This window comes from Acomys minous (assembly GCF_964271855.1).
Source record: "Acomys minous genome assembly, chromosome: 14".
Taxonomy (NCBI): domain Eukaryota; kingdom Metazoa; phylum Chordata; class Mammalia; order Rodentia; family Muridae; genus Acomys; species Acomys minous.
This window is the reverse complement of record NC_140496.1, coordinates 61,925,530-61,976,193: the sequence shown is the minus strand read 5'-3', so window position 1 is coordinate 61,976,193 and position 50,664 is coordinate 61,925,530. Positions and strand designations below refer to the sequence as shown.

The 50,664-nt window shown below is 48.4% G+C and overlaps 1 long non-coding RNA gene across 2 annotated transcripts; it reads right to left on the bottom strand.

Annotated features, from left to right (window-relative positions):
* Positions 1–19,421: 19,421 nt before the first annotated feature.
* Positions 19,422–35,822, bottom strand: LOC311582360. Of its 2 annotated transcripts, none has more exons than XR_014774102.1 (3): positions 35,519–35,822; positions 33,901–34,014; positions 19,422–19,434 (listed from the first exon to the last, which is right to left on the bottom strand). It is a non-coding gene; the product is annotated as an uncharacterized lncRNA (long non-coding RNA). The 2 variants fall into 2 exon arrangements; XR_014774103.1 differs by lacking the exon at positions 19,422–19,434 and adding an exon at positions 31,355–31,366.
* Positions 35,823–50,664: the final 14,842 nt, after the last annotated feature.

Here is a 50,664-nt window from a genome sequence, read left to right as displayed (position 1 = left end):
GTGCTGCTTACTTGCTTTGTCTGGCTTGCTCATCCTGCTTTCTTTTCTTTTCTTTTTTTAAGATTTATTTATTTATTCAGTGTACACTGTTTTGCCTGCATGTGCGCCAGCACTCCAGAACAGGGCACCATATCTCAGTATAGATGGATGGTTGTGAGCCACCATGTGGTTGCTGGGAATTGAACTCGGGACCTTTCGAAGAACCGGCAGTGTTCTTAGCCTCTGAGCCATCTCTCCAGCCCTCAGCCCGCTTTCTTATAGAACCCAGAACTACCAGCCTAGCCATGGCCCCACCCACAGTGGGCTGGGACCTCCCCCATCAATCACCAAGTGAAGAAAATGCCTGCAGCCATATCTTATGGAGACATTTTCTTTCCTTTTCTCTATTATTTACTTAATCACGTTACAGCCTGACCCCAGCCTCCTCCCTATTCCTCCCAGTCCCACACTAAAGCCCCCTTCCCCCCTTCCCCCTCTCCTTCTCAGAGAAGGGAAGGCCCCCAAGGGCTACCAACCCAACCTCACCCTGGCACCTCAAGTCGCAGCAGGACTAAGCGCATCCTCTCCCACTGAGGCCTGACAAGGCAGCCCAGCTAGGGGAAAGAGACTCATCTTTTGATATATTCAATTTCTTTTTTTTTTTTTCCTTTTCTTTTTTATTCCCCACCCCACCCCACCCCCCCCACCCCCCGAGACAGGGTTTCTCTGTGTAACAGCTCTGGCTGTCCTGGACTCACTTTGTAGACCAGGCTGGCCTTAAACTCACAGTGATCCACCTGCCTCTATCTCCCAAGTGCTGGGATTAAAGGTATGCGCCACCACTGCCTGGCAATTTCTTTCTTTCTTTTTTTTTTTAAATTTATTTATTTATTATGTATACAGTGTGATCATGCATGTACACCAGCAGGCCAGAAGAGGGCACCAGATCTCATTATAGATGATTGTGAGCCACCATGTGGTTGCTGGGAATTGAACTCAGGACCTCTGAGCCATCTTTCCAGCCTTCAATTTCTTTCTTCAGAGACTTGAAGTTCTTGTCATACAAGTCTTTCATTTGCTTGGTTAGAGTTACACCAAGATGTTTTATATTATTTGTGGCTATTGTGAAGGGTGTTGTTTCCCTAATTTCTTTCTCAGCCTGTTTATCATTTGTATAAATGAGGGCTACTGATTTTTTTTTTAAGTTAATTTTGTTTTTAGCCACTTTGCTGAAGGTGTTTATCAGTTGTAGGAGTTCTCTGGTAGAATTTGGGGGGTCACTTCTGTATAATATCATATATCATCTGTGAATAGCAATACTTTTTTCCTTTTCAATTTGTATCCGTTTGATCTCTTTTAGTTGTCTTATTGCTCTAACTAGAACTTCAAGTACTATATTGAATAGACACTGAGAGTGGGCAGCCTTGTCTCGTCTCTGATTTTAGTGGAATTGCTTTAAATTTCTCTCCATTTAGTTTTATGTTGGCTATTGGCTTGCTGTATATTGCCTTTATTGTGTTTAAGTATGTGCCTTGTATCCCTGATCACTCCAAGACTTTTGACCTGAAGGGGTGTTGGATTTTGTCAAACGCTTTTCAGTATCTCATGAGATGATTACGTGGGTTTTTTTTTTCCCTTTCAGTTTGTTTAGATGGGGGAATTACATTGATGGATTTTCATATGTTGAATCATTACTGCATCCCTGGGATGAAGCCTGCTTGATCTTGGTGAATGATGTTTTTGATGTGTTCTTGGATTCTGTTTGCTGGATGAAGCCTCTCAGAAGATAGTTATGCTCGGCTTTTGTCCGCAGTCATAGCCAAATATCATTAATAGTGACAGGGGTTGGCTCTCTGCTATGGGGTCGGTCTCCAGTTGGGACAGTCATTGATTGGCCATTCCCTCAATATGTCCCATCTTAAGTCCTACACTTCTTGTAGGCAAGACAAAGTTTGGGTTGAATGTTTTTATGGGTGTGTTGGTGTTCCCCTCGCTCCACTGGAAGTCCCACCCAGGCTCCTTGACACCCTGCTGCTGGGAGTCTCAGCTAGGGTCACCCCAATAGACTCTTGGGAGCCTCCCCTGCCCCCCACTGATTTCCGTTCTCTCTCCTGGTACTCCCCCAACCCCGCTCACCCCACACCTGACCCGCACCCCCACCCTGTTACCCTCCTCACCTCCCTCCTACTCAGCTTCCTCCCTCCATCTACTTCAAATGTTTATTTTATTTCCTCTTTAGAGTGAGAGTCACTCTCCTGGATCTTCCTTTGCTTCTTCGGGTCTGTGGATTGTTACCCATAGATACAGAGAGAGTGGGCAGCCTTGGCTTATCCCTGGTCTTAGTGGATACATGGTTGTCCTGTACTTTGTGGCTAATAGCCACTTATAAGTGAATACATGCCGTGTGCATCTTTCGGGATCTGGGTTACCTCATCAGGACGATCGGTTCTAATTCCATCCATTTGCCTGCAAATGGCATGGTATCTTTTTTTGGGGGGGGGGGGTTTCAAGACAGGGTTTCTCTGTGTAGCCTTGGCTATCCTGGACTCACTTCGTAGACCAGGCCTTGAACTCACAGTGATCTGCCTGCCTCTGCCTCCCGAGTGCTGGGACTAAAGGCGTGCGCCACCACGCCCGGCTGTATCTTTATTTTTAATAGCTGAGTAGTATTCCATTGTGTAGATGTACCACACTTTATCCATTCTTCAGCTGAGGGACATCTTGGCTGTTTCCAGATTCTGGCTATTACAAATAAAGCTGCTATGAACATAGTTGAGCAAGTGTCTTTGTGGTATGGTGGAGCATCTTTTGAGTACATGCCCAGGAGTGGTATCACTGGGTCCTGAGGTAGAACTATTGCCATTTTTTTTTCCTGACATACTGCCAGATTGATTTCCAAAGTTGTACAAGTTTGCACTCCCACCAGCAATGGAAGAGTGCTCTTAATTAAGGATCCCTTCTCTGGAATGGCTTTAACCTATGTCAAGTTGACATAAAACTATCCAGCACAGGGCCGGAGAGATTACTCAGCCATTGAAACATCTTGTTCTTACAAAGGACCAGCCTTCTCATCCTAGCAGCCATGTTGGGCAACTCACACTCACCTGTTTGTTACGCCAACTCTAGGAAATCCAAAACCCTCTTCTGGCCTGAAGCAGAGAACTCCATTATATTTCCTCTGATCTCCACATACATGCATACACACACAGACAGACAGGCAGGCAGGTGAACAGACAGACAGACAAAGACAGAGAGACACAGAAACATAGACACACTGAATTAAAAAAAAAAAAAAAGACTAGAGAGGTGGTGGGGGATGGAGGAAGGGAGGGAGGGAGTTTTTATAGAGAGGTCCTATGAGGCCAAACAAAAGGCTGGGCCTTAATACATACTCTGGGATATGCACCAAATGTTTAATTTTAAAACATTGGTGAGATGATGCTTCAAAGCAGGAGGAGGAAGGGAGTCAGAAAGGAACTGAGGTTCTGGTAGCAGGGCTGCAGGGTGGATCTGGCCCACTCTGCCACATCCGGGCTGATGGCCGACTGGGTTAAAGCTAAAAGACTGGGGACAACCTCTCTCCCGGCTTCTTTTCTTTTGACATGGGGGTCACTACGTAGCTCTGACTGGCCTGGAACTCACTATGTAGACCAAGCTGGTCTCAAACAAAGATCTGCCTACCTCAGCCTCCCAGGGGCTGCGATCCAGGGCATCAGCCAGGTGCATCCAGAACTCCAGGTGTCTTGAAGAGAAGTTGCTGTGGGGCCTGCTGGCCACTGGAAACCCCTGACTTCCAGGCCTGAGGAAATTTATGGAGCTGTAAGGTCAGGGCTTTGTGCCCTGCGGTAGTTGACATCAGGTGGGTTTGTTATGGGATTTGCACTGAAGGCAGAAAAAGTGACCTGGGGAGCTAGATACCTTAGGCATCTACACACACACACACACACACACACACACACACACACACACACACACACACACTTTAATCCAAGCCCTTGGGAGGCAGAGGCAGGCAGATCGCTATGAGTTCTAGGCCAGCCTGGTTTACAAAGTGAGTCCAGGACAGCCAGGGCTACACAGAGAAACCCTGTCTTGAAAAAACAAAAACCAAAACAACAACAACAAACCAAGAATGTTATGTATCCCTGGCTGGCCTTGAACTCCCTACGCAGCTGAAGGTGACCTTGGGGACTCCTGATCCTCCTGCCTCCACCTTCTGGATGCTGGGGTTATGGGTATGTGTGTCACTCACTATGCATGGTTTAAATGGTGCTAGGGACCGAACCCAGGGCTTTGTGAATGCTACGCAAGCACCCTACTGAGCCCCAGCCATAGATCATAGCTTTCTGCCCAGCATAGTCCTCCTCGAACCTAAGCATTGAGAACAGGTTTCCCTGCATCTTTGGGTCTTTTCTGAAGGCTCCCAGGGTTACATACGAATCTGACTATATAAACTTGCTAGGCTGCCCTTGTTAACCTGTTTCATTACAGGGGTGTCAGTTGGGACCTTTAGGTTCCCCATCTTCCTGCCCTGACAGAAGCAGGACTTTTGATGAACTCTGTGGGAGGTGGATCTGTCATGTTTACCTTTGAACCCTGCCCTGGGCTCAGCACAGCACTTGCACACAGCAGGCATGGAGCAGCAACAGCAGGAATATGGACAGGAGCCCATATTTACTCAGCTCTTGGGGTTGAGTGTCAGGAACTGTTCAGGGTGCCCTCCAGGCATTACACTGTCCACACCAGGCTGAGGAGCAGCCCCAGCCCACCCCCACCTGTCTCCTGCCTCTCCCTGGCAGAAGGCTGTTCAAAAGTGGCCCTTCCCAGGCCTTGCCTCATGAAGGCCCCTGCAGAGAGGATCAACACGGAGACCTTCCCCTGGGATCTGGAACAGGGCCTGCTACTGTGGCTGGCTCCCCTGGCAAGCACGCCCATGAAGATGTGAGTCCTCTGTTGAAGTAGGGTCTGGTACCCAGCCACCATCCCTGGGCGCCAGAGGACACTTGGCAGCTGCTATGAAGTGCCACTGTCTTCTGGAGCACAGCCAGATGGGTGGAGCCTGGACGTCAGCAGGGCTCCTGGTAGCTTTGGGCACCCATCAGCCTCCCTTCCCTGGTCAGACAGAGCAGCGGACCCGCTGGGGCTCAGCCAGCCTCTGTCTCCAGCCCCATCCTCACCTCAAATCACTTTCAGTTCAAAACCCCTCCAGTGGCTGCGGTGTACTGAGCCCTGATAACTCAGTCAGTTACTTTTACCCTCATTTTACAGGCCGGTGAGGCCAGTGAGTGAAAAAAACCAAGCTTAACTCCGGAGTTTTCCTGACCTCAGTGCTCACTCCCTCCTCACAAGGGACACTGATGTTGGGTACCAGATGAGGGAGGCAGACAACAGGGCTCCTGGGCAGAAGCCAGCAGGTCCTGCCAAGGTGCTTGGCCCTTCCACCTGAGCACTACCACAGCGCAGACACATCCTGGGGACGGTCCTAGGCTGGCCTGATTCCTATGGAATTGAGTTGGGTATGCCGGCTACCCAGAGGAGCCAGGCTGACTGAAAACCAGCATGCTAGAACTAGGGTTTGCCAACCCACATTGGTGGTGCTTGTAGAATCACTTCCGAGGTCATTTCAAAATGTAAAGAAGTCAAGGCTCAGGAGTGTCACCAGGCTCATGGCTTAGGAGGTCAGCTTAGGTGACACCACCTTGGTTCCCTCAGTGTCTCAGGGTGTGATAACACCCAGGACCCCCAACAGGCACATGTCATCCCCACCTAAGGATGTGTACCAGCGCACCAGGTGGAGACCAAGCCCATCATCTGGCCGGGACTAGGACGTTCCTTCCTGTTGATGGAGCAGACAAGGCCTGTCGTGCTGTCAGGGCAGTGTATCAAAGCTGCTGGTTGATGCTTGGGTTGTTAATGGCAGCAGCCTGGGCCTGAGCACACCAAAGGTGCTGGGACCATGCTGCCAGGCGGGTCAGTCTGCTCCTGCCTGGCCCAGCTCCATCTCTGGCATCCCCAGTTATTCATCCATAGTCTGTACACACTCAACAAATACGTGAGCGCTCCCACACACCTCCCCGCTCTTGGCTGCTGGACAGAAACGGAAATATTCAGCCGGTCCAAGCCCACACCTGAGGCGACTACATTCCCAGGTGGAAAGCATTTTCCTGCTTCCTTGTTGAGCGCTTTTCCTTTCACCAATGATCACAGACAGGTAGCTTCCATTGCTTTCTTTCTTGCCACTATCTCTTAAGATGTGTCCCCAGGACCACCTATTTAGTTATTAGGGCAGGTAAAAGAGCACCTACCAGGATAATTCCTGGCACAAAGGAAGAAAGGAAGAAAGAAAGAAAGAAAGAAAGAAAGAAAGAAAGAAAGAAAGAGAGAGTAAAGGAAGGAAGAAAAAAAAATGCACCATTGAAATAAACAACCAGGGAATTAATCCTTTGTACAAACAAACAAAAGCCACTAAGAATAACTGGGGCAGGGCAGAGAGACGCCCAGTCACCCAGCCGTTAGGGCAGGCACTGCTCTTGCAGAAGACCCACATTTGGCTCCCAGCACCCACACCAGGAGCATCGTGTAACTCAGCTCCAGGAGGTCCCAGCCCTTCCTCTGGACTCTGAGAGCATTTGCACTCATGCGTGTACATTCCCACACACAAGCACACCCACAAAGATAATAAGTCTTTTTAAAAAGAACATGAGCCAGGCAGGCATGGTGGTGCATGCTTGTAATTACATCACTCCAAGAGACAGAGCCAGGAAGATTACTATGAGTTCAAGGACAGCCAAGGCTACACAGAGAGACTCTGTCTCAAAAAAGAACAAAAAACAAAACAAAACAAAAAAAAAAAACTTAAGGCCGGGCATGGTGGCGCACGCCTTTAATCCCAGCACTCAGGGAGGCAGAAGCAGGCAGATCTTTGTGAGTCCAAGGCCAGCCTGGTCTACAAAGTGAGTCCACGACAGCCAAGGCTACACAGAGAGACCCTGTCTCGGAAACAAACAAACAAACAAATAAATAAATAAAAATAAAAAAGAACTTGGAATAAAGGGATTGGTTATAAAAATTAGATCCTACTGGGCGTGGTGGCGCACACCTTTAATCCCAGCACTTGGGAGGCAGAGGCAGGCAGATTGCTGTGAGTTCGAGGCCAGCCTGGTTCACAAAGTGAGTCCAGGATAGCCAAGGCTACACAGAGAAACCCTGTCTCGAAAAACCAAAATAAAAATAAATTTAAAAAAATAGATCCTAAACAGATGGATCCAGAGGGTCCTAGAAACCTACAAGAACAACACTATGATGGGCAGACCTGGGCCCCGGGGTTCTGTCGATCTATGGCACCAACCAAGGACAATATGTGCAGTCATCATCAAACCCCTGCCCAAACCTAGCCAAGGGACAGGACATTCTCCACAGTTAAGTGGAGACTGGGGACTGATTTTCACACAAACTCTGGTGCCCCATATTTGGCCATGTCCCCTTGATGGGGCGGCCTGATGGCACTCGGAAGAAGGATAGCAGACTACCAAAAAGAAACTTGATGCCTTAGCATCATATTCAAGGGGAGGAGGTCCCCATCAGTCACAGTCATAGGGAAGGGGGATGGGGTGAAAGCGGGAGGGAGGGAGGAATGGGAGGATGCATGGGATGGGATAGCAATTGAGATGAAATATGAATGATTTTCTTTTTCTTTTTTATTTATTTTTTTAAATTTTTTATTAATTTATTCTTGTTACATCTCAATGGTTATCCCATCCCTTGTATCCTCCCATTCTCCCCTCCCCTATGACAGTTCCTGAGGGGGATTTCCTCCCCCTGTATATGCTCATAGGGTATCAAGTCTCTTCTTGGTAACCTGCTGTCCTTCCTCTGAGTGCCACCAGGTTTCCCCCTCCAGGGGAATTTTATTTTTCAATTAAAAAAAAATGTTTTTTAAATTAGATCCTGTATGATGAATAGAATCACCAAGAGTGGAGGCAGCAAGAAGGTAAGGGAGAAACAGACCAAAAGACATCCTAAATATGTATAACACTTTTATTTTATTATTTGGTTTTTTGAGACAGGGTTTCTCTGTGTAGCCCTGGCTGTCCTGGACTCACTTTGTAGACCAGGCTGGCCTCGAACTCACAGAGATCCACCTGCCTGTGCCTCCCAGATAGCTGGGATTACAGGCGTGTGCCACCACACCCCGCTCGCTCCATCACAATATTTTTAGTTAAAAAGAGGAAGGGCCAGCAAGATGGCTCAGTGGTAAAGGCGCCTGCCACCAAACAGTTCCCAGGCCCCATCTTATGAAAGGAGGCAACAAACTTCCCCTCAAGTTGTCCTTTGACCTCCACGCATGCACCCTGGCATGCGCATGCGCACGCGCACAAATGTACGCCAAAAAACCCAAAACAAAACAAAAAAAACACGTTGATTTTAAAAGTTTAGCTTTGTGTATATGTTTTGCCTGCGTGTGTGTCCGTGTACCATGTACATGCCTGGTGTCTTTGGAGGTTAGAAGATGACATCAGTCCCTCCAGGGTCCTCTGTGAACAAGGAACCTCAATTGAGAAAATACCTCTACCAGGTTAGTCTGCAGGCAGGCCTGGGAGGGCAGTCTGTTTTCATGATTAATGATTGACGTGGGAAGGCCCAGTGCCCTGTGGCAGTGAGGCCCCTGGCAGGTGCCCTTGGGTTGCATAAGAAAGCCGACTGAGCAAGCCATCCTGTGAGCTGCCGCCTCCATAGTTGCCAGCAGCAGGTCCGGCTACCACGTCCCCGCCCAGAACTCACCAAGTGAACTTAGCTGACAGCTTGTCAGCAAGTTGCACAGAGGGAGGGGCATCCGTGTATTTAAGAATAAAACTCAGGTTCTTTTGTTTTTGTTTCTGTTTTTCAGAAAAACAAGAAGTTGGTTATCTCTTTTCACCATGAGGGCCTGGGGAACTGAGCTCAGGTTGTCCTGTTTGGTGGCAGGTTCCTTGACCTGCTGAGCCATCTGCTGGTCCTTGTTCTTTTTTTAATTAAAAATGCTGTGACCATTTTATACATTGAACCAGTGGGCAGAAGGCTCAGGGGCTAAGAACCAGAGGACCTGGTTCCCACGACCAGGTTCTGGCAGGTTATAACTGCCTGTAATTCCATCTCCAGGGCATCTGACTACCACAGGCACCTACTGACACATGACATATAATCCCAAATACATTCGCACACACAAACATATCAACAAAAATAAAGTTTTTGTAATTTTTTTTTTAAATTTTATTTTGGCTTTTTGACAGTGTCTTTCTCTATATCCCTGGCTGTCCTGGAACTCACTATGTAGACTAGACTGGCCTTGAACTCACAGGCCCACCCACCTCTGGCTCCCCAGTACAGAATTTAAAGTATGTTCCATCATGCCCGGCTAAATCTTTTGTTGTTGTTGTTGTTGTTTGAGACAGGGTCTCTCTGTGTAGCCATGGCTGTCCTGGACTTGCTTTGTAGACCAGGCTGGACTCGAACTCATAGCGATCCGCCTGTCTCTGCCTTCCGAGTGCTGGGATTAAAGGTGTGCACCACCATGCCCAGTCCCCCCCCTCCACTTTTTTTTTTTTTTTAAAGAATATGTCTTTCAGGCTGGAGAGATGGCTCAGCTGTTAAGAGCACTGACTGCTTTTCCAGAGGTCCTGAGTTCAATTCCCAGCAACCACATGGTGTCTCACAACCATCTATACTGAGATCTGATGCATACTGTATACATAATAAACAAATCTTTTATTTTTTAAGAAAAATATATGTTTCTTCTGGTGGTGCATGCCTTTAATCCCTATGTGAGTTCGAGGCCATACTGTTAGGTCCAAAACACTAACTACTGACCCAACCGCTGTGAAAGACGCCGTCTGTCTCAGAGGAAGCTGATAGTGCTGCCTTGCTATTTATGTCTCAGACAGTGCCTGGAACAAGCCAACTGCCCAAGGCTCTTTCACTTCCTTTGTTCCTGCCTCACAAGCCCTGGTAGAAGTAGGATAAAATGGCATCAGAAATAGTTTTATCTGAGTGTGGTCAAGCACGTCTTTAATCCCAGCACTCGGGAGGCAGCAGCAGGTGAATCGCCGTGAGTTCTCAAGGCCAGCCTGGTCTACACAGTGAATGCCAGGAGAGTCAGGGCTCTGTCGAGAGACCCTGTCTCAAAAAAGAAAGAGGGGGAGGGAAAGAGAGGGAGGGAGGGAGAGAGAGAGAGAGAGAGGCCTTGAAAACACAGCCATGGATTCCATAGTTCATTTTTACAACTATAGTATGCTTATTTCATCAACGCCAATTAATCAACCTGTTACAGAATGTTCTTCAGGCCTTTCTTCACCCTCCACAGACTGGTTTGAGACCCTGTTATGCCTGGCCAGTCTGATCTCAGCTCTGACCTGCAGTCCAGCCTGAGAGACCAGACCCCACAAGTGCTCAGACTTTTGCTTACTGCTAGGTCCTCCCTACCTGGCAGCACAGAAAACACAAGTCTCCTGAAATGCCATGTGGATGGAAGAATGAATAACCATATCTAATGCTGAATATGATGATTATTATTATGTTTGTTCGTTTGTTTGCTTGTTTGTTGTTTGATTGGGTTTTTTGAGACAGGGTTTCTCTGTATAGTCTTGGCTGTCCTGGAACTCTCTCTGTAAATCAGGCTGGTCTTAGAGTCACGGACATCTGCCCGCCTCTGCCTCCCAGGTGCTGGGGTTAAAGGTGTGAGCCACCCACCCACCTCCATCCCCCACCCTCAGCTTGGTGGGGTTTTTTTGTTTGTTTTGTTTTTTGAGACACTCCATAGGCCACACTGGCCTTGAACTCTCTGTGGTCTTCTTTCCTTTTTCTGGAGTGTTTTGTGTTTCCTTGTTGTTTGTTTGAGCCAGGGTGTCTCTATGTAGCCCTGGCTCTCCAGGAACTACTCAGTGTGTCTATCAGGCTGGCCTCCGACTCAGAAAGGTCCTCTGCCTCTGCTAATACTAAAGGGACGAGCCCCCACACCAGATCTCTGTAGTCTTCTTGCCTCAGCCTTTCAGGTGCTGGCTAAGAAGCAGGCTGTGAGGCATCACACTTTACTGTGTTCCTAAGACTGCTGCTCCTTCCACATCTGGCCCTAGCCAGGATTACTATGGCTGCGATGAAACACCAGGACCAAAAGCAAGCTGCGGAAAGGGTTTTTAGTTGGCTTCCACTTCCACCTCATAATCCATCACTGAGGAAAGTCAGGACAGGAATGCAAACAGGGCAGGAGCCTGGAGGCAGGAACTAATACAAAAGCCACGAAGGGATGCTGCTTCCTGGCTTGCTCCCCACAGCTTTCTCAGCCTGCTTTCTTACAGAACCCACAGAACCCATGCTCACCATCCCAAAGGGTGGCCTCACTCACAGTAGGCTGGGCCCTCACCCAACAATCACTAATTAAGAAAATACCCTACAGCTAGATTTTTTTCCCCCCGAGACAGGGTTTCTCTGTGTAGTCTTGGCTGTCCTGGACTCTTTTTCTAGATGAGGCTGGCGTCAAACTCACACGATATGCCTGTCTCTGCCTCCCAAGTGCCAGGATTAAAGGCGTGTGCCACCACCACCTGGCTACAGCCGGATCTTATTGAGACATTTTTCTCAACTGAGGCTCCCTCCTGTTCAGGGACTCGAGCTTGTGTGGAGCTGACACAAAGCCAGCCAGCCAAGGGTTCGTGATCTGTCTTCCCCTAACGTTTGTAGTGGGCTGACAATTGTGTTCTGATCCTGTGAAAGAAATCTCAGCGCCTAGGAAGGTGCTTGGAACCGCACAGTGTCAGTGATATTTATAACAAATGTTAGAAAGTTTGGTCCCTCTGCCTGGCTAAATTATTACCCTGTTTGTTACACCTATATTCCGGTTTTCTGTGCTGATCTCAAGGAAACACTCCACATGAGCCACCGGAACAACTGAGGTCAGTGAGTGCTTTGCCATGGGCTCCAGAGTTAAACACTCATCTGTCGGCCGATGCTCAGAGGAGAACCACAGCAAGGCTGGCTCCAAGACACCCGCTATTTGTGTCTCAGAGAAGTGCCTGGAAAGCAGCTGGTTGCCCATGGAAGGCGGCCTGGGACTAGAGTCCACCACCTTTCCAGTCCCAGGTCACTTCACTCAAGTGCAATTCTTAGAAAACACAGGAAACAGTGACCTGCCTGAGAGAGAAACCAGGAGCATCACAACCGTCACTTCCATCTCACAGCAGCCCTTGCAGTTCCTGTCAGTCACAGTGACTCACCTGCCTCCGCGTCTGGGACGCTGGGACTAAAGGTGTGAACCACCACTCTCAGCTATTAATGAAACAATTTTTTAATCTAATTCTTATTTTATGCACGTGCCTGTCTTGTCCGTGTGTATGTCTGGGCTCTCATGCATGCCCGGTACCCAAGGCAGCCAGAAAAGGTGAGGATCCCCTACAACTGGGGTTACGATCAGTTGTGAGCCATCATAAGGGTGCTGGGAACTAAATTTGAGTCTTCTGTATGTCTTTTTTATTTTTCTGTCCTGGAACTTGCTATGTAGACCAGGCTGGCCTCGAACTCACAGAGATCACCTGCCTCTGCCTTCCGAGTGCTGGGATTAAAGGCGTGCGCCACCACTTCTGCTTAGAAGATGGCTTTACCACTGAGACAACTCTCCAGCCCCGGCTCACTGCTCCCACCACTTTTTATTTGTCTGTTTGTTTGTCTGAGACAGGATCTCCCTGTGTAGTTCTGAGTGGCCTAGAACTTGCTGTAATAGTGAAATCCTAGAAGCCTCGAACCCACGGAGATTGCTTGCCTCTGCTTCCCCAGTGATGGTGTTAAAGGCATGAACTACCATGACGTTGTTGATTTAGAGACTGAGCTGTTAATGTATACATGCCAATGAGCATCCTGTGTGGGTGCTAGGAACAGAACTCCAGTCAACACAAAGGCAGCAGTGATCCAAACGACGAAGCCACCACCCCTCCGGCCCTGGAATTTTAAATTTTATTCAAATCCAATTTATCTAAATTAGTATAATTGATTAGTACTTTTTTGTGTCCTACAAGATTTATTCCAAGGCGGGAGGTGGTGGAATACCCCTTTGATCCAATTGGGAGGCAGAGAGAGGCAGATCTCCGTGTTTGAAGCCAAGTTTCAGGACAGCCAGGACCACACAGAGCAACCCTATCTCAAGGGGGGAAAAGATTTATTCAAACCCTTACCTCTACATATCTCAGCTAAGTTAAATACTGGTGCAGTAATATGAGAGTGTTCTCGGGTGTGGTCACACACTTGTCTTTAATCCCAGAAAAGGGGGATCTTTGTGAGTTCCAGGCTAGTCTGATCTATATATAATTCCAGGACAGAAAGGGCTACATAGAGAGATCCTGCCTTGAAATTAACTAATAAATAAATAATAATAAATATGGAAGTATACAGTACAAAGATATTTGCTCATTCTAAAGATTTAGACTTACAGCTTTTGTGTTGACAACATATCACAAATTAATCTTTGCACAATATGCAGACTGAAACTAGGCTGGGGAGTTTGTATTCATTTATTTTTTTTTATTTCATCTACAGACACATAATAGTCTCAACATTGTTTATTGGCACCCTCACCCCTTAATTCTGCATCAGGGATACCTAAGTCATCCTCTGATTGCCTGAAGAAAGATAGTTCTTACCTTGCTCTTACCCCAGGCACCACAAACCAGCCCAGGACAAATCCGGTGTTAAGACAAGCACCGCCTTCCTGGGGGCTTCGGATCCAACTACATAGGCGCTACACGTGCACCTAGGACCCCAAGGAGTCCTGCCCTAGCGCGGTCCCTGGCATAGAGCACCATCAAGGGACCCTAAGCATCGAGGTGCAGCAGTGCCCGCAGGGGTTAGGATCGCCACAGCACCTGGTCGCTTCTGCCGCGAGGTGGCGCTACAAGTCCAGGCACCAAGGTCGGAAGCATCGCACTGGCCGCCGTGAGCAGCGCCTGCTGCGTAAGCCGGGGAGCATGTGTGTTAGCCAGGACCCTCTCTCCTCGCTTCCCTTCTCCTCGACCTGGCCCGAATAAGATCACCCCTCCTGCCGGGATAAGAACAGAAGGAAGGAATCTTTGGGAGCGAATGCCCAAACCCACAGGCTGGAGATAAGAAGGGAAGACACTGCAGAACGTGTCCTAGGACTAGTGTCCTCTGGTCGGCGATCCGGGGATCCTCTGTCTTCTGAGTGCAAAAGCGCCCCTGTCCCCACTCCCTAGACCTCAATCTGAGTCCTTGCACATCTGCATAAACTAAACATCCCATTCTCCCAATTCCACAACCTCCTCCCCTCCGTTATTCCTTCCCATCTTCTAAAACAACTTAATATTTACAATTATGAGCTTGTTTGTTTGTTTGATTGTTGAGACAGGGTTTCTCTGTGTAGCCTTGGCTGTCCTGGACTCCCTTTGTAGACCAAGCTGGCCTCGAACTCACACCGATCCGCCTGCCTCTACCTCCCCGAGTGCTGGGATTAAAGGTGTATGCCACCACCACCCAGCTTACATTTTTTTTCTTAAAGTGTATTTGACTGGGCTAATTATTAAAGGATCTTTCTGGAAAGATCATTAGCATGCATTTATTAGCAACTCAGTCTTTTCAACACCAACAATTAAAACGCAGCCTTTCATTGTCACACAGAGAGATAGAAACTGCAGTAAATATTTTGTCAATTTTTTTACAAATATAAAACTGTCCCCAAGCAGACATGGTGGTAGGCAAGAAGGCCCGGTAGAGTTTCTAGAACTCTCCGAAAAAGTTTAGAATCTCCTGTTTTGAAAAATGTCTGCAAAGCAAATAGCTCTAGTCTTAAAAAATAGCAACGGAAAGATGTTTCTTTCTCTGGAAAAGACTTTTTCCCTCTTTGAGGCAGGATTCACTGTGTAACCCAGGTTGTATCACAGGGGTGCATCACCACACCCGGCGGAAGAACAGTTTTCATGTCGTACAGAGAATGAAACAGCTACTAGTGAAGAAGATGTGTTTAAAATCAGTTTCTACTTAAAATAAAAACAGAGGACTGAACTGCATAGACAGGTGTTTTCAAGTCCTTGTACATCACAAAACCACTTTCAGTTGTCGGTATGGCCTCAGGTTACACTATGTTTGAGGGTCCACTGACTTAGGTCTCTCTTTTTATTTTATTTTATTTATTTATTTACTATAGAAGGCTTCATGAATTTGCACATCATCCTTTCAGGGGCCATGCCCATCTGCTCTGTATCGTTCTTATTTTGGTATCTGTGCTGTACAGAAAGGACCTCTAGATAAGTTTAGATTTAAGTTCGGTGTAGGTATTTCTCCAAAGAAGATACACTGGGTCAGGGCGCACGTGGAACGCTGCTCCTATCGCCACTCAAGAAGCAAATGCAAATGGAAATCGGCTCACGCCCACTAGACTGGCTGTCAGTCGGCGGGAGGTGGGCTCGGCAATGATGGAGAGCTCCAGGCTCATGGCTCTGGGTCTGAAAACAACAAAAACAACAAAAAACAAAACAAAACAAAAAACAGAAAACGCCGGGAAATAACAGTGCTGAGCTAGAGAAATTAGAATTCTTGAATATTGCTGGTGGAAAGTAAAATGTCACAACCGTTATGCAAAATTACACAACGATTCTGGGGGTTGGGGAGAATTACCACGTGATCCAGCAGTTCCACTTCTGGGTACAAATGCAAAAGAAGTGAAAGCCAGACTAAGAGAAAAAACCAGCCAAGGACAATACAGGCTGTAAACTTCAAACCCCTACCCAGATCTACCCAATGGACAGGACATTCTCCACAGTTGAGTGGAGAGTGGGGTCTGACTCTCACACATACTCTGGTGCCTCACCTTTGACCACGTCCCCTGGAGGGGGAGACCTGGTGGCACTCAGAGGAAGGATAGCAGGCTACCAAGAAGAGACTTGATACCCTATGAGCATATACAGGGGGAGCAGGTCCCCCTCAGGCACAGTCATAGGGGAGGGGAGTAAGGGGAAAATGGGAGGGAGGGAGGAATGGGAGGATACAAGGGATGGGATAACCATTGAGATGTAACAAGAATAAATTAATAAAAAAAAAAAAAGGAAAAAAACCCACAGATGTCATGAGATTAAAACAGGGATCCCATGCCTGCCCCACTATGAAAGGTAGTTTAGAAGATTAATGTCTGCCCTGCCCCAGGTTAACTAAAGCTATTTTAAAATATAGCAAGTGTTTGTGTCTTAATGGATACTAGCTGGACCTACTGATAATACTGATAATATATGTATTATAAAAACAATAGGTTCTTATGAGAAAATAATTTTTAAAATATATAACTACTTTGAATGAGAGATACAGACTTATAAATATCAATAAAATGGCATCTCACTGACCAGAGAAGGAGAATTTAAACCCATGTTAGGAATACCATTTATTAATCTTGTTCATCATCTTCCTTCTTCCAGGTAAAAGCCTGTGATGGTTAAGACATAAAGTAATTGGACATCTCTGTATGCACCACACAAAACCAAAGGAGCCAAACCAACTCAAGGAGAGGGGTAAGAAAGGGCACAGAGGCTAGTGAACCCCAGCTGAGGCCAGTGCATCCAGTCTCACTAAGATTGCTCTGTCCTTGTCTCCGGAGTGAAATTCCTCGTGCAAAAATGTGACACTATCTACTTGTATATTACCTTTTTTATGTCCTTAACAAAAATGTCTAGAGTAAAGAACTTTACAGATAAAAAAAGAAAAGACTAAGAGAGAAAAAAAAAAAAAACTCTGGCTGGGCCTGGTATCGCAGGCCTTTAACTCAGGAGGCAGAAGCAGGTGAATCTCTGTGAGTTCGAGAACAGCCTGGTCTACAAAGCAAGACAGCCAGGGCTCTATTACACAGAGAAACCCTGTCTTGAAACAACAACAACAACAAAATTCTGGTTTCTTAAGACAGTTCTTTTCTGTGTAGCCCTGGCTATCCTTTTTGGTTTTTTTGTTTTTGTTTTTGTTTTTGTTTTTCTTTTGTTTTGTTTTTGTTTTTGGTTTTTTTTGAGACAGAGTTTCTCTGTAGCCTTGGTTAGTCTGGATGCTCTTTGTAGACCAGGCTGGCCTTGAACTCACAGAGATCCCTATACTTCTGCTTCCTGAGTGCTGGGATTAAAAGCGTGTGCCACTACACTGGTAGCCTTGGCTATCCTATAGGCCAGGCTGGCCTCGAACTCACAGAGATCCACCTGCCTCTGTCTCCCAAATGCTGGGATTAAAGGTGTGCACTACCACAACCCAGTTAAAAAACATGTTTAAAGATTTGTTTTTATTCTACGAGGAACAAGCCAGTAAGCAGCATCCCCTCCATGGCCTCTGCATCAGCTCCTGCCTCTAGGTTCCTGCCCTGCTTGGGTTCCTGTCCTGCCTTCCTTCAGAGATGGACCATAAAGTGGAACAATAAGCCAAAGAAAGCTTTCCTTGTCTGCTTGCTTTTGGTCATGGTGTCTCATTGAAGCGACAGGAACCCTAACTCAGATACCATCTGTTGCTGGATAAACAATAAACAAAATGTGCCATATCCAACACAGCAGAATATTAATCAGTCATTTAAAAAATAAGTATTGATACATGCTGTATCTACTACATTGTGGGAGAGCAAACATTCATATAACCTGGTCAGATAATCTCCTTTTTGTAGTGACAGTTACTTGAGAGCCTCATCATCACAGGCCGAGGTGCTGAGAATCCATGGCTACTTTGTGTTCAGTGCTAAGAGAGTGCTTTGTGTTATCCCCTCTGAGGAGCAGAGGGAGGAGGAGAGCTCTACAAAGTGAGTTCCAGGACAGCCAAGGTTACACAGAGAAACCCTGTCTCAAAAAACAAGCAAAGGTGCATAATGGGGGAGGGTAGGCATGATCAGAATGCATTACATGCATGTGTGAAGAGCTCTAACGAAACACGTCATTGTATGCAGTTATATGCATGGATAAAAACATTAGTTCTTTTGCTTATTGCATGGTTCCATTTACATGAGCAGTAAGTAAATCCATACATAGCAAAACCCAGCAAGCGGTTGTCAAGGCCTGAGTGGGACAGAGGAACTGGGAAACTTCCTGGAAGGTGTGAGGTTTCTTCTTAGGATGCAGAAGAATTGTCTTGAAAATAAGTAGAGCTAATGGTTGGATGCTGTGGGTGTGCTAAGCACCAGTGAATGCATATTTCAAATGACTAATGCTTTGTCTTATATTAAAAGACTTTTATCTCAATTAAAAAACAAAAACAAAAAAACGAGCCAGCTGGGCATGGTAGCACTCCAGAGGGAGAAGCAGGAGAATCCGGCGTTCAAAAACACTCTGAGTGGACGTGTCCTAAGACATGCCTTTGATCCCAGCACTTGGGAAGTAGAGGCCAGTGGCTCCCAACCATCTATAATGGGATTTGATGCCCTCCTCTGGTGTGCAAACCAGCGTGCAGACAGAGGGCTCATAAACATAAAATGCATAAATAAATAAATGTTTATTTTTTTTAAAAAAAGAGGGTCTGGAAAGATGACCCATGGTTGGGAGCACAGGTTACCTTTCCAGGGGAGCTGGGTTCAACTCCCAGCACCCACATGGTAACTCACAACTGTCTGCAACTCCACTTCCAGGGGATCCAACATCCTTACACAGATAAACATGCAAGCAAAACACCAATGCACTTTTTTATTTTTATTTTATTATTATTATTATTTTTTTTTTTTTTTTTTTTTTTTTTTTTGGTTTTTCGAGACAGGGTTTCTCTGTGTAGCCTTGGCTGTCCTGGACTCACTTGGTAGACCAGGCTGGCCTCGAACTCACGGCGATCCACCAGCCTCTGCCTCCCAAGTGCTAGGATTAAAGGCATGTGCCACCACGCTCAGCTTATATTTTTTAAATTAATAGCAGTTGGGTTTTTTAAAAAGAGTATTCTGGGCTATATAAAGAGTTCGAGACCTATTTGAAAATGAGGGCCTGTTTTTGTTTTTGTTTTTAAATCAACTCCACTAAAGATTTAGCAACCCTAACCCTTGTTTCTAACTACACCCATCAACTCTTTATCGGCTCTAGGCATTACACACAAGAGGACCCTGAGGGGTGGGGAGCGGAGGCTCAGCGGCCTGTGGCCCCAGACCTGAGCGGTGACCTGAGAAAGCGGCCCTGCTTTGTTTCATTGCACACTATTCACTCTGTGTGGGGTGTGTCTGTGGGTGGGTGTACACGTGCCAGGATGAGTGCAGGAAACAGAGAACAGCTTGCAGGAGTCACGTGTCTCTTCTTCCATCACGCACATCCCAGGGATAGAACCCAGGTCACCAGGCTGGGGGGGCGGGGCGGCGGGTAAGCATTTTTATGCACTGAGCCATCCTACCGAACAGCTTCATCCACTTTTGCTACCAAAGGCAGACAGCCTGGACCTCCACATCTGCTCGGATAGGAGCCGACGACGGCCCAACCTTCCTTCGAGGGCGTTTTCCGAGAACTGCCAAATGGACGGACAAGACTCACCCTCCGTGGACAGTGCTGACCTCACTGCCACGCTGCACGGATTCCCGCCTCGGCAAGTTGGACTGCCACTGCCCTACCAGGAGAGAAGGAAGTGCCCCACCCCTACACCCCCTCCCCCGCCCCTGTCTTACTAATGGTAGAGGCTGTGGACTCTGAGTATTGGAACTTCTCCATGGTGGCATGGCCGTACGGGGAGCACGTGATAAATAAAAGCCGGCAGGTGCCTAGGAAGGAGCCTTTCTTCCCAGCTGTGAGTGTCGGCAGAGACTGGCCAAGACTTGTCAGCAGAGACTTTCCCCGCCACGACAGTGTCACAGGAGGCTGCTTACTGCAACAGGAGCATTCAAGAATGTTGCACACAAACGTTCATGTGTCCATCAAAACCCACAACTTGAGTTTATAAACCTGCCTCCGTTTCCTCGTGTGCCAAAGAAATTAGGAGACAGAAATTGGTAAAGGAAGATGAACTTCTTCCCATCTGTACTTAAACAAAATAAGAAGCAGAGGCCAAGAAATCACACGTGTTGATTAACTACGCTCCAAGTATCAGAACTAGAAAGCTTCTTCCAGGACAGAAAGCTCTGTTTTCTGGGTCTGGGCTCGGGAGCATGTGCCTTTCTGCTCAGGATTGCTGGGGAAATTTGTTGTTGTTGTTTGCTGTTTTGCTTTCGAGACAGCATGTTTCTGTGTAGCTGTGTCTGTCCTGGATCTCTCATTGTAGACCAGGCTGGCCTTGAACTCACAACGATCCTTCTGCCTCTGCCTCATCGATGAAACAAAAGTGCCTAGAATGGGAAAGAGAAGCCGGGAAGCTCGGCCCTGTAGGGACATCGCAACTGGGACCCCAGCAGGTTCCTGCGGTGTGTTGTCAGCACCGGTGCTGCTCTGGCTTTGTCTGTCACCTATCACTTCACTACTATTTCTCTTACTGTGGCTGGCTGTATACTTAATAAACTTAACCGTTCAAAAGCAAAAATATAAATAGTTCACATCATACTCTGGACTGTCTAGAGCAGTCACATTGAACAAAGCCTCGCTAGGCCGCTTTGCTGGTGGTAATGAAGCGGTGGCCCTAGAACGGAGCAGTGGACCCTAAGGGATGCAAACGTCCCCAGGAAGCCGGGGCACGGTGGCGCACGCTTGTAATCCCAGCACTCAGGAGGCAGAGGCCAGTGGATCTCTGTGAGTTCGAGGCCAGCCTAGTCTACAAAGTGAGTCTCAAAAAACAAAACAAAACAAAACAAAAAAAGAAAGAAAGAAAGAAAAGAAAAAAAAGAACAGTGACCTCTGTTGGCCCTCGTTTGCCTCCTGGTTTTAAGGATGTGACACCTTTGCGCTTGCGCTTGGGTTGCTTTCTGCTCTCTCCCTGTCACAGACATGGAAGACATTTTGAGACAAACATATTTGAGTCTGAAATGGGGAGTAAGACAACCCCAATTTCCAGAGCCTGCTTCTCAGTGAGCTCAAATAACATAAGCAACTTATCAGTTTATGGTACATTGCTATGACCTCCCGGGGCCCAGGGTTTAAACTCAAAGCATCCCAGTGTGAGCACTAAACACATGTTCAACCTTTCATAAGTAAACTTTAAATGGTCCACCATGGGCAGACTTTATAATAATAAACAAACAAACAAACAAAACCACCCCAAGACCTGGGAAAAGCTCAAAGTGATTGAGACAAGCTAGGAAAGGAGGGGAGGATTTGGGACAGGAAAGAGGCCCCTTCCCCTGGGATCTGGTTTCCTCTCGTCTTGCGAGTTGAAACCTTCAATACAGCTGATAAAAATCTAAATTGGCTCCAGAGATAATGCGCCCTAAAGTCCTTATAAACAAAGATGCTAAAGACCAACAATCTAAGCTCACTTGGCCACAATGTTTACAGCTGTGACTTGAGTGGAGTTTGCACCCTCTTTCATCCCTAAAACCTAAACAATGGCCTCAGAAAACCACCTTTGCCTCATTTGCTGAAGGAACTTCCTTAGAGATAAGTCAGCCGCCAGGCTTGTGTGTTTTACTTTGAAACGCTACTTCAAACTTAAGCTTTGTTTCATCTTTAAATCTTGTCATAAATTACATCCCTTGAACAATGTGACTTAGAAAGCCATGGGATGGACGGTACCAGAGTTTCTGGGGTAGCAGCCTACAACAGCTGCAACAAGCTAAGCTTGGTCCAGTTAAAAGAGAAGCAGAGAGGAGGCCGTAGCCAATGGGGATCCGGGAACCCCAAAGTCCACCCGCAGGGTGCTGGCATGAGGCTTAGTTTTAACTGGGAACAAGAGCTGTGCATGAGTAACCAAGCAGCCCTGGACCACAGGTGCTCCTGCAGCCCTGGACCACAGATGCTCCTGCAGCCCTGGACCACAGGTGCTCCTGCAGCCCTGGACCACAGATGCTCCTGCAGCCCTGGACCACAGGTGCTCCTGCAGCCCTGGACCACAGGTGCTCCTGCAGCCCTGGACCACAGGTGCGCCTGCAGCCCTGGACCACAGGTGCTCCTGCAGCCCTGGACCACAGATGCTCCTGCAGCCCTGGACCATAGATGCTCCTGCAGCCCTGGACCACAGGTGCTCCTTCCTCTTCATCGACGACCCATCCTCCTCTCTGCTCCAGCTTCTCCTGCAAGGTGGTCATGAGCTGTCAGAACTGTGTGGAAGTGGCTCCCTGGGTGGCAAGCTCCTCCTGTAACTGGCGCCAGGCCCTCAGTCTTTTCCTTCTCCCAGCGTGTGAAGACTCCTGGGCAATTTTGTAACTCTTTGCGGTGGCCTTTACTGGTGGCGGTCCCTAAGGTGTATGGGTTGGTGGCAGCCATGCTGGGTTGGTATCTTTTTGCTGCCACTGACAGGATAATTGCCAACACTTAACTGTAGATGACACAGATGCTAAAACTATTGGACAAAAGTTTTGGCTTCTATTTTGAGTTTTGCACTGATGGGAATCGAACAAGATGCATGCTAAACAACGCATTCATTTGTCCCAACACACGGTGGTACTGCCAGCCCCACAGCCATCATAGTAGGGTTTTAGTGAGCAACATGAGCAGAGTTAAAACAATGAAGAGCCAGATGGAGATTTGTTTTATAACATAAACATCCAAACCCACACCCACACACACATGCACACATGCATTCACTCACACTCACACACACATACACACACATATGCACACAAGCACACTCACACACACATACACACACACACATACACACACATATGCACACAAGCACACACACTCTCTCTCTCTCTCACACACACACACACACACACACACACACACACTCTTCTGTGGACGGACTTGACAGCTTGACTGAGGGACCAACAGAAACAGACTTCTGGATGGGTCAGGAAAAAAAGCACAATTGGAAAAGGACCTAAAGAAACAGTGGCCAATATTTTTATAAAAGAGCCAACAGACATAGACCTATAGCTTTAAGAAACCACGTAATCCCCAAACGTGACAACCCAAAATAATTTATACCAAGACACATCATAGCTAAACTTCTGACGATTTAACACAAAAGGGTAAAGTCTTAACAGCAGCAGGAGAGAAACAGCAGAACCTACCAGAGAAAAACTACATGAGTGACAGTAGCACTCACCAAAAACTATTTCAGGTGCTGAAAGGAAAGAACTGCCCCATGCCCCACACACCCCCATCCCCCCCACTCCAGGCCTATTTAAATTCAACAAAACTATCTTTAGCAGCGAAGAGGAGCGGGGCATGGTGATGCACACATTCAATCCCAGCACCAGGAGACTGAGGCAGGAGGATGGTAGGCTGGGGGCCAACCTGGGCTACAAAGCAAGACCCTGTTTCAAAATTCCACATAATGCAGCTAGCACACACAGTACAGCTAGTATAATCTCAGCACTCAGGAGCCCAGGGCAGTATGATCAGGAACTCAGGGTCAGGCTGAGCTCCATGAGAGCTGATGCCAAGTAAATCCAAACTACAGCAACAACAATGTCTCAATTTTTTTTTAAAGTGCTTAATGAGAGTGTCCAATCTGATGGAGGCATGGGAGAATGGTCATGTTTACGTACGCTGCAAAAGCTCAAATATTACCACATAGGACTGAAAATGAGTTTCACCAAGAACTGGTACAAAAATAAACAGGTTTGGGGCTGGAGAGACGGCTCAGTGGTTAAGAGCACTGACTGCTCTTCCAGAGGTCATGAGTTCAATTCCCAGCAACTGCTCATAACCATCTTTAATGTGATCTGATTCCCTCCTCTGGCCTGCAGATGTACATGTAGGCAGAACACTGTATATATAATAATAAATAAATATTTTTTTTAAAAACAGGTTTTGCATTATGTTATTCCCTAAAGTTGTTTTGTTGTTGTTGTTGTTTGTTTGTTTGTTTTTAAGAAGGATGGGTGTTACAATGGTCTCAGCTAGCCACACTGGCCTTGGCTCCAGATGCCCCTGTCAGCTGCCCTACTGTTGGTAAATCACTATTCCCAGCTCCTGGGAATAGATTGGTTGTCCTGGACTTGCTTTGTAAACCAGGCTGGCTTCGAACTCACAGAGATCCACCTGCCTCTGCCACCACACCCGGCCGGCCTGGAATAGATTTTTTTAGCAGTTTCCTAAACCATTAACACAACAACCAACTACACAAAGATCAAGTTTGGGCCGATAATTGTACTGCTAGCCTCACAGGCAGGTCAGGTGAGTGGAGCCTGGGGAGTTAGCGCAGTCCTTGGGTCCCACCTGTGGTTCTCCATTTTGTCTACAGAATCCTTTCTGCTCAGAATACCCAGAATCCCTCAGGTGGTTTGGGCTCCTGTACCGAGCCCTGCTTGCTGAACGGTCTGAGAAAGGTAAGAGACTCCACAGGATGAAAATTGCATTCCAGTATAACCTGGGAGAGCTGCTTAAGCCAGCGAGTTTTTCTCAGGTCACAGTAAATCCTCTAATACAACTAAGCCTATTTTCTTCTTTTCCACCCACTGTTGAAGCATTTCACGCTGGCTTCCAAGCCAAACATAAGCAGTGCTGTGTCTCTCTTGCCTGCAGGGCATGTAGTCCAAGATTCCCAACAGCAACCTCACACTGCCAACCTGTGTAGACTGTGTTCCCCCCCCCTATATCTATATAATTTAATTTATAATTGAGTCTCAATTAAGGGATCAACAGTGACTAATAACGAAACGGAACAATGTGACAGTGAGATGGCTCAACAGGTAAAGATGTTTGTCACCAAGACTGAAGATGTGAGTTTGATTCCCCACGCCCTACATGGTTAAAAGAAAGAGAGAACCTGTTTCCACAAGTTGTCCTCTGACCTCTACAAGAGTGCCATAGTGCACTTGCCCACCCATGCACATACACAATAAGGAAATAAATGTAATAAAAGATAAAATAGAACCAGTATAGCAATATACCACAATAAAGATTAGGCGGAGTCTCTCTCCATATCTTTAAAAACATTCTGAGGGCTGGAGAGATGGCTCAAAGGTTAAGAGGCTGTTCTTCCAAAGGTCCCGAGTTCAATTCCCAGCAACCACGTAGTGGCTCACAACCACCTATGATGAGATCTGGTGCCCTCTTCTGGCGTGCAGGTGTACATGCAGGCAAAACACTACATAATAAGTAAATAAACAAATACACGCTTTTTAAATTTTTTGAAATTTATTTTTATTTCTCTGTGTGTGTACAATTGCTTGTTTGTATGTACACCACATGCATGCAGGTGCCTGAGCAGGCTAGAAGAAGGCATCAGATCCCCTGGAGCTAGAGTCACAAGCAGTTGTAAGCCATCCAGCATGGGTGCCAGAAACCAACCCCCAGGTCCTCTGCAAAAACAGCCAAGTGCTTTAAACTACCGAGGCATCTCTCTAGGCCTTTTCTATATCATATTGTACACTACCCTTCTTATACAACGATGCAGCTCACAGTGAAGACTGGCCATACATAGGTGAAAATGCAGACGGGCATGGATAAGGCCGGTGCTAATGTCTTGAGTGTCTTGAGAAGCTTCACGGGTTCAAATCCTGGTCTTGAGGGTAGCGATACTGAGCACTGAGTGGTGCTTGGGCCTGGTAGGAGGCCTGGGTCTTGGGGGGGGGGGCATGCCCTTAAAGGGATCCTTTCTCTCTCCCTGCTTCCTGGCTTTGTGATGTGACTGGCTTTGCACCCACCTCTACCAGACCCTGCTGTGTCATCACAGGCCCAGCAAGTGGTGCCAACTGATTGTGAACTGAAATCGTTAAAAACAGGAGCCAAAACAAACAAAAGGACAACAAGCCCTCTTCTCCCTTGGGGGGGGTCATGGCATTAGCATGTCAGAATGCTGACCTGAGAGGGCTACTGTACTGTTTCTGCCAGGGATGCTGCCCTTTAGCCCAGCTGTATTAGACCTGGATCATGGCAATGCTTTCCCTCCCTGACCTAACAGTAAGCAGAAAGCTCACAGAAGCTTTGTCGAAAGCCTGAGTGAGTGACATCACCACATTGTGCCACATTAGACTTGACCCTTGAAGCTAACATGCCCTGGCTGACAACTCTGCAGCAAAACATATTAATACCTGTGATGGGTGACCGACCAGCCATTAATAAGTAATGCTGGTTATTCTACCCCAAACTCAACTCTCATGAAATATTCAGAGCTATAAGGCGTTTCAGTCTAAATCGCCGCCAGGGCTTTAGTCCAGTTTAGCGGTGAGCTCAGATTTCATTCTATTTTTACACAGGTCAGATGTACGGAACAAAATAATTGTTCCAGGAAGTGCCAAAAGATGCTCTCCTCACAGCAGTAAGAGCTATGCCATACAGGAGCATGAGATGAGGGCAGCCAGAGGCCTCTCTCAGGGTCTTACAGTCCTCAGTCTCCACTCAGCGCTGGTGCTGGACTTGCAGGGTGCCTGAGGTCATGGAGCTGACGGGGTGGTACCACAGACTTATTCCCTAGTTCTTGTGACATTAAAGATGTTCCCAACCTTCCAAGACTGAATAAGGAGATTTGGGCCGAACAGAATTATGAAGAAAGAGGACCACCACGGCAAACAGCGGACGGCTGAAGGGTTGGGAGGCTGACCGCAGCCTGTGCGTAGAGAGGTGATTGGCAGGACTACGGATCATGTCTGAGGATCTGTGATGCTGATGGATAGGCAGTGAATGCGGGAAGTATCTGAGGGATTAGTTCTGCGCAAGGAGGGAAAATAGTTTTTCCCTACCCAGCTGAGGCTCACAGCGGAGGCTCTGTAGGCAAAGGAAAACTTGCAAATGTATTTAATGTAAGTTGTGCGTGACGCAAGAGGCTCTGTGTTGTACATAGAGAAAGAGCCCTCCCAAATGGGAAGCCTGGGTGTTGTAATGGGAAGGTTGTAGTCGGCCAGTAGGAAGTAAGCAAGAACAAAGGTCATCTGACCTAACGGTAACAACCTGGAAACTTGTCTGTATCCCCATCGTCTTCAGGGCACCCCTTTCTTCCTACCTGAGGTTCTGATGGTGGCTTCAGGGAATGTCAGAAAGTCCTGCCTAGAGCGGGTGGTGGTGGCACAGGTCTTTAATCCCAGCTCTCAGGAGGAAGAGGGAGTTCCAGGACAGCTGAGACTACACAGAGAAACCCTGTCCCAGAAAGAAAGAAAGAAAGAAAGAAAGAAAGAAAGAAAGAAAGAAAGAAAGAAAGAAAGAGGGAGGGAAGAGAGGAGAGGGGAGGGGAGGGGAGGGGGGGAGGGGAGGGGAGGGGGGGAGGGGAGGGGAGGGGGGGAGGGGAGGGGAGGCAGGAAAGGAGGGAGGTCGGGAAGGGAGGTCAGGGAGGGAGGGAGGGAAAGAGAGGGAGTCCTGCCTAGGTTTTATGACCTGCTGCCGGGGAGAAGGGCAGAGGAAGAGTCTAGTAACCTGAGCATGCCGTTACTTGTTCTGAAGGCTTAGAACAGTAAGAGAAGATGTCCTGGCCTGGGGTGGTGTGTGTCCCCAAGCCCCATCAGCACCTGGGAGTCACTTCAGACCCATCCCTACGGCTACATCTAAGAAGTCCCAGGAGCCAGTTTGACGGGCAGGTTGAGTGAGGAAAGAGCCCTTACCTCTAAGGGGAAGCCCAGGAGGCCCTTTGTGTTTAACTCACCGCTAGAGCCACAAGAGCCGGGGGTGGGGGGTGGGGAGGGGGGGGTACAGAGGTGGCTATGTGGCTGGACTGGAGTCCCGACTGAGCCTCTCACCTCTTACCGATGACACAGGTTCTAAGAGTTTAGGAATATGCAGAGAGCTGCAAAAGCCTCCACGCACCCCCCACCTGCCAGTCTCCGAAATGCCTGGAGACCAGCAGCAGCAGCCAGGCTCTAGGACCTGGCCGGGTGGCGTGTGTCCTCCTCATCCCACTGTATCTGCCTCCTCAAGCCCCCCAGGCTCTCCCCCGTGTGAAAAGGCGACTTCCAGTCAGGTGGAGTTTCCCAACAACTGAAGGAAACTTGGGGAACCTGAACCCTGGAAATGTGAGTAGGGGGCAGTCAGAGGGAGCCAAGCCAAAAGCGAAGGGATTGAAGTGGTAAGCCGCCCTTAATTTCCTGGGTAGGGACGGGGCACGTGGGGAGCTGCACTCCTCTTTAGGCTGCTAGTGGTTGGTTATACAGCTAGGTGCGAACGTTTAATAGCACATCATTACCCATAATGACTTCCCAGGGCTCGCCCAGGTAGGAGCCCAGGCACTTCAAGATAATGGCTTTTCCGCTGCTTTTTTTTTTTTTTTTTTAAATTCTGAGTGTGTTCTTGACTGAAAGGCCTTATTAACAGGAGGGAAGTGGTGATTAGGTTGGGTCTCAGCCATTAACCCCTTCAGTTCCTGCAGCCAAGGGTTCTTCTGGCCGCAGGCAAAGGAGACCTTAGATGGCCTTTTATTTGACGTGTATGCTTGTTGGGCCTGCGTGTACGTACGTGCATCACATGTGTGCCTGGCGCCCACAGAGGCCGGAAGAGGGAGTCTGATCCCCTGGAGCTGGAGCTGCAGTTGTTGTGCAATGCCACATGGGTGCTGGGAAGTGCTCCACAGGGAAGCTGGGAAGTGCTCCACAGGGATGCTGGGAAGTGCTCCACAGGGATGCTGGGAAGTGCTCCTATCTGCCCTCTCATTCTTTAGTCGGAGGTTGAGCTGAAGGAAGGGAAGAGGCAGGGGTCCCCTACAAAAGCTCAAGGAAGGACAGGACTCCAATTTGTCACCACCATAAGCTGCCGAGCCTCAGTTTTCTTCTCAGTTCTGGAGTTACAGTGGGTCAGAGGTCAATGACCATACTTTAAAAACATGTTTAGATGATTTTGCCTCATGTATGTATGTGCATGTTTGCATGTACGTCTGCGCACTACATGTATGCAGTGCTCTCTGGAGGCAGAAGAGGGTGTCAGGTGCCCTGGGACTGGAGTTACAGTCAGTTATGAAACAGTCATGTGGGTGCTGGGAACCGAACCTGGTCCTCTGGAAGAGCAGCTCATGCTCTTAACCACTGAGCCATCTCTCCAGTTTCCTCCCCTCTCCTACAACACATGTGCATGCACAGAAACATTTTATCCTAGAAAGGTAAGGAAATCTGTAGGACTATGAAATTCAGTGGGATTCCCAGGCAGCTCATCCATCCATCCATCCATCCAGATTGCCTCTGCCTGTGTCACCACAATGTGACGGTGAGGTTATGGTGGGGGAGGAGAAGGAGATGCTCTAAGAGAGACATTGGAGCCTCTCTCATTGACTGACAGAACATCTTTTTTTTTTTTTTGCTTACTTCAAAAAGTAGTGTGTAAAAAAAAAAGTAGTGTGTGACTGTGATTTTCTTTTTTAAAATATTTACTTATTATTATGTATACAGTGCTGAAAAGGGCATTAGATCACATTACAGATGATTGTGAGCTACCATGTGGTTGCTGGGAATTGAACTCATGACCTCTGGAAGAGCAATCAGTGCTCTTAACCGCTGAGCCATCTCTCCAGCCGGACTGTGACTTTCTAAAGCACTGTGCAAGAGCAGTCAAGAATGGCAGGCTCACACCTGTGGTCTCAGCACTTGGGAGGTAGAAACAGGAGGACCGAGAGTTCAAGGCCAGCCCCTGATGCTTTGTGAGTTTGAGGCCAACCTGACCTATATGAGAACTTGCCTCAAGAAAAACGGGGCTGAGGCCGAGAGATGTCTCATCAATTAAAATAAAAATACTTACTGCTCTTCCAAAGGACCCAAGTTCAGTTCCTAGCACCCACACTGAACAACTCACAACCATCTGGACCCTCTTGGGTACCCCACACCCACACTCACACCCACACACATATATAAAAACAAACCTTTTTTTTTTTTCTTTTTGAGACAGGGTTTCTCTGTATAACTGCCCTGGCCATCCTGTAACTCATTCTGTAAACCACACTGGCCTCATATGCAGAGATCTGCCTGCCTCTGCCTCCTGAGTGCTAGGATTAAAAGTGTGTGCCACTACCACCACCTGACACAAATTTTTAAAAGCTATACTTTTAAAATATTGAGCGTGAGCTGGGCACAGTGGCGCACAACTGTAATCCCAGCACTTGGAGAGGCAGAGGCGGGTGGATCACTGTGAGTTCAAGGCAAGTCTGGTCTACAAAGCAAGTCCAGGACAGCCAAGGCTGCACAAAGAAACCTAGTCACCAAAAACAACAACAAAAAGTTGGGCATGTGGTGTGCACCTTTAAACCCAGCATTTGGGAGGCAGGGGTGAGCAGGTCACTGAGTTCAAGTTCAGACATGATTATTAACTCTTTAGCATTCTATAGAATAAGGAGGTGTGAGGATGTGCTGACACTCTCCCGCCATCACCTGCCTCTAAGGAGCAGAGCTCCCTTGTCAGCTTAATGTATAAAAAGAGTCTCTGGGGCTGGAGAGATGGCTCAGAGGTTAAGAGCACTGTTGGCTCTGTTTATTAACAATTAAACTTTATTATACAACCCAACTAGCATACACAAGAAGGAAAAAAAGGTTAAAGGGACAGAAGAGTGAACCTTCCAGTATCCGTTCCACAGGACGGGTCTTTAGGTGTCTCTGTCCCGAGAGCTGGTCCGGTCCAGTCCTCTCTCCACGCGCTCTCCTCGCCTCTGCCTGTAGTTTTGTCTTTCCCCCACCTCCCAGTTACATGCAAAGGGCGGTCTCCTTCTCCCTTCGAGGGTCAATTAGGAAAACAATAGCAACGGTGGGGTTCCCAGGTAGGCTTCCTGAATTCCAAGCTCAGGAAGGCTCTAAACAGTCTGTCACAAGGTATTCGTGGTGTGCCCCAAGGGTAAAGCTCGCCAAGATTGCTTCTACCTGTGACAAAGCTTAATCTTTCCCACAGAGCACTACCTGCTCTTCCAAAGGACCTGGGTTCAATTCCCATAGTCCACACGGCAGCTCACTGTCTGTAACTCCAAGACCTGACACCCTCACACCAATATGCATAAATTAAAGTTAAATATTTTTTTTCCCCGAGACAGGGTTTCTCTGTGTAGCCTTGGCTGTCTTGGACTCGCTTTGTAGATCAGGCTGGCCTCGAACTCAAAGCGATCCACCTGCCTCTCCCTCCCAAGTAAATAAATTTTAGAAAGAAGAGGAGTCTCTGATGGGGGCTGGAGAGGTGGCTCAGCACTACCTGCTCCTCTAGAGGACCAGGGTTCAATTCCAAGCATGCACATGGCAGCTCACAACCATCTGTAACTACAATCCCAGGGGACCTGACACCGCACCCAGATATATATATACACAGGCAAAACACCAATGCACATAAAATAAATAAATAAATCTTACCAAAAAAAAAGTCTCTGACGTACCTACAGTGGTGGAAGACAGAAGACAGGCCCACAGTGCTGGCTTCCCTTCAGAGCTGTGGAGGTCAAGAGGTCTCATTTTCAGGCCTCATGCTCCAGGCAGGTGAGCATGGCTGAGTCTCCTCAACTGTGAGGAGAGGTCTGTAGAGGTCTTGCAGTAATTTGAGGAAAATGTGTTGGGCAATGGTGAGATGGCTGCTGCCAAACCTGACTACCACCTAAGTACAGTTCCTGTGATCTCCCTGATCTCTGAGTGGAAGGATTGAGCAGGCACCCAGAACTTGCTCTCTGACTCCCACATGTGAACCCATATGAAATAAATAAATTCACTGAGGGAGGCAGAGGCAGGTGGAGCGCTGTGAGTTCGAGGCCAGCCTGATCTACAAAGTAAGTCCAGGGCAGCCAAGGCTACACAGAGAAACCCTGTCTCACGGAAGGAAAAAAAAAAAAAGCACTGGTTGCACTCACACAAGCTCACAACTGTCTATAACTCCAGTTTCAGGGGCTCTGACACTGTCATACACACGTACAAGCAGGCACAACACCAATGTATATAAAATAAAAATTAAAAAAAAAAAAGAAACCAAATAATAAGAAAATTGAAAGATGCTGGGGTAGAGGTGGCGCTCAGAGCAGTGAGTGCACTTAGCCCATGCAAGGCCTTGGGCTCAGTCTCTGGTAAGCACACATCAAAAAATCATTTGCTAGTCCTCCTTGAAGCTATACAACGTACATCACCTCCTTGAGTCCGGGTAGAACCTGGAAGTGGTGTTGTGTGTGCCTAGAGTATAAGGCATCCCCTGTCTTGGCCACACTCTTGGATGTAGCACTCTGAGGAAGGCAGCTGCCATTTCTGGAAGAAATGGCAACTCTGTGAGGTAAATTCAGAACATGGCCAGGAGGTGGCAGTAGCACACAGTGGATGCTAAACAGACGCGCTTCTTCAAGGACTACGTAAGCCCTGGGGAAGACTGGCACAGAGACCCTGTTCAGAGGTTCCTGGGGGACGGGGGTCTTCAGATGGTTAGGCAATGCTCCTCACCAGCACAAGATGGTATCTTGGGGTCAGGGGAAAGGGCAGCGATGGCTGGGGACCTACTGGAGCACTGAGGTCCACTGTATCTGTGACTTGAGGACGCACAATGCAAGTAAATGAAATGGGATACCTAATCTTCTCTGTCCACTTGGCTGGATGTAGAATCATCATGAGAAATACATGTCATTTCCAGGTAGGGCTAAAAAAGCAGGGAAGACCCAGCCTGAATGTGCTGGGGGTGAGAGGGGGGTTAGGGGATGAGGGGATGGGAGTTGAGGGGCAGGGGTGGGGGTGGGGTGGGGTGCTTGGGCTGAATAAAAGGGAGGAAGCCAGCCGAGCAGCAGCAGCACTCATGGCTCTACCTGCGGACCACGCGAAGTGACCAGCTGTCCCAAGCTCCAGATCTACACTGTCCCCACCAGGATGGATGATGCACCCTCAAACTGTGAGCCAGAGCAAAGCAAACCTCTCCTTCTTTAGCTTGCTTTTGTCAGGTACTGATGTGCGGAATACGCAGAGCAAGAAGTCTCTAAATGACTAGCCATTGATTTATCTGGACTCTGGACTCTAAAGCAACTGAGGATAAAAATATATTTGCGTTTCAGCCAGGTGTGATGCTACACACCTATAACCCCAGCACTCAAGAGACGGAGGTACTCTGATCTCTGTGAGTTTAGGACCATCCAGCTCCACATAGTGAGTTCCAGAAAAGATATGGCTACATAGAGAGACCTTGTCTCAAAACAATCAAACTAAATTTAAAAAGTTTTGAGTTTGGTCCAGCCAGTGGTGGCCCAGGCCTTTAATTCCAGCACTCGGAAGGCCGAGGCAAGATAGATCTCTGAGTCAGAGGCCAGCCTGGTCTACAGAGTCAGTTCTAAGACAGTCAGGGCCGTGTGTGTGTGTGTGTGTGTGTGTGTGTGTGTGTGTGTGTGTGTGTGTGTGTGTATACATATGTATATATATTAAAAGTCACTCATGGTTCACTTGGGCCTTCAAGGTAAGTAAGAGTGGGGTGAAAGCCTCGAATCTCTGCTCTTCCGTTTTGACTGTGTCCTCTGCCTTACTCAGTAATCGGCTTTCCTCTACATGTGACCACATTAACCACTCCAGGACAGTCTACCTAAAAGCCTAACCCACCTCATTCTTCAAGACTGAATCCACAAAGGGAAGAGTAACTAAAGCAGCTCACCGTCAGCCTTTCCAGCGCCTTGTTCCAGACAGCGCAAGGTCCCTAGTCATTATCCTAAACAGCAGTCACCTGGACTCTAGGAACAGCAGAGCCCCGAAGGATGGACCATTCCCATATAAGACGAATTGTCCACGGTGGTGAGGCTGCACCCTGCAACAGGAATAATTAATAATCATCTTCTAGGAACTAGTTTGCTCCCCTTACGAAATAAGGACCCCTTCAAGTCACCACACAGAACTGGAGAGGAAATGCTGGCTGACAGACCACACTTCTGAGGCAGGCAAGCACAGGGATGATTTAGCAATCTGAGACTCCACTGGACTCGGGCTTTATCCTCACCACTTTCCTAACAATAAACCTAGCACCTGGGACCTCCACCTGCATCCCAGTCATTCACGCCCCATGCTAGACAGTACAACAACCAGCTCCTCTTTTAGCTACCCATTGGTCAGTTTACCTTTGTGTCAAACACTTCCGGTAACTTGAAGCAGGGTCCTGATATGTGGCGCATGCGCAGTAAGGCAAACTGTCTTCTGAATGAACTTTTAATCTCTTGTTTACCAGGCCGTGTCTATACATGATTGAGCATACATATAATTAAAATCAGATGCATCAGATGCTCTGATGGTACACAACTTGAATCCCAGCCACTCAGGAAACATAGGCAGAGGGTTGGCTCTCTTGAGTTTGAAGCCGCCTGGCCTACATGGTGAGGCCCAGGCCAGACCACATAATAAGACCCTGTCTCATAAACAAAGAAACAAACAAACAAAAAGTAAGTAAATAAAATCAGATGCACCCTGGCAAAGAACACACGTGTTGAAGAAAGGTTTATGTAACTCAAGCCTGTCAATCAAAGCAGAAAACCACACCCACGCCCCAACCCTAGTAACCAGTTCCTATTCCTGAACCCCATAAAAGAAACCTGATGGTAAAGGCTGTAATCTGATGCTCCCCTGCAGTGTATACTGTGTTGTCTCTTTTAAATGGCTCCTTTGCAGTTTGCTTTTTCAGTTCTTTGAAAGGCACCAAGAACCCGGGACCAAAACCAGCCGGACCAAACCAGCAACTCTTGAACTAGGACTGCTGAATTCCGTAAGCTTCTTTCCTCTGCTTCAAATCTTCCTCTACTTAGACCTAATCTCACGTCCATTCTCTGAAGATGGACTCCTTTACCAGCTCCTCTTTTCAGAGTGCACCTCACCACTGCTTGTCTCTCTAGCTGACTCGACACTGGGGCAGGTGGCCAAGCCTGGTTCGGGGGTGGGGGGGTGGGGGGGCTGCCAGAGAAAGAGGCTTTCATCCTAAAACTCTGGGAAAGTTCAAGGCTGTTTCACTCATGACATAATAGATCCAGTCTCAGTCTTAGGAGCATATTCCTTAGGTCAGGTCAGTCAGTCCTTCGGACGGCTGGTGGTTTGACTGAAACCGGCACCTATAGGCTCATGGCGAGTAGCACAATTAGGAGGTGCGGCCCTGTTGGCGGAAGTGTGCCACTGGGCGTGGGCTTTGAGGTTTCAGATGCTCAAGCCAGTCCCAGTGTCTCTCTCTTCCTGTCTGTCAGTCCAGATGTAGCGCTCCCGGCTCTCTGCCTGCCGTTGTGTTTCCTACCATATTTCCCACCATGCCTCACGTCGTGAATATAAAGGAGTAAGCCTCTGAAACCGTAAGCCAGCCCCAGCTAAGTGCTTTCCTTTATAAGAGCTGCTCTGGTCAGCTGGGCTGGTGGTGGCGCATGCCGTTAATCCCAGCACTCGGGAGGCAGAGGCAGGCGGATCGCTGTGAGTTCGAGGCCAGCCTGGTCTACAAAGTGAGTCCAAGACAGCCAAGGCTACACAGAGAAACCCTGTCTCGAAAAACAAAACAAAAAACAAAAAAACAAAAAAAAAAAAAAAAGAAGAGCTGCCCTGGTCGTGATGATACCTATTCACAGCAATAAACCCCTAAGACAGAAGTCTATACCCCTATTACCTCCCAGGCTCCTGACCTGTGAGAAGAAATAATAAACACCTGCTTGCTAGGCAGCTACGCTCTGGGCTGCTTATTACACAGCAAGAGAAAACGAACACAAGTACCTTGAGAAACAAAGTGCCTTGTCTGCCTGAGTCAGGCCTTGTGCTTTCTCCCAGGAAGCCATGGCGCACCTCTGGATCCAACCAGGCACGAGCCCCACCAGCACTTCTCCATCATCAATGTGTCTCCTGCTGCTTTCTGAATTATTCCCCGCTCTGCTCTCTACCACACCCCAGACCCTGTGTCATCAAGCTACTCCTCTCCCTGTCACCTTCTCGCTGGCGCCAAGCCAGGAGGATCTCGAAGAAGATGCATTTCTTTCATGACTGATCCCCTGCTCTGCTGTGGTTTCTGGTCATTGACTCTCACTGGATGCTAATTAAGAGCACTGACTTCATCATTTTCCATCCTTTCCCCCAAAATGGAACCAAAAGAGTTCCTTCCCAGCAAATGCAGCCTCTTCTTCCTCAAGCTTGCAGGGTTGTGTCATAGCTGGAGTCCTGGGGTCCAGACCCTCTCTCTCCCAGCACAGCCCACCGTCCCTCCCCAGGGCGAGGCTCACTTTGTTTCCCATGATCTCAGCTCCACAGTCACCTCATTCTTATACTGGCCATGAGGTTGCTGAAGTCCCTGGGGATCCTGGAACCCAGTGCAACCACCAATACGGGAGAGAGAGTCCTGGACTCTCCTTTCCAGCCAGACATTCCTGCTGGCCTGCACAGGCTCACCCTGGGTGGAGACGGTGACTCCATCTCTCAGGGCTAAAGAAGTTGGACTTCTCGGCTCTAAAATATCTCTTGCCCCCAGGCGTGGTGGCGCATGCCTTTAATCCCAGCACTCAGGAGGCAAAGGTTGGTGGATCTCTGTAAATTCAAGGCCAACCTTGTCTACAAGGAGAGTCCAGATCAACCAAGGCTACACAGAGAAACCCTGTCTGGGGGGGGGGGGAACAAAAACAAACCCAAAACCCAAAATCTCTGGCTTGTCAGAAAGCAAAGATACACAGGCTATGGCATCATGTGGATTTACATTTAGGTTTATTCAAGAGAGGCAGGAAAATACCACTTAGGTAGACCTGACCCTTGGCTGCTGCACCTTAAATTCTGAGAACCGCCAAGGAAGTTCCGTAGGAAACCAGCAACTTTCCTGCTCTCTGGATGACAACACTCCTCAGACCTCTCGAAGCTGTGGCCTGGGGCCTAGTGGCTTGGTCTGCTGTAATGGAGGCCTCCCTGGGGACACCTCCACAGATACTTAGAAACGTGCAGTATGAGTTCATCAAACCAGCGGCTTTATGGAGGCAAAGTTTCTAGGTGGTTCAGTTGGGCCATCCTACTGTGCATACATGTCCCATGACCCAGGGCAAAGTGCGTGCCCTAGGCCTGCTGAGTTGGCCGGAAACTTGGGCCTGTGCCCTCCTCACTATGGATGCAGTCTGTCTGGAGCGCCTCAGCAGAGCCTGGCACGGGTTCTGTCTGAAGAAGCTGAGCGATAGAAAAGCCTGTAGCAGTGAGCACCAGGAAGTGTGTGCTGGGGGAGGATGGTCCCCTCACTGTCAGCGCCGCCTGGCCCCTGTTATGAATGTTGAACTATCTCCTGTAACCAGGTAATGATAAGTAATGTTCCCCAATTATCCCTGATTGGCTGAATAAAGATGCTGAAGCCTATGACTGATTAGAAGAGAGGTGGGCAGAGTTCTTAGGTTCTTAGGCTTGGGTTCAAGAGACGAAGGGGAAAGAGAAAGCAGCCAATCAGCAGGAAGGGAGGAAGCCAGATAGAAAGGAATGGCTGTAAGTCAAGATGGCCCTGAGCACGTGGCTGTAAGGACAGACTGATGGGGCTGGAAAGATGGCTCAGAGGTTAAGAGCACTGTCTGTTCTTTAAAGGTCCTGAGTTCAATTCCCAGCAACCACATGGTGGCTCACAACCATCTATGACAAGATCTGGTGCCCTCTTCTGGCATGCAGGCACACACGAGGGCAGAATACTGTACAAATAATAAGTAAATAAATAAATCTTAGGGGGAAAAAAAAAAAAAGGACAGGCTGATGGAGAAGAACCCGCCCTGGGAGTCATCAGATTGTCAAGTGATTGGTTTTTATGTGGGTTTTAAAGGTACTAGGATTGCCGGGTGTGGTGGCGCACGCCTGTAATCCCAGCACTCAGGAGGCAGAGGCAGGAGGATCACTGTGAGTTTGAGGCCAGCCTAGTCTACAAAGTGAATCCAGGACAGCCAAGGCTACACAGAGAAACCCTGTCTCGAAAAACAAAAAACAAAACAAAACAAAAAAACTACTAGGATTAGAATAGCCCAGAATTTGCCAAGCATAGTGCTTACAACTTAAAAATAAAACATAGTCTCTCTGTGTCAGTCATTGAGGAACAAGCTGGTTTAAGAAAACTACTGCCTTAATAATTTACTGTATTGATTAATATAGAAAGGTTAATTCATCCTTTTACAACACATGGGTCTCCCCAGGCCCTCCTTAAATCAAGGCCCCAGGCAAGGACGGGGTGGGTGGCAAAGCAGTAAGGGAGATCCTGGGCCAGAAGAGCTTTTTATTTTCAACAGAATGTTCTAGGACATGGCAGCTCTTTCCCATTCCCACCGCACTGGGATTTCAATCAAATAATATACTTGCGTTTCCTCTTTTTCTGTTCTGAATTTCTACACAGGTATCAAAAGAGAAAATTTCACCCTCGAGTGGCCAAATGACGGTAGGCAGTCATGGTCATTTGTTTTGGGGGAAAAGGGGGGCTAAAAAAGAATCGCACTGTACAGCTTAGGCTGGTCTCAAACTCCTGCCTCAGCTTTCCAGCTGCTAGGACTACAGGTGTGCATCACGAAGGCCAGGGTTGCATAGGAACTTGTGATATAAAAAAGGGGGAGAAGGGTGAGGTTAGGGGACTTTACTGTTCACCCCAGTTGAAAGAGCAGTCATCGAGAAAACGAACAGCAAGAGAAGGCTGTGTGGCTCGAGGGGAAACTTACATACGGTTGGTGGGAATGCAAATGAGTCCAGCCAGCCACTATGGAAATCAGTATGGAGGTTATTAAATATGGAAAATAAGGTGCCAGGCAACAGATAGGCTATGGAGAAGTTTATTACAGAAGCATGGGAGAGCAGGGACGGGGGAGGGGCACCCCAGAGAGAAAGAGAGACAGAGACAGCCAGAGAGAGGAAGACAGGGGGAAACGAGGTTAGGTTTGCCCTTTTGATATTTGGGCGGCTGGCCTACCTAGCGGCGAGCAGGTGATGACATCATAGACTACTAGGCAGAGTGGGGTCAGTATGCTAACTGAGGTTCCCCCAAAATCCCTGAAGATAGACCTACCATTCAAACCAGCTACTCCACTCCTGGGCAGTCAACATGGCACAGAGATGCTCGCACTTGGGTGTTCACCGCAGCACAAGCAACCCTTGCCGAGTTACGGATTAACCTGCTGTCCATCTACAGAGGAACGGACAAGGAAAACGCGGTAGACATGCACCAGTGGCATGAAGAGTGACGTTAATATAATCTTCAGGAAAACGGCCACAGCTGGAGATAATTACAGTAAGCAAATTAAGCTAGTCTCAGAAAAACAAGTCATCAGGCTTTCTTTCATTTCTAGTTTTGTCAGAAGAAAAAGGGGGGGGGTAGAGGGACACGAGAGGAATATACTCAAAGTGTGTTAAATTTATGCGTGAAAATGTCCTACGTAACCCAGTGTCATGTACATGGGGAAGGGAAGAAAAGCTAAGTAAGGAAGCCAGTCATTTAAAAAAAAATGCAGATGGCGCTGCAGAGACAGCTAGCTCAGTGGTTAAGAGCACCTGTTGCTGCTTCAGAGAACCCACACAGTGGCTCAGATCATCTCTAACTCCAGTTCAAGGGGATCAGATGCCCTTTTCTGACCTCCCCAGATATGAGCAGGAATGTGAGACACAAACACACATATAAACAAGACACTCATACATACAAAATAAAATAAATAAATCTATGACAGGGTTTCATTATGCAGTTCTGTCTAGCTTGGAACTCACAGAGATCTGCCTGTCTCTGTCTCTCAAGTGTTGGAATTAAAGGCATTTGCCACCGCGCCCAGCTTTTAAAAAAAGAAAAGAAAAGAAAAGAAAGCAAGCTGGGGGTGGTAGTGCACGCCTTTGATCCCAGCACTCAGGAGGCAGAGGCAGGTGGATATCTGAGTTTGAGGTCAGCATGGTCTACAGATCGAGTTCCAGGACAGCCAGGCCTTCTCAGAGAAACCTTATTTCAGAAAAACAAGCAAACAAACTAACAAACAAAATAAATACAAAAATGATAAAAAGTTAGGCTGAGCATGGTGATGCACACCTTTAATCCCAGCACTCAGGAAGCAGAGGCAGGCACATTTCTTTAAATTCAAGCTCAGGGCCAGCCTGATCTACACAGAAGTGAGTTTCAAGACATCCAAGGCTACATAGAAAAACCCTGTCTCAAAAAAAACAAAAACAAAAATTTTAACATTTCATAACAAAAATTACAAAAGCTGGTCAGGCTGTCACACACTTGTAATCCTAGCCCTTGGGAAGTGCAGGTTGGAATAGCATGATTTCCTGGCCAGCTCTTCTACGGAAGACTGCTTAGCTGGGCTGGCGTGGTGGCACACGCCTTTAATCCCAGCATGCTCGGGAGACAGAGGCAGGCGGATCTATGGAAGTTCGAGGCCAGCCTGGTCTACAAAGCAAGTTCAGAACAGCCAGGACTCTTTTACACAGAGAAACCCTGTCTCGGAAAAAAACAACAACAACAAAATACCAATCAACCAACAGCAACAAAACCCACAAAAATAAATTAACTGGGTTTGTACAGATTAACTGAAAGAGCTTTTCCTAGTCATACCAGCTAAATTACCCTATTTGGGACTGTAGCTACTTCTCTCTTATTAGTGTTGCTGCTGCTATTATTATTATATCATCATCATAATTATGTTATCATCAGTGAAGGTTGCTGAACAGCTTGGTTTAGGCACCATAGTGTGGAAACTCAGCGCAAGTGACTTACTTTGGCTTAGCTGTTTGCCGCCAGTACAGTCATTTGGTCCAAACCAACAGACATCCATAAATTTTAACGCTTGTGAAGCAGTTCACATTCCCTCCTGGGGAATCAACTGTTTAAAGCTCAGTGACTGATGATGAGCGCCTCCGTTCTTCTTGGGAACTTGTTTTGGTTTTGTAATTTTGTTTTTGTTTTCCTTTCTTTCACCTCCTCGCTGAAACGATTTCAGGGTAGGCAGGGAGACAGATGTGGAAATTCACTTCAGCAGGGCATCTGCTAAGTGCGGCAGGATTCCTCCTCAGGACTCTCAAAGCCTCAATAGAAGCATCAACGGAAACAGCAGGTTAAGCTCCTCTGACCGACGGAAAGCCACTTTAAAAAGAATGGGTGGAGCCCTGACATCCGGTGGGGACAGCGGGAGGAAGCGGATGGGGGAGGGGGATGCCCAGGTGCGCGAGGGGAACTGAGGTAAAGCCTGGAGTTGAGGTCTTAGGAGGCCAGCCTGCAGGGTGGCTATGGGTCACACGAGGGCGCTCCACCCTGCCACGTAAGAGCCTGAAGTAGCTCTAAGGAGCTCTGTCGGAGAAAAGGCCTTGAAGACGGTGGGAAGGGACCATCCTGGGTGCCCAGCGACAGGCCCTCTCTTCGTGTTTCCTGAGGGTCTGCATGGGGTCTCCTTGGACGCTATAAACAGTCGGCGTTCAGGTCCTGAGGAATTAATGCCTCTGTGGGTCAGATTCATCTGTGTGTGTGTGGGAGGGAGGATGTTTGCGGCTCACTTGGGTGTGTTGTGTTTGGGAATGGGGCGCGAGGGTGGGCGTGTGGATTTCTCCAGGGATGTAGGTGGCAGGGAGTGGACGTTTTCACTCCCAGAGGGCTGGTGCTCATGTCTTCTAGGCGCAGCACTTGAAGCAGGGTGGAGCCCCCAGGAGAATCAGACAGGCTCCCAACAGAGGAAGTCCCCTATTGGAAACGGGGCGGAGATGAAGGTTGTTTCAGCTTGCTAAACTGCTGGGGTAAATGCTCAGCAGAAATTGCGATCCCGAGCAGCGAGCAGCGTCTAGGCCTGGAGCCTGTCCAGCCATGCAGCTCAAGGACCCGGTGTCACTAGGATTTGCCCAGGGGCACACTGGAGATCTTGTGACCCAGGAAATAGCGCTGGTCTTAGTTTAGATCAGGACATTTTCCCCCTTGAAAGCTGCGTGGGTCAGTGGCTTAGAGCCCAGATTGGGAGGGGCGGCTGGAGGCTTCTGCCTACTCTCACCTTTGTCACCAATAGCCACGTCACATGAATCAGCTCTGCAGGCTGTACCCCGGCCTGGAGGCTCAGCCTGGGATTTGAAGGCATTAGAGTTGGGAGAAATTAACCCCAGGATGTGAGCTTGCAGGCCAGTAGGCTGAGGCCCTAGACAGTGTCACAGAGTAGGGGAAGAGGAAGTCCTGGGGACCCAGATGCTGAAACTCGGGGAGAAGAATGGGCTCTGAAGTGCCCAGGAGACCCCCCACACACACACCTCAGCTGGCCAGAGAGCAACAGGGAAGACCAGTGTGAACCCAGGACTCTTGAGAGCTCCGGACCATGCCTCTCTGTTTGTCCAGACACCTCTGTCATCCCCTTCACTTACCAGCCTGGCCCAGCCAGCTGCAATTCCTGAGACAGTGTGAGTGGAAACCAGCTTTCTGGGGGCCCCTCTAGGGGGAAGGAGGACTGAACAAAGCTGGGATCCAGAGCACAGGGTCATCTGGAAGCAGTCACTATAAAGTCAGGGATGAGGGCGCTGAGATTTCCTGTCAGGAAAACTGACCTGAATGCTCAGCCCTAGAGCATTTGCTTAGGACGCCCGGTACCAGGGTTCAATATTGGAAGAATTCCTTTCCACCTATGCACAAAGGGTCACGTGATCTTGATAACCAAAAATGACTTAAGCCAGCTCAACCTCAGTCTCACCAGCTGCAAAAGTGACTGCCCTGCAGATGTTTTGAAGATCTTGGAATAAGGAGGGTAAAAGCGTGCTGTCAAGGCATGGTGGCCCACACCTGTAACTCCAGCACCAATATGAGTTCTAGACCACCCTGAACTACAGAGTTAGTCCCAGGTTAACCTGAGCTAAGGTAAGATGAAAAAAAAAATCTGTTAATTTAGTTATTATCTCTCAAATGCCCAGACCCCTTATGATGGCTGGTCCCCTCTCCTTTCTAAAAAGTTGGCCTGGTCTTCACAGAAAGCAGCCGTCTAATTTGCCTGCACAAGTGTGATAATAAGAGGTCAATATTAATCTGGGTGTGGTGGTGCACACCCAAAGTCCCTGCCACTCAGGAGGTAGAAACTAGAGCCCAGAACTTCAAGGACGCTAGGCAACATATTGAGACTCTAAAGAAAAGAGAAAGTAACGAAAAATTTTAAGAATAAATGTAAGCAAGGTGTAGTGTCGTATGTCTGTAATCCCAACACTCCCAAGACTGAGGCAGGAGAATGTCTAATTTAAGAAAAGCCTGGGCTACATTGTCAGATCCTGTCTCAAAAACAAACAAATGCCAGCGAAATGACAGAGCAGGTGACACAGGCCCACCTAAATTTAATCCCCAGGTGTAAGTGGCAGAGAAGGAAAACTAACGCTGTTAGAATGTCCTCTGACCTCCACAGAGACATGCACTTGCACACGCGCACCCAACAAATGTAATTAACTTAAAAATAAATAGAAGAGGGCCAGGTGTGGTGGCACACACCTTTAATCCCAGCACTCCGGAGGCAGAGGCAGGTGGATCACTGTGAGTTCGAGGCCAGCCTGGTCTACAAATCGAGTCCAGGACAGCCAAGGCTACACAGAGAAACCTTGTCTGAAAAAAAAAATAAGTAAATAAATAAAAATAAAAATAAATAGAAGAATAAATAAATAAGACTGGCCGGGTGGGAGGCCCGGGATCGGGAGGCTACTAGAAGTTGAGAGGATGCTGGGATGGCAGAGTGAGTGTCCAGTTAAGCTTGGGTAACTTAGCAACACATTGATCTACAGAATTTTTTTACAAAATTACAGACTTTTACATCTTAACTTGTGTGTATGTCTGTGTCGGGCATTGTCTGTGGAGGGCAACAGAGGACGCATGATCTCCTGGAGCTGGAGTGACAAGGGATTGTGAGCTGGACATGGGTGCTAGGAACTGCATTTTGGGTCTTCCGGAAGAGCAGCAGGCATTCTTAAACATTGAGCTATCGCTACAGCTCCTCAGAAATAAAAATAAAAGCCTGGTGGTGGTGGCACACACCTTTCATCCCAGCATTTGGGAGGCAGAAACAGGCAAGCAGGTGGGTCTGTAATTCCAGCACTTGGTAGATCGCTGCGAGTTGAGGCCAGCCTGGTCTGCAAAGCAGGTCCAGGACAACCAAGGCTACACAGAGAAACCCTGTCTCAACCCCCTCCTGCCCCCCCCAAAAAAGAAGTGACTGTGTCACCTGGCAATGATAGGTTCTTGTCTGCTAACAGGAGGCCCCTGGGAGAGTGCCCGCGTTTGTAAGAGTGGCTTTATTGGCTAGAGGCTGGGTCCAGGAGGTGAAAGGTCATGTGGGATGTTCCTTTTCTGGATCTAACGAGATGAGGGTCATAGGGCATCAGGCCTTCTGACCAGGAAGAGACTGAGGGCTTCCTGTTACAGTGGGGTTTGGAGCTCGCACTATTGTCTAAGGCCTTCTTGTTAGGATTCGGCTTCAGGCTGCCTACCTGTGATGTCACTGCCTACCTGCCTACCTGCGTGGCCCTGCCCTGGGCCATAAAAAAGACAGACCCTCCACGTGGCTCTCTCTCTCTCCTCTCACTACCTCTTTCTCTCCCCACGCTCTCCACACTTCCTCTCCCTCTACTCCTCTCTCTCTCTCTCTCTCTCTCTCTCTCTCTCTCTCTCTCGGATACCCCTTTCCTACTTTCCTTCTCCCCCCCCCCCATGCTCATTTAATAAACTCTGTATAACATAACACATCTGCCTGGTACCTTGTATTCTATCATCATTGCTTTAATTTTCTACATATAACACTTGTGGTGACTCTCTTAGTATTTCTATCATGGAGTGAAAAGTCTAGGGTCATTTAAGGATGAGGGCCTGACTATGGCACAAGGGTTTGTCGCTTTCTTCTCCCCCCCGATCATCCCATCCTCCCGGTCTTCGCTTCAGTCTCTCTGCTCAATGGACTTCCATTCGGTGAATCTGGAGAGACATCTCTCAGGCCCCTGGTACGGGGATGGGTTCTTACTAATGGTTGGTGGAACTGAATTGCACGGAGGTCATGCAGTGGGAGGGAGGGCAAGAGCTGTCTGTGAGCCAGTCCAGGAGAAGGAGATGTGAGTGGGCACCTCCCTAGGATCAAGTGCCAGGAGTAGACGGGCGGCCCCACCCTATCAGGCGGCACCTGCTGGCAAAGCTGGCAGGCACCCTGGGTTCCTCCCGGCCCCCACCCCTCGCCCCTGCTGCTCAGCCTCCTCTAAACCTCCTTAGGCTCAGTCGGCCTTCCTTCTCCTCCACCCCTACCCTCCACTGCACTGCCATTATTTCCAGACCAGACGGCCCAATTTTAAGTGAAATCTTGCATGCAGTCCTGCCTTCTTCCAGTCTGGTGCACAAACTACATCAAAGGGAGATGGCTGGAAACAGAACAATGATGTCCCACCCCAACCCCCCAGCTTAAAGGCCTCCCATGACCCCTCCACTGCCCATCAGCTAAAGCCCAGATTCTCCAGCATGACCTCATACGCCCCATGTGGTCTCCCCCCCCCTGCTTTCCTCTCTGGCCTCACCTTGTACCCACTCCCTTCACCTATCACACTGCCCCACCCCCCTCAGATCAACCTGTCCACTCCTGACAAATGCCAGACCTTCCCCAGTCTTCCAGCACCTGCAAACATGGAAGTGTCCCTGAAGGTGGAAGTGAGTGTTCTCACATTGGCCATAGAAAAGGTCCCTCCTCCAGGAAGGGTCATTGTTGACCTCCTTATCTGTCGCATTTAAGACAGGCCAGGGAGCCGGGCGTGGTGGCGCACGCCTTTAATCCCAGCACTCAAAAGGCAGAGGCAGGTGGATCTCTGTGAGTTCGAGGCCAGCCTGGTCAACAAAGCAGGTCCAGAACAGCCAAGGCTAACACAGAGAGACCCTGTCTTGAAAAACAAAACCAAAAAACCCAAAAACAAGACAGGCCAGGAAGTCACCGTCAACATTTGGTGCTTTAGGCTTTTATAGCAAGCACTTTCACACTTACTGATCGACTTTATGCTCTGCCTGCCCTAGTTAGTCTATAACCTGCTGCAAGGTATGGCTTTGTCTTGTTTGCTGCTGAACCCTCTCCCCAGGCTCAGCACAGCACTTGCACACACGGCAGATGAGCAGGCTCAGAGCAGCAACAGCAGGAATATGGACAGGAGCCCATATTTACTCAGCTCTTGGGGTTGAGTGTCAGGAACTGTTCAGGGTGCCCCCCAGGCATTACACTGTCCACACCAGGCTGAGGAGCAGCCCCAGCCCACCCCCACCTGTCTCCTGCCTCTCCCTGGCAGAAGGCTGTTCAAAAGTGGCCCTTCCCAGGCCTTGCCTCATGCAGGCCCCTGCAGAGAGGATCAACACAGAGACCCTCCCCTGGGATCTGGAACAGGGCCTGCTGCTGTGGCTGGCTCCCCTGGCAAGCAGACCCATGCAGATGTGAGTCCTCTGTTGAAGCAGGGTCTGGTACCCAGCCATCATCCCTGGGTGCCAGAGGACACTTGGCAGCTGCTATGAAGTGCCACTGTCTTCTGGAGCACAGCCAGATGGGTGGAGCCTGGACGTCAGCAGGGCCCCTGGTAGCTTTGGGCACCCATCAGCCTCCCTTCCCTGGTCAGACAGAGCAGCGGACCCGCTGGGCCTCAGCCAGCCTCTGTCTCCAGCCACCCCATCCTCACCTCAAATCACTTTCAGTTCAAAACCCCTCCAGTGGCTGCGGTGTACTGAGCCCTGCTGACTCACTTAGCTACTTTTACCCTCATTTTCTAGGCCCACGAGGCCAGTAAGTGAACAGCTTGACCCTCAGGTTTTCCTGACCCCGAGGCCTATTCTGTCTTCTCACTGTATTGTGGGGCCATGTGATACTGCATGCCAGGTGACAGCAACGTCACAGGGCTCCCGGACAGAGGGTTAGGCTGACCTCATGAAGGCAGGTGCCCAAGGGACCTGACACTTTCAGGGCAGCACTTCAGCTTAGCATCCTGGGACAGTCTCTAGGCTGGCCTGACCCAGAATAGGATGTGTGGGGTGCCTGGGAGAGCCAGGCTGACTGGTCCTGACGTCACGCTCATGGGAGAAATATCCCATTGTTGTTTGTCTCATTATTGTTGCTTAATTACAGTGACCCAATCTCTGTACCATGGATGCCTTGAACAGGCAGCTCAGACCTTGAAAAGACCCAGGGAGACAGCTGCAAATATCTGAGGGATGAACCCAACAATGGGGTGAGTGTTCCTCGGCCAGAGGCCTCGTGTCCTAAAGCAACCGACACAGAAACTTGAAGGTCAGTGTGGCTAGAACAAAGTATAAACTCATTGTCTGGGAGGAAAACAAATCTGATGAGAATTCATGGGCTGGGGAGATGCTTGGCGGGTGAAGTGTCTGTCGTGCAAGAGTGAGGACCCAAGTTCAGATCTCCAGACCCAGGGAAGAAGCTGGCGAGGGGGCCCACATCTGTAGCCCGGCCGCTGAGATGGAAGCAGAGGCAGGGGGATCTCTAGAGCCTGGAAAGATGGCCAATCTGCGAGCTCAGGGTTTAGTGAGAGAGATGGGGAAAGGGGAGGAGGGAGGCAGAAACCAAATAAATGAGTGTAGTTACAAGAAAACCCAAGCCAGGTGGTAGCACAGTCCTTTCATCCCAGCACTCAGCACGCAGAGGCAGGAGGCTGTCTGTCAGTCTGAGGGCCACTCTTATCTACATAGTGAGTATCCAGAACAGCCAGGGAGACACAGTGTGACCCCCCATCTCAAAAAAGTTAAATTTAAGCCGGGCGTGGTGGCGCACGCCTATAATCCCAGCACTCGGGAGGCAGAGGCAGGTGGAGCGCTGCGAGTTTGAGGCCAGCCTGGTCTACAAAGCGGGTCCAGGACAGCCAAGGCTACACAGAGAAACCCTGTCTCGAAAAACAAAGACAAAAACAAAAAAAAAAAGTTAAATTTAAAAATATTAACATAGGGCCCACAGAGACTGAACGCTAAGCAGGGGGCATGCATAGGGCAGACCTAGGCCTCTGCACATGTGTAACCGCTGTGCAGCTGGGGCTTCCTGCTCCTCACAGCAGGAGCAGGGCTGTCTCTGACTCTGTTGCCTGCCTTGGAACCCTTTCCCGTAACTGGGCTGCCTAGTCTAACCTCAACAGAAGATGCACAACTTGATATGCCAAGGCTGGTTGATACCCATAGGAGGCCTCTCCTTTTCTAAAGAGAAAGAGGGTGGGGGGTGGGGGGATGGGGGGAAGGACTGGGAGGAGAGGAGAGAGAGCAAACGGTGGTCAGGATATAAAGTAAATTAATTAATTAATGAAAAAAAATTAAAGGCCTGTCAGTGGTGGCACAGGCCTTTAATCCCAGCACTGGGAGGCGGAGGCAAGTAGATCTTTGGGAGTTCGAGGCTAGCCTGGTCCACAGAGAGAGAGAGAAAAAGAGTTCCAGAACAAGCAGGGCTACACATCTAAACTCTGTGTGTGTTGGGTGGGGGTGGGCAGAGACAAACTTCAAGGAAACTATAGGTTACTAAGTTCTTACTCTGGTCTTTATTTTTGTTTTACCATTATTATTTGTGTGTGTGTGTGTGTGTGTGTGTATGTGTGTGTGTGTGTGTGTGTGTGTGTGTGTGTGTGTGTGTAATATGCATGTACATGTGTGTGCAGGTACACATGATCACATTTGCATGTTGAGGCCAGAGGCAATGTCAAGTGTGTTCTTCAACATCTGTCCCCGCTAGTTTGGACACAGGGTCTGAGCCTGGAGTTTACTGATTCATCAAGACCAGCCGATAGCTGACCTGCAAGCTCTAGGATTTCTCCTGTCTCCACCTCCCTAGCACTGGGGATGCAGACATGTACCATAAAGTCCCCTTTTTACCTGGCTGGATCAAACCCAGAGTGCCTTACCAACTGAACCATGCCTCTAAGCCCCCTAATTTGTCTTCTTTTTATTATTGTTGTTGTTATTATTTTAAAAGCGGGTTCTCAACTATCAGATACTGACCTTGAATTTGCTATGCAGCTGAGGACGACCTTGAATGCCCCTCCCTCTACCTCTAGAGCACTGGTTCTCAACCTGTGGGTCTCGAACCCTTGGGGGGAGGGGTCCAATATCAGGTATCCCGTATACCAGATATCTACATTACGATTTGTTGCAGTAGCAAAATTATAGTTATGAAGATTCAATGGAATGATTTTATGGTTGGGGGTCCCCACAGCATGAGGAACTGTCCTGAAGGGTCACAGCATTAGGAAGGTTGAGAACCACTGTCCTAGAGTGTTGGCCTCACAGATGTGCGCGTGCGCATATCACACACACACACCTGGTTCGTGTGGCGCTGGAAAAGAAACCCAGGCATTCCTGGGCACTAGTTAAACTCTTTACCAGCTGAGTTGCCCTAATTCTAGTTTTGACATTAAGCCTTTAAAAACCCAGCTGGGGGGGGGGAGGGGCTGGAGAGAGACTCAGCAGTTAGAAGCCCTGGCTGCCCTTCCAGAGGACCTGGGTTCAGTTCCCAGCACCCACATGGCAGCTCACAGCTGTCTGTAACTCCAGTTCCAGGGGATCTAACACCCTCACACCAATGCATATGAAATAAAATTTAAGTACATTATGAAAAGAAAAGAAAACCAAGCTGGCAATACGCTGGCAAATACTTATAATCCCACTGGGGAGGTTGAGGCAGGTGGATCTCTGTAAATTCAAGGCCAGCCTGGTCTCCAGGCCAGGCCAGGCCAGCCAGAGCTACACAGTAAGACTCTGTCTCGAAATAACAACAACAAAGCTGTGGCTTATCTTTTTTTAACGCCACCAGGCTGTCACAGAGTAAGTAGATGATCAGGAATGTCACGTGAGCCTCTTTCTCCTCATCCAGATGCAGGCCAGCTTGGGTCACAGCCAGCCAGTGGCTGCTCCCCACCAGCCTAAGGCACCTCACCAGGCCTCTGTCTGCTGAGAATGTGTCTGTGGAGCCCTGGTTCTGCTCAGAACACAGCCTTCCACAGAGACATGCCTCCCTGACCTCCAGAGAACAAGACACACCTGGATTTTCACTCCAGCCCACGTGAGGCAACAGAGCCATGCACTGGAAGTGAACCAAACCAGATAAGAGAATTCTGGAGCAGCGGACAAAAGAAACTGCAGTGTAAGAGGCATATAGAACCCATGCGGCTGAGAAGAAAAAGTAAGGAGAGAAAAATAAATGACCCAAAGGCTGAAAAGGACCACTGGGAAAGGGAGCAGATATGGATTCTGATTTGGGGGCACATCCATGTGTGGGCACAGACATGCGTCATCGTCTGGCTTTATGTAGCAGAACCATTGCCAACACTTGGGAAACAGCTGCTAGGAAATATGTCGAAAATCTGACTCACAAACACCGCCTAACAAGTCGCTCTCGGCAGATACTAAAACTCTTGGAGGCTCACACTCTGCTGCTGCAAAACAAATGTCCACCTAGAAGAACTCTTTTCAAGCACCGATTGCTTTTGGTTTTGGTTTTAACTTCAGAGAGTGTTACACGTAATCCATGTGCAATGTCATAAACAATGTGAAACCTACATGAAATGGTAGTGTAAGGGGCTGACATGCTTTTATTTAACTATGTAAGATGCATTCGTTAACTAAAAAAGCCTTTTCTTTTTCTTTTTTCTTTTTTTTTTTTTTTTTTTTTTGGTTTTTCCAAGACAGGGTTTCTGTGTGTAGCCTTGGCGGTCCTGGACTCACTCACTCACTTTGTACACCAGGCTGGCCTCAAACTCAAAAGTGCTCTGTCGGCCTCTGCCTCCCAAGTGCTTGGATTAAAGGTGTGCGCTACCACGCTGGGCCTTAAAAGCCTTTTTAATGACATTGTGTGTGTGTGTGTGTGTGTGTGTGTGTGTGTGTGTATGTGTGTGTGTGTGAGTGTGTGTGTGAGTGTGTGTGTGAGTGTGAGTGAGTATGTGTGTGTGTATGTGTGTGT